This window comes from Spea bombifrons, chromosome 3, assembly GCF_027358695.1.
Source record: "Spea bombifrons isolate aSpeBom1 chromosome 3, aSpeBom1.2.pri, whole genome shotgun sequence".
NCBI classification, from domain to species: domain Eukaryota; kingdom Metazoa; phylum Chordata; class Amphibia; order Anura; family Pelobatidae; genus Spea; species Spea bombifrons.
In genome coordinates this window covers 101948192-102016306 of record NC_071089.1, presented here as the reverse complement: position 1 = coordinate 102016306, position 68115 = coordinate 101948192, and the positions used below count along the sequence as shown (strand labels likewise).

At 39.6% G+C, this 68115-nt stretch overlaps 1 protein-coding gene across 1 annotated transcript; it reads right to left on the bottom strand.

Moving 5' to 3' along the window:
* Nucleotides 1–26821: 26821 nt before the first annotated feature.
* Nucleotides 26822–52408, bottom strand: ST6GAL1 (ST6 beta-galactoside alpha-2,6-sialyltransferase 1). Its single transcript, XM_053459820.1, has 7 exons — nucleotides 52379–52408; nucleotides 34717–34784; nucleotides 31768–32480; nucleotides 30420–30517; nucleotides 28623–28724; nucleotides 27494–27668; nucleotides 26822–27239 (listed from the first exon to the last, which is right to left on the bottom strand). Exons 3-7 carry the CDS (start codon nucleotides 32426–32428, stop codon nucleotides 26989–26991), a joined length of 1287 nt encoding a protein of 428 aa, XP_053315795.1. The 5' UTR covers nucleotides 32429–32480; nucleotides 34717–34784; nucleotides 52379–52408; the 3' UTR covers nucleotides 26822–26988.
* Between the last annotated feature and the right edge of the window lie 15707 nt (nucleotides 52409–68115).

Sequence of the window (68115 nt, the reverse complement as noted above, 5' to 3'; positions counted from 1 at the left end):
GTAAACATTAGTGTGAGCCAAGGATCACAAATATACTTTTATGGATTACTTTATGGAAAACCTTCATTACTATTTGTATTTGAAGTTTTTTGCAGGAGTGCAAGTTTAGTTCTGCAAGGATACAAGTTCAAACTTTTCTCTAAGGGAGACAGCAGGAGTCAAGAGGTGAGCATTCTCTTTTTATGACTTGAGGTATTGAGTGTGGTTATGCTTTTAAACTTTACAGAAAGGGGAGCACACAACCGAAAAAGCATAAAAGGCACACATTCAGATTCCCAGATCGCTGCTAAAATAATAATGACCAATAAAATACACATAACAAAGCAAAAAATAATTGAATACTCTTGAAAAACACCTATCTAAGGCATAATATTGGGAATCCCCAATATTTATGCCTTAGAAAGATGTTTTTTTAATTTTACGGTTTTAAACGAATCTCAATTTATGCTCTCTGACTCTATTTACTGCAGTTTTTTATAGAGCACTGCTAGTGTTGAGTTCCTCAAGGCTGGAATGTATTACTGTACCCCAGGAACTGTTCTTTCAACATACAGTGTAGCACTTTCAACATGCAGTGGCCAAAAAATTCCACTTCTGTCTAATCTCAAAAGCAGGGGTAAGAACCATACACAGCTCTCCTCTACCCACGCACTAACCAACTAACAGGCCATGGTTTACAGATACCTTCATTCAAACAAGGATATAATTAATTTCTAGGCTTTGCTCCCAAAGCTTGTTAAATAAAAATAAATTAATATGTATTATTTACCGTCAGCAGCATCAAACTCAACCCTCCTACATGAGTACTACATTGCAGACTTTAAACCACTATTAGCAGGTGCTATGGAGACATTTGACCCCATCATTGCGATGTAGGCATCCTGAGACTTGTTGTGAGTGTATCCCAGGAAGGTGCTTCTATATATGTCTGTGGTGACAGCATAAAAAAGTTGTCATGCACCATGCTGATGCAGCTGATTAAAATTCACGTTCTTCCTCTATTATTTTCAGAGACTTAGCAAAGCTTTGGATGACTGCTGAGACTTATTATCCCTGATTATATTTTTGATGAGAATCTCCCTTTAACAGCTCATTGCGGTTAGTATTTAGTTCTGTACAAGGTTGTGTCAGAGATTTTGTTTGGGCTGTTCACCTAAATTCTGACAGCAGGATTTTCAGTCATATCTACTCTCAGATATTCTTTTAAAAAGAGTTATTGCATACTATAATGTTTTCAAACAGCTGTATATTAGCCATTTGCAGGGGCGTAACTAGAAGCCTCAGGGCCCCGGTGCGAGAATCTGTTAAGGGGCCCCCACCCCAATCTACCCTCTTCTCACACCATCTACCCCCTCCCCCCCATTCTCACTATCTACCCTCTCCCTACCCCCTATTATCACTATCTACCCTCTCCCTACCCCCTCATTCTCACTATCTACCCTCTCCCTAACCCCAATTTTCTCACTATCTTCCCTCTCCCTACCCCCCTTCTCACTATCTACCCACTCCCTACCCCCCTTCTCACTATCTACCCTCTCCTTATCCCCCCTTCTCACTATCTACCCTCTCCTTATCCCCCTTCTCACTATCTACCCTCTCCCTACCCCCCTTCTCACTATCTACCCTCTCCCTACCCCCCTCTGTAGGTCACTTACCGTGCAGTCCTGTGGTGGCGGCGCAAGGCCTCTATCTTGCTGCTCTGCCGCGATGCACACGGCTTCACTGCTGAGCGTCGGCATATGACATCATATGCTGGCGCTCAGCGTGAAGCGCCGGCACCAGAGACAGACGCCTCACGCTCCCACCGCTGCAGTCGGGGCAGCGCTGAGGCAGGCAGTAGAGGAGACTGAAGGGTGCCGAGCGGTTGCTGAAAACGACCGCTTGGCACCCCTTGGGCCCCCCTGACTGGCAGAACTCCAGGGCCCGGTCGCAGTCGCGACCCCTGCGACTCCGGTAGTTCCGCCACTGCCCATTTGTATGTGTTCTAGATTTGTTATCTTAGCCTGGACTACTAGACAAACATCTTGACTCTTTATAATGCCTAGTGTAAACAATGGAATGGCTCAGTCTTTTATCAACCAGCGAGCCCCTCTGACTAGTAAAAGTCTATGGAGGAGTTTTATTAGTGTTGACATAAGGAATCAGTTCAGTGTCATGTTCAAGCAGAGAAAGTCACCTAAAGTATCACATGCTTAACAATAATGGCAGCTTTCATGTCTGGAAATAAGGCAAGTTTATTGGAACAGAATGGGACAAAACAAGGTTTTTTGTTAATGCTTACCTATATATAACTGTATACAGCCCAATATTTTGTGCTCAAGGATAAAAAAAAATGGTTTTTTTCCATTTATTTCCCCTTTAAGATCCTTTTTTTACTATTGTATGTCAATCTACATTGGTGAAAGCCCTCTCGTAATTCACATAGACATATTTGTATCCAGTTGTGGAATAAAAAATGTAGATTTTTGTAAAAATGTTGGCACACAATAAACAATTAAAGTGATAGATTACTGTCCCTTAATATGCATTGTTCAAAAATAAATAAATAAACTCACCTACCTGGGGTAGAATTTGCAGATGCATAGACCCCTGCTCACAGCGTTCTCTGAGCCAGCATTGGAGGTATATCACGTGTAAGGATATGTGTTTGGCCGGATGCATCTCCTACATGAAAAATAGCAGAGGGACAAGCAAAGGAACCAATGCACATGCAGTTTCTAATTTAAAAAAACAAACTTGAAATGCTAGCACCTTTTTACCTTTTAAAATAAATGAAATCCAGGCAATTATTAATGTATTAATAACCACTATTATTGTTTTTATTGGTAGTTATTACATTTTATACGTAAACTTTACATAAAAGACACTACTATGTATAATATTGCAATGCTGGAACATATTACATTTAATTTATCAATAAAAGGGTTCATTCCTCTGTGAAAGTGTAATTATAACTTTCTGCACATGCCGGTTTTATTTTTAATTTTACCCTTTAACATTGCATTCACCCTTTTAAAACTGGAAGATTTTGATATCTTAACAACAGAAGTTTTTGTAATATTTACCAGATGTACCTACATCGTTTTGTAGGATAAGTAGAGCCTTCTTTTAAAATCATAGAAATACATAAAAAAAAAACACTCAATCAATTTAGGATAGTGCGCTTCTTACACCCTAGTGTAAAAATAAAAAAATGGCACCTTACAAATTTCAAATGTACAACTCAGTATGAATGTATTTATAGAAAACAGAGAGAGAGAAAAAAAACAACATGATATAGTGTAATATAGTTAACAAAAAATATTTCAGTTAAATGTGCTCGTATGGTTCATGTGTTTTTTTTCCATTTTAATTTTTTTTCCACTTCTGCTTCCAGGAACCGTAGTTTTGGTCCAACTCAAAATTGCAACTTGTAAGCAACTAATGTGCAAGTTGCTTTTTTCAACACTATAGCAGTTCAGTGTATGCATTCTTAGTGAGTATATGCATGCTTGTCTCTCTTAGTGAGTGCAAGCTTGTCCAACTTGTGCGAATTCACTGCTGGAAACTCACATTTTATCCAACTCATGTACTTAGTGAATATACCCCATTATTGCGTATATAAACAGCATAATTAAATTGTGTTAATGAAATACTATTAAAGCCTTATTTAGATATTGACATAATGATAAATATGTCACATAAAAGGTCAATATTGCAGAATAGACGATTTAATTTTTTATGGCTATAAGACCACTTGCAAACTTTGTGTTTTTTGGTGTTTGTCGCTGTTACCATTTTCGTATTTCCTTGTTCATATGTCTATCAATGATCTGTTTGGACAATTTTAAAAGGAATACAGACTTGGAAACGGTTCATTTAGTTATCAGTTGATTCGCCACCATTAGAAACTTACTACAGTACTATTTTAGCAAACTCTGTAGAGCTCTTTAAAGTTTTATGTTTCCACAGTTTTATGTGTTCTATTTGTGTGGATTGTGTGCCATATATGCTGTCTTCTCTTGATAAGCTAGTTATAATAAGCTTTAGAACTGTTTGTTACTCTATTCAGATCACTGCATTGTTGAACATTCATTGTATTGTATAATGTGTCTGACTGTTAAGTGATGATTTATGCTGTCTACTTGTTGAACAGCACAAATGCTACCATGTGTATTGTACTTAATAAAATAAACATGAATCATCATAATATAAATATTACATGCCATGCGTGGCCCTGCTTATTTCTTTTAAATATTTTACATTTACATTTACTTTGCATAGAGCAATATTGTGAGAACAGGTGTGAAGTAATGGCATAAATAATTTTAATAAGTCCCTTTATATGAATTCAACCTTTTTATAACTAAATGCAGCAGTAGAAACATCAACCCTAATGCTGTTGAATGCCCAAAACACTTACCAGAAATTATTATTTAATCAAGTGAAATAATGACTATTTTTGGGAATGCTTATTTACCTAGTGACACAAAAGAGGTCAGTTCACAAAAGAGGGAGTTTGAAGAGTTTGTCAGCTGATATATTACAACACATTATAAATGGTCAACACAACCCTGCTTCTCCTGCAGGCTGGTGGGATCTGGCCTTATTTAATGCATACCAAAATAATTAAGAGAGTTTTTAGAAATATTTCACATTGTGTGTGCATTATACAACCCTTCTTGGAGTGGATGTTTGATTGCACTTACCATTCGTAAAGCTTAGTGAGTTGAAAAGTTCAGTTGCCCTGCAAACTTCATCTTTAGTGAACAAACCCCAAAACATGCACTTGCATGTGATTAAAACTTCAGAATCAAGAAAGAAATTTAAAGTCTTTTGGGGTTTATTTGTGTTAACATAAAAGAGAGTAATATCAATATTTTATCTAAGTGAAGCAGAGCCTAAAAATGTTTTTGCTAAATGGGGCTGCTGTCACTACAGATTATTACCAACTATTTCCATGGTGCACTACTAGTCCTATTCCTATAAGAGGTACTACACCCCTGTTTTGTCTTCTGAAGGTGGTTCTTGGCCATCTCAAATTGGAAACTGCAAGGTTCTGGGTCTATGCAAGTGGTTGTGATCTGCACCAGGTATGTCCTTAATAAATAATGACACGTGCATAATTTTAGGAATGTCTACAATGCCAACTGTTGGGGCTGAGAACATGCTGTCACTATTATTTCATATTTTGAAGTTTGATTTTGAGCAAGGAGTTTGAGCTTCACGGCATGGTAGCATGCTTGTTTCATCCAATAGGGATGTGCAGTAGGGACTCTAGGGTGAGTCATCTTTCTTTCTCACACATTTTCTGGGATGGTTTCCAGTAATTACAAGATGGGTCAGAAAATTCAAATTGGGGTACACCCAATAAATGTAACAAGTGCTGGTTATTAAGTACTTGCAAATACAGCCCCCCAGAAACAAATACAGGGTGCAATAGGTTACATACAGAAAAAAGGTTATAGTTCACCATTGCAATGCCAGAGATTTCCATACTAACAAATGCCACCTCAGATCACTTAGATGCTGCTCCAGAGAGAGAGATCAGAGGAGACCAGAAAACAGCTGGAGAAGGTAAGCGAGCAAACATGGGCAGCTACTAGGCAAGGGGAGAGTGCAGGGGGCACAGACAGGGCTGAGGGATAGAGAGAGGACCTTCACTACTTTTAATGCATTGCATTATGGCTCCAACCTTCACGGCCCTGCCCTTTTGTAGCTTCACCCTCACCAAACCACAACTATGGCCAATATTTTTTTTGAGGAAAATGTGGCAACCCTAGACCCTAAGTGTGTCAGAGGGTGATCTTCCAGGGAAAGTTATGTAAAACTGTGGAGAAAGGATTCAACCGTCCTCACCTGGGACATGGTTTATTAAATGGGCATTTCCTGTCTGGATTGTTACCAACTAATGCTTCCTGTAAATTAGGTATATGTCTGTCTTACATGCATTAATAGAGACTGTCTGCTTTGTAGGATGAGCCTTTTGTTCTCATACCTATAGAAGTTAGTATAGTTGGTATGTTCAGTGATGATAAAGTAAATTCTAGCTGGGATGGTCACAGTAAACAGCAATGCTATATATATAATATATATATGTACATTGTATATTTTTGTGTATCTATATACCACTTAAGCATTGCTGTTTACTGTGACCATCCCGGCTATAATTTACTTTATATATATATATATATATATATATATATACCGTATTTGCTCGATTATAAGACGACGCCCCCCGAAATCTGAATATTCATTTAGGAAAAAAAGAAAAAGCCAGAATATAAGACGACCCTATAGGAAAAAGGTTTTACCAGTAAATGTTAAAGGCATATTATTGGGTAGAGTGGCATATAGGGAGGTTTAAGGCATTTCAGGAGGCAGAGTGGCGTATAGAGGATTAAAAAGGCATTTCTGGAGGCAGAGCGGCATTAAGGGGGTTAAAAGGCATTTCACAGTGCACTCTGCCTACAGAAATGCCTTATGCCCCCAATGTAACACTCCTCCGCCCTCCCCAAAACTTACCGGTGCTTCTGACTCCCCTGTCATGTAGCCGGGACAGCGTGTAGAGCTCTACGCGATTCGCGTAGACAACTTACGCTGCAGCCGGAAGGAGGTGCGGCTAGCAGCGGGGGTTGTCTGCGTACATCGTGCAGACCTTCCCCGACAGAGAGAATTCCCCGCACTGGTGCCGCTGCTAGCCGCACCTCCTTCCGGCTGCAGCGTAAGTTGTCTACGCGAATCAGAAGCACCGGTAAGTGGGGCGGGGGGGGGGGACAGGAGGATCCAGGTCCCCTGCAGCTCTGCGGGGGATCTGGATCTTAGTCGTCTCATAGTCAGACCTATTTGAGGTCTGATTATAAGACGACCCCGATTATAAGATGAGGGGTATTTTTCAGAGCATTTGCTCTTAAAAAAACCTTGTCTTATAATCGAGCAAATACGGTATATACATACATACATACATGTATGGCTGTATGGCCCTACTAGAGGCAGTCACACAACCTGTACATTTGTGTTCAAAAATCTAAACTCTGAAAAGTATAGTAAATGGAAATCTCCATTTACAGGATTCACAGAGTTGGTAGAAGCAAATTACACAACCAGTGATGCATGTTTACATGTTAATACACAATGTTTATTGTGGATGTAATCTACTTGGATTTTGCCAAGGTGTTTGACACGGTTCCACACAATAGGTTAGTATTCAAACTGAAGGAAATTGGCCTAGATGCAAATTCTTGTTCTTGGGTAGAACATTGGCTCAGAGAGTTGTTAAAAATGGTAAATTTTCAAGCTGGACAAAAGTGGTAAGTGGTGTCCCTGGGACCAATTTTATTCAACATATTTATAAATGACCTGGCAATAGGTGTTGAAAGTCATGTTTCTGTGTTTGCAGATGACACTAAACTAGGTAAAGTAATACAGTGCGAGCAGGATATTACTGTGCTGCAGAGGGATCTAGATAGACTGGGGACTGGGCACACAAATGGCAGAATAAATTTAATGTAGATAAATGTAAAGTTATGCAACCTACACCCTAAACGGTAGTGAATTAGGGATAACGACAAATGAGAAATATTTGGGAATTGTTATAGACAACAAACTAGACAACAATGTGCAGTGTCAGTCAGTAGTTGCTAAGGCCAGTAAAGTATTGTCGTGTATAAAAAAGGGCATCAATTCGCGGGATAAAAATATAATTTTGCCTCTGTATAAATCAATGGTAAGGCCGCACCTTGAATACGCTGTGCAATTTTAAGCACCTATTCTAAAGAAGGATATCATAGCACTAGAAAAGGTGCAGAGGCAAGCTACAAAATTAATAAAAGGAATGGAGCGCTGTAGTTATGAAGACAGGTCAACAAATTAAAATCTGTTTAGTTTAGAAAAACGGCGCCTCAGAGGGGATATGATAGCATTATATAAATATATTCGGGGGCCAATACAAACCATTGTGTGGAAATCTGTTCATAAACAGGACTATGCATAGGACACGTGGTCATTTACGTCATTTACGTGGTCAAGGAGATTTAGTCTAAGGCAGAGGAAAGGGGCGACCCCTGGTGGTGGATTTAAAAGCCAGCACTGAGTTTCACTCAGTGCTCGGTTATTGTCCCATTCAGAGCTATAGTGTGCGTTTTCCTTGTGTATGATTCCTGTTACAGACCCTTTGGCTACCATTTACTGACTACGCTGCTCTCTCCGTTCCTGACCCTTGGCTATCATTTACTGACTACACTGCTGATTTCCGCTCCTGATCTTGCCGCGTTTACTGATCTAGCCCTGCCTGCTGGTTACTGTCCTGCATACCAGGTTCTCCACCTGATCCTGACAGATGTTTAGGGTCTGTACTCATGCATAACCTCTACTGAGCTTCAGCTGGCAGACCTGTATGATACCTTGATAAACTTGGTAATTCAATGATAATGGCAATTTGTCCAGGCCCCCAAGCAGCAAAGCAGCCCAAATCATGATGTTTTCTCCATCATACTTAATTGTTGGGATGATGCTTTTTGGCAAAAAATGGTGGATTCCATGCCTGTTCAATGTTTAGCAAATGGAAGGCTCATAAACAGAAATGTTAACCAGTTCTTAAGATTCCTTCAATCCTTTAGCTGTTACTTTAGGGTTATTTTCTACCTCATTGAGCATTCTGCCCATGGAGTCATCTTGGTAGGGTGCCCACTTCTAGGGAGAGTAGCCACAGTACAAATTGTCTCTATTTATAAACAATTTGTCTAACTGTGGACTTAGATTACTTTCTAACCATTTCCAGCTTCATGCAAATCAACAGTTTTTGATTGTAGGTCTTCTGATTAATTTTTGTAAGACATAGATCACATAAGCAGATTCTTCGTGAGAATATCAAGAGAGCGAAAAAAGCTCAGGAAATAATTTCTGCGGCCACCTTTGACAGTAATTGCTGGTCAACTAGATGCATGAAGAGAAATACCCCTCATACGATAGTCTGGGTTGTCTGCTTTACAGAAATATATACTTTTGTGGGTATTGGGTTTATTTGTTTGAAATCAGAGTTGCAATCTCATACCTAACGTAAACATTCTACAGCTTTGTAAAGAATAATGTACACCTCTCCCTGTAAGTGCTGGAAAAGTATGGAAACTCTATATAAATTAGGTATTTCTGAAATCAGGACACCAAAATTGATACATTTGGAGGGTTATTTTTTTCATCACTTTACCTACTTTTTTGAGCATTCAGTGGAAAAAATATATAGAAAATTACCAGTATTTTTTTTCAAAATTTTCACTAGTTTTTACAAAATTTCTCATCCTAAATTTTCAGCTAATTTTCTAACTATGTTATCAAAAGAAAGCTCTATCTCTCCTTAAAAAACAATATATAGTTTACATGGGTACACTATTCGCAGGAAAGGGGAATAATGGCTGAACCGACATACTGCAAAAATGGCAAAATTGTTCCAGGACTTGAGGTACCAAAAACCCCTGGGACTGAAGGGGTTAACTAGCTGAAAGTCTGCACTGCTTATTGTTTTTCATACAGTCTTCTTAGCCATATTATACAAAATTCCTTTCATGTTTCCCTCGGGGGTAAGCTGATGAAAGTATCCAAGAAGGTACAAAGGAGAAAAGATATTGGCACTTAGATATAAGTGATGTCCCCCCACCAAAAAAAGGCTGTTGGTCTCAAGGGACCCATCTGATGCAAGAGGAAAATTCATCTCCTTACATCAACAGCAGCAAAGGGACCTGAGTTCATTTTATGATGTTTATGGACTAATATCACTTTCGCCATGGGACTGGGGGATAAAAGGATCCCCGGTCAAATGCTGATGTCAGTGCTAAAAGCTAAGATGTGTCATGTCTGACCTTCTGGGCACTATTTGAAAAGCTGGTGTGAAATGTTAGTACAATGACTTTGAATGTCCTTCTTTGTCACCCTGTGAATTATGTCTTTCAGATGACAAAGAGGCAGGGCCGCTGTCCTATTATTGCTGTTAAATCAAGGTGTATCAACCTTTGTCAAACACAGTACTCCAATGAAGTACTCTTAGGTAAAACCTTTACTACAAAATACCATTAAATGGACAGTTCAGTGCCACTAACCTTGGGGGGGCCGCCCTGGGTGTCAATCATTAGGGGGGTACACTGCCACAGACCTCCAGCCAAGGGTGTAACAATCAGAGTTGCAAAGGTCGCAACTCTGACTGGGCTTGCCACTCTTGGGGGCCTGGTGACCATTTTTGCAGTTGCAAAAAGAACATTCAAATTTAAAGAGATCGCATGGCTATCATAGGCATTAAAGTACATGTGCTGGCTGGAGTTTCCCTTTAACTTCTCATACTTAACATTTTTTAAAGCACCACATAGACCCGTCAGATGTAGTACACAAAGTAATCTATAACCGAGGTTGAGATCATATTCTGTCTTTAACATTTTGTAAACATAGCTTTGGGGTAATATAATGTGGGGTAATATAAATGGAAGTTGTTATAAAGATCCTGGGATACAGGGCATTGAAAAAAAGGTGTGATGCATGTGAATCTGACACTGTGCATTCAAAGGAGATTAGAAAGGGTGTTCTGCATGACGTGACAACTTTTCTCAGTCACAAACTAAAGGAAATTGAAAATCTTTGTAAATATGTAGCCATCGACAAGGGCAGAGCTCCTTCCCCGTACATTAATAAAAAAAAACAAAAAACGATCATCAGTTGGAAGGAGGAGAGATCTGTGCAGAGCCGGCCTTAAGTGTTCCGGCGCCCTGTGTTCCTGTGGCCCCCCCATCCCAAAAAAGGAAAGGAAAAAAATCTTGTCACAAAACTTCTCGCTAGCTACCTCTGCCCCTTCTCACTGCCTCCCCCCTCTGCCCCATCTCACTGCCTCCCCCCTCTGCCCCATCTCACTGCCTCTCCCCTCTGCCCCATCTCACTGCCTCTCCCCTCTGCCCCATGTCACTGCCTCCCTCCTCTGCCCCATCTGACTGCCCCCCCTCTGCCCCTTCTCACTGCCTTCCCCTCACCCCCTCTCCCTACTTCTCATTATCCTTACTTACCTTGTTGAGTCCTGCGGTGGGAGCGGGAGGCGTCCGTCTTCTCGCTCTGCCGCTCTGGATGTTAAATAAAGTTATAACAAACAAACAAAAAAACGATGCTTTAATTTTAAGTCCCGGGCAGGGGCGCCGAGCGGCTCCTCGTGAAGTTTTCAGCAACTGCTCGGCGCCCCTCACTCTGCGTGACTCCGTCGCGGTGCCTGCGTTTACAGCTGAGCGCCGGAATATGACATCATATTTTTAGAATGGTGTTGCTATTGTCACAGTCATTGGTGGTGGCTTGCCAGGTATCTGAGGGGTTAATGTGGTGGTATGATCAGCACTAAAAGCACTTTACATTGGCCCACTTAGATAGTCCAGTTTAATAAAGATTTAGAAAATGTCAAGTACCATATTGGCAATTTGAATTGTCCAAAGTTGGATTACCTAAAGATCAATGACTACAATATTAGAAACTAATTACATTCGGCTTTTGAAGTTAACTAATACTTGGCTAAAAGAATGGAGAAATAAGGAATTATCTTGGTGGGGAAGAATCAGCATCTTAAACTCTTAAATTATTCCGAAGTGGTCGTATTTGTTTTCCATGCTTCCTATAAGAGTGTCTGATCATTGGCTAAGAATGGCCCAGGTGAGCTTTGAATGTTTTGTATGGAAGGCTAAGAAACCCAGATTAAGATTGGCGGTAATGACTCGTAAACTGAAGTGTGGAGGCCTGGGTTTTCCCGTCCTGAAAAACATATTTCTTGCTAATATAATAGTACATATATATATACAGATTGCAATTAGAGAAATCTTTTAATGAAGGATGGTATGCTACTAGTCGGAGACAAGTGGTTTTAATAATCTGGCTGACACTTTATGGTCTCCTCTAACTTCAGACGACATTATGAATGTAAGAAGCTCAAATATAATATTGGGACAGATACTTCCGGGTTTCCATTAAGAAAATACTGAATCTCCATAAAGGGATTCCGATTTCCTCCAAAATTAAGTTGGCAGAATACTACATTCCAAATATACATTTTGACGACTGGAGAGCAAGGGGCGTAGTGGTTTTAGATCAGCTTATAACTTCCGAAGGACCCAAGCCTTTCCCCCAATTAATTCAAGAATATGCCTTGACTAGTGCTGATATATTTAAATATTTGAGAATTAAAAACTTGTTATTGAAAGATCTTTGTAAAACAAATCAGGGAATTTTGTCCTGCATTAAAAACATCTTTACGGGACACTGCATAGATAAAGTGTTATCTAAAAGTTTGGATTTAATACACCTTGCTATCCCAGGCAGTGTACCTCCGGCTATTAATATTTGGGAAAAAGAGCTCAATGTTACGATTGATCATGATAACTGGTGTAAATCCTTATTTGAGGTCACAGTATCCATTCATTTGTTGTCTCTAGCTGAAACCCAATTTAAAATTCTGAACAGATGGTATCTGGTTCCTACAAGACTACATAAGATGTACACCAACTGCTCTGATATTTACTGGAGATGTAAACAGAAAATGGGAAATCTTACTCATATCTGGTTGAATTGTTCAGGTGTTAAAAATATCTGGGCTAAGATATATGATCTTATTTTTTTCTTTACATCAAAGATCATTAACTGATCACCTTTAACCGCGTTACTAGATTGGCCAAACTTTACTGCTAAAGAAAAACAATTTATTATTCATTGTTTTATCGCTATGAAAATTACGATTACTCATTCGTGGAAACAAACTATCCCTAGTCCTTGGGGTATAGTATTTTCTCAGCTGAAACTTCAAATAAAAATGGAAAGACAATTACATAAATCATATTTTTACTGTAAAAAGAAACTTGCTTTATGGGATTTTTGGCTAGAAAAACTAGAGAAAATGGATAAATTCTCTTTCTTGTTGGGATTTGTCTCGGGTTGTTGACCTTTTACACCCTTGATAAGAGCGTATAGTCTATTTTGTAAGTTAGCGACGAGAACACTTGTCTTCATAACACTAAACAGCTGTGTTTCCTTTTTTCTCTCCTTCTGTTATGTTTGATATGTCTGGGATTATAAATGTATTTAAATATAGATATACTTTTATTACTGATTGATTACAGGTGTAACTATGTTGTATATCTCTATTTAGAGACGTATCACTATATTTAATTTTTTTTTTCTTTTTGTGTGTTTGTGAATAGTTTTTCTGTCTTTTTATATATCAAGAAAATAAAGATCTATAAAAAATGTGGTGGTATGATCATTGGTGGTCATAACTGGTGGGAGGTTCCTTGCAGGGAGTGGGGCTTGGAACCTCAGGTCTAGGTCAGGGCATTCAGCTATGTCCTCAGCAAGCTAGGTTGGTTTTGGTGAAGTCATTGTCACTGTTAACAAATCTATGTTTATTATTTCAGGTTTTATGGGACAATGACTGCGTTAAATAAAAAACATCTGTGGCCTTTTCAAACCCATATTGTGTGTTGGTGTTCTATTTAACTGAGATGATCTTGGCCTGTGGGTTGAAGGTACATCTGTCATTGTTTCTGTAGGTATATGGTTGGAAAACAGAGGGGAAAGAATTATGTGCTCCAAAATAATTATACTGGAAATTGGTTAGGCAACCCAGGAGCAGACTAACCAGATAGCTTTCTGGCTTAAGCACATTTTAAATATCACAAAACTATTCTGATTTATACATTTGTTAAAATTGCAGTAAGCACACTGTATGGATCCATACATTATGCTTGGTGCACAAGTAGGAATATTAAATAAGTAGTTTTCAGGAAGCGGCAAGTGACATGGCAGGTGGTGCTACAGAGGGCAACTATTATAGGAAACAGTTTGCAAACGGATTAAATCTGTGAACTTAAATAAATGTAAAGAGGCTAGTGCATGTTTGTCATTAAAATATGATGATCATAAAAAAATGACTCCCTCCCGTGACAAGTATAATCAGAAAACACAAATTTGGGAATACAAATAATGTGTTCTTAGAACCAACATAGGTTGTTATATTTGACTGTGTGAGAGTCCCCTATGCTTTTTAACCTGTAGTACAGAATACATATCTAGTGGACCACTTTCCTGTAGGTTGAAAAAGCAATCACATTTTATCAAAAGCTGGCTGTGAAACTAATAGTTGCATTTTAGTTAAATAATTCATAGCCTAGCCAGTGCTAGCACCTGCTTAGCATACCATATATTCTTCTATAACCCACTGCGCAGAGACAAACATTTCATTTTCAGACTGTGAAGCTTGTTTTGGTTCCCTAGGATTTGCTTGTAATAGGTAGAACAGGTTTTAAAGGAGATATTTGATGGATTATTATTTAAATTATTATATATATATATATATATATATATATATATATACAGCAGAGGGCACAATTAGTATCTTCTTAAAGTTTCAACTCACAACACGACTTATGGCTGGCTAAGAATTTATACGTTGCAAGAACAGCATCATTTTTTTCTTAAAGTAAGCCCATGACCAACATTAAACTATTAGTACCTCAAATAAATAAATTATAGATTTTTAGCATTTGTGATTGTTTTCATTTTTAGTGAACACTATTAACCTTATCATATTGATTTCATCTGACTTTATGGCCTGGCTCAGCACACAGGCTCGAAATCAAATTATTTTTATTGTTGATACATTTAGCTAATTTTACAATTCTGTCAATCTTAATCAACTATATGATTATAACAATTCCATATTTAACTTCTACTACTTACACTAGCTCATGACTCACTAGGGGTTACACACTGGCGTCACTAGAGGATTCGCAGCAGTTACACTTCCAACGAGGCCCCGAGCGGTGAGAGGTAAGCGGGGGCGGGAATGTATGTTTGTTTTTATGTATGTATGTATATATGATTATTAGCATGGCTGTCTAGTTGTTTGTGTGAGCGTGAATGTGTAATTATGTGTGTATGAGCATGGATGTCTAATTGTGTGTTCGTGTGAGCATGGATGTCCAATTGTGTGTGTATGTGTATGAGCATGGATGTCTAATTGTGTGTGTGATCATGGATGTCTAATTGTGTTTGTGAGCATGGATGTCTAATTGTGCTTGTGAGCATGGATGTGTAATTGTGTTTGTGCTTTGTTGTCTGTGTGTGTGAACATGGGTGTGTAATTGTGTGTGTGTGAGGATGGGTGTCTAATTGTGTGTGTGTGTGTGAAAGCATGGTTGTCTAATTGTGTGTGTGAGTATGGATATGTAATTGTGTGTGAGCATGGATGTGTAATTGTGTGTGAGCATGGATGTGCAATTGTGTTTGTGAGCATGCATGTGTTATTGTGTGTGTGTGTGAGTAAGGATGTCTAATTTTGTGTGTGTGAGCATGGCTGTCTGTGTGTGTGTGGGGGGGTGTGAGCATGAATGTGTAACAGTGTTTGTGTGTGAGCATGGATGCTTGATTGTGTGTGTGAGTATGGATGTGTAATTGTGTATGAGTGAGCATGGATATCTAATTGTGTGTGAGCAAGGATGTGTAATTGTGTGTGCATGCATGTGTAATTGTGTGTGCATGGATGTGTACTTGTGTGTGTGTGATCATGGATGTTTAATTGTGTATGTGTGTGTAAGCATGCATGTGTAATTGTGTGAAAAGCACAGACACATTGTTTGGGGGAAATGATGGCACATACCAGCTGTTAGGGGGTTGGGGCATTTCATACACCAGGGCACTGTGGTTTCTAGTTGGGGTTACAGATATTTTTTCTGCATCTTGGACGCTTCGTATGCTGCAAAACAAATTGGAAACTTTATTGAGCAACATTTCAACATTTTCATGATTGTTCATGATTTCTTATTAACTAATTGTCCCGTAAGTAGCAGACCTGGTGAAGATTATGAAGAAAACAACCTGGAAATAAGCTGGGTAAGGACGATAGGAATTGGAGGGGAACATTTTGCATAGGTCAAATATGGCAGTATGTTCAAATTTACAATATTATATTATTGTTAGTTATACAGGAGAATAGTGCCTTATAAACCATCTCAAGATATTTGAACTAAATCATTGTATTTCTTCTTCCTAAATAATGGACTAAATTGATTTTCAATTTAAGACATATTTTAAAAAATATGCATATAAAAAATATGGTCTTTCTTTAAATTGAAAGGACGTTTGCTGTAATTGTTTTGGCCCAATACCTGCCAAGAAAATAAATGAATGCTTTGTTTATCTTTGAGATTTGCATACGATAATTCAGCTGTCCTGTAATATCCAATCCCCGTGAGACAAAAGAAAACATTGATCGTCACATTAATTGCCTGTTTGGAAGATGAATTCCTACCCATTACAACCCCCAATTACTATACAATTTGTTTGATTTCAGATAATGTTTATATACCACACATTTACCACAATCAAATCTCAGTATGTGTGCCAATAAAACCAGATTGTCCGCAGTCACTTACAAGTCTAGAGGTGACCAGCGCGGTGTCTCTAATACTCTAATACACTTTTCCAACTTCTAAAGCAAACAGAATTGATTTTTTTTAAATCATTGGCATTTAACTATTAATCAAAACATAACCTGCACTCTTCCACCATTGGTTCCTTTAATGTCTGTTTATTGTTATTTATAAGTTGCTGTATTTTAATGAAACACAGGTTTACTGCACACTGTTGTGTGTGGTAATAAATACTTACAATTCCACCTTTTACCAAGCCATTTGCCAGATAATTTGAAGTGTCGCTCCCAGGGGTGTGGTCATGATATCCCTAGTTTTATAATTTAGAACAATTTTGTATTTTGTTAACTAGAGAGAAAGCGGATGCTGAAATTGAAAAAAGAAATGGAAGATTAGTGAGAGGAGGGGTACGAGAAATAAGATTTTAAAAAAATAGAGAAGAGAGAAAGAAGGAGGACAAGAAAAAAGAGACTGAAGAAAGAAATGAGAGGGAAAGGAAGAGAGACAATAAAGAAAAGAGAAAGAGGAAAGGAGAGAAGAAAAAAAAAGGAAAAGGAAAACAACACCAGAATATAAAAAACTTAGGGAAGAGATGAGTGAGCCACACAAAAAATGAACACAAATTGTAAACAGGAAGGGGCTGGTAAGAGAGCAATCCCCTCATGGACTGCCCTTGCCTAAAGATTTTGACCCACTATTAGAAGCCTTTTCATGTGTTTTATAGGTCACATATTCCTGTAATAAGCATTTACATTGCTTGCATGGGTTATCTGTGAATTCCCTTTCTGTGACCGTGTTTGGACAGGAACATATAATCATACCTGGGAACTCTCCGGGTTTGCCCAGAGATGGCTGGGTGAAGCACCGCTTCTCGGGTTCTAAGGGGCAAGACCAGAATCCTCCGGGTTTGCGGGAGCGGGGTTTTGAAACGCCCCGCTCCCTGCCCATTATCCATCTAAATTGGCGTGTTTCCAACGCCCCTGACGTCAGCTGGACCTCCCACTGACATCAGCGGGGCCTCCCACTGACATTAGGGGGAACTCCCACCAACATCACGGGACCGCCCGCTGACATCAGTGGGCAGTGCTGGCCGCATCCCGCAAGGGAAGGCTCCGGATAGCTGGAGCCCATAAGTTCCCAGGTATGCATATAATTTGTGAGCATTGAGTCTATTGTCTGACAAATACATTTTGGACTGCTTTATTAGTGGTCTAGGCAGCAGGAACTGCCCTATAGGCTTATTGTCAGCAGTCTTACGCTGAGAGTCTCTGAATTAATTTTTAGAAAAAAATATAAGAAATGTCATACTCACAATAAACATGTAATCGTTCTTTACTTCCTGGGAACTCCTGCTGCTGTGCCAGTGTTTACAAAGACATTAGCTGGTCAATATTAATATATATATATATATATATATATATATAAAACACATACATTATTTACAATAATAATAATGCTGTGTTAGGCAATGTCAGTTGGAAAATAAAATTACCATAGGCAAGGATGGTCGTATGATTTGAGTAGCCAAGGCAAGACATATATGTTGAGCCCCTTTTAGTTATGAAATAGTTAAAACTTGGTAAGGGTCTAATTCTAAACGAAGGACCAGTCAAACTACACTTTTTTGTCCTGGCAGCAGTGGCGACTCTAGAAACAATATATAGGGGGGGCACACAAGATACCACAGTCAAACTGGGGGGGCAATAATTTCCACCATTAAATCATACCACTGAAAAAACACATATACAATATATATATATATATATATATATATTGCCAAAAGTAATGTGCTATGGAATGATACTTTTGTTATTGGACAATACAATACTTGATCATTCAACATGGGAAGCCTGAAGCCACAATTTAGTACGACTAATCCTTGAAATCCTTTGAACAACACAATACCTTAACTTTTGCACTAAATGATTTCAGGGCCTAATATTAGATCCTGCTGCTGATATATATATATTAGCCCCTGCTGCCCATATATATTAATATTAGCCCCAGTTGCCGATATATATTAATATTAGTCCCTGCTGCCGATATATATATAAATATTAGACCCTGCTGCCGATAGCAGGTATAGCTCAACACATTAACACACAAACCCAGCTTTGCATGTATAGATCAATTGAAATTCACTTGTCATCTCAGCACTGAAGGAATATATCAAATAAACAGAATCAGACATACAAATCCTGTATTTGCAGGTATACAATAATAATATATGAAACGTAGCATCGCAGGTATAGATCAAATAAATACATGGAAACAGCATCGCAGGTATTAATCAACTGAACAAGACATACAAACCCTGTTTTTGCAGGTATACATAAATAATGTATGGAAACATAGCATAGCAGATATGGATCTACAGAAGAACACACAAACCCAGCTTTGCAGGTACAGATCAATTGGAATTCACATAAAAACATGGCATTAAAGGTATATTTTAAACCCCCTAAATTACAGGCATAGATCACAGGTTGCACACCCCAAAGCAAGCCCTGGCGTCCACACTGCCCACATAGAACCTGGCCAGCACCCAGATAACACACATACAATTTGCCATCTTTGTCCCACATACACCCTGCCTGTGCCAGCTCGGTCCCCAAGGCTCAAACATCCTGCTAGTGCCATATTTGCCCTTCCACAATTATACATCTATGATACACACAAACACATTAACTCATGCTCTCCCTCATTCAGACAACTCATCCACACATTAACTCATGCTCTCCCTCATTCAGACAATTCATCCACACATTAACTCATGCTCTCCCTCATTCAGACAATTCATCCATTTTAAGAAACTACGCCCCTTGGAGCTTCAAATGAGGGGCTACATGTATTTCTAGGACAAAAGTTGAGTGCACAAATAATGATGGAATATGTCGCTTTGGCTAGAAAATATGTTTTTTCTATCCATAACGACATGTTCATTTGCGTCTAGCGCACTCCAGGTTTGTACTAGAAACACATACAGCCCCTCATTTGATGCGCCAAGGGGTGTAGTTCTTGCAAATGTGTACTTTTTGTGCCATAATTTAACTTCCTACATGAGCAGTAATGCCACGTCAAGGCTTCAACCCTAATTACTGATCATTCACACGCCTTTCATATCTCCATTCACTCGCAGAAGCACACACCATACTTTCCATACATTCACTCACAGAAGCACACACCATTCTTTCCCCTTACAATCCCAAAGATGGTAAAGGGAGAAAAAAAAATCACTTTTACAGCAAAAATAAGTTTTGCAGTAAAAATGCAAGGCGCTCCAGGGATGAGATGGTTACTCACGTACCGCACAGGCTAAATGGCTGATTTTAATAATATTTGCAGTTCATCAGGATTTCAAAAATTGCCTCCCTCTACCGTTGGCTAAATTTAACCCCATGATCAAAGGGATCATGGAATTAAAAATGAGTATCGGCCATTTTTAAAAAGGGAATGTGACTTTTTATAGCTATATGATCGCTGTGGTAACATTGGCTACCACAGTGATCATTTAGCTAGAATACTTAAACTTTTTTTTTTTTTTAAAGTTTAACTACTTTAGGTTTAAATCAATTTTTTTACATTTTTATTTTTTTTAACTTAATATTTTTTAATTTTTTTTACAATCTATATACCGTTGGAAAGGTGAGGCGATTACCTTTCCAACGGTATATGTTGGAGGTCTGTAGCTGCTTAGATGCCTGAGATACAGGCATCTAAGCAGCATGCCCCCATACCGCTTTAACTGACAATTGTCAGTTATTAATAAAGTTGCGCGGTGACGTCATCGCGTCATTGCGCGTGCCGTCACCGGCCGGATCGGGTAGGCCCGGAGATGCCCTTCAGTGTGAGGGGCAGATCGCCGGGGTAGGTGGTGATGGAGGTCCACAGACCTCCATCAAGGTAAGATAGTGCTAGTGACGGCATGGTGCCGTCGTTAGCACCTGACTGGGACTGCTAGCGACGGCACCATGCCGTCGTTAGCAGTCAAGGGGACTGTCCTGGGTGGCTCCAAATTCGGCGGGGGGGCAACAGGGGGGGCAAGGAATATCCTAGGGGGGGCAATTGCCCCCCCTTGCCCCCCTGTAGCGACGCCACTGCCTGGCAGGGATGTATTTCTGAAATATTTTACAATGAAGACACAGACAATTTGGGTTGATTTCAAGCTGCAGCACTGCCACCTTGTGCTTAAATGACTTTATGACATGGCACCATTTAGAGCACATGAATAATAATAATTATTATTACTTTATTCATAAAGTGGAAGAAGACACCTTAGTAATGTTACAGTGGGTAGATAATATAAATTTAATAAATTATGTTAAAATTAATAACATAAAATAAACAAATGTGCAATTTGGATTTTATTACATTTTTATCAATTCATTTATTTTATTTATTTATTTTTTAAATTGATCACATTTAATTTTACATGGTTATGGTGTGCTATATTAAAATATTGCACTTGAGATCAATGCTGGATTGTAGAGCTTTAGGCCCCAGAGCACAGGAAGGACGTCCCCTTTTCTGGATTTCCTGTTTTTAGCAAGCACATTTTTCCCCATTTCCTTTGCTTTCTCTTGTGTTTTTACCTTCTCTTCTATTCTTTACTTCCTCTTTAGCATTTGTGTCTCTTTATTTGCACCTCACTTTCCTTCATCTTTTACCAACCTTTTACATTTTTCATCCTCTTCCTAATTTATATTCTGCCCCCAACTGGGGTGACCACATTTTATTTCAAGTTCTTTCACACCAAACTCATCCAACCATTATTTTATGGACCTTGCTTTGTGCACTGGGACACAGTCATGCTGGAATATAAAAGGGCCTTCTCTAAACTGTTCCCACAAAGTTGGAAGTATAGCATTGTCCAAAATATCTTGGTGTGTCCCTTTCAGCATACCAACACATTTTGGACAATGCTATGGTTCCAACTTTATGTTGCAAAGGGGGCCCAACTTCATATTAATCTCTATTTACCATATTTGCTCGATTATAAGACGAGGTTTTTTCCAGAAATGGTCGCAAATGCTCTGAAAAATACCCCTCGTCTTATAATCGGGGTCGTCTTATAATCAGACCTCAAATAGGTCTGACTATGAGACTAAGATCCAGATCCCCCGCAGCGATGCAGGGGACCTGGATCCTCCTGTGTTATGCCCCCCCCAATTTAACAGTGCTTCTGAGACCTTCCCCGGCTGTCAGAGATCAGAGTTCCCCGCACTGGGGTGGCCGGGGAACTCTGACAGCCGGGGAAGGTCTGCGCGATGGTTGCAGACAACCCCCGCTGCTAACCGCACCTCCTCCCGGCTGCAGCGGAAGTTGTGTACGCGAATCGCGTAGAGCTCAACACGCTGCCCAGACTACGCACCGGGGACTCAGAAACACTGGTAAGTTTGGAGGAGGGAGGGAGTGTTAAATGGGGGGCATAAGGCATTTCTGGAGGCAGAGTGCTCTATGAAATGCCTTTTAACCCTCTGTACGCCACTCTGCCTCCTGAAATGCCTTATACCTCCCTATATACCACTCTGCCCCATAATATGCCTTTTAACCCCCTAAATGCCAGAGTGGCATATAGGGGTATAAGGCAATTCTGGAGGCAGAGTGGCACATAGGGGGTCAAAAGGCATATCATGGGGCACAGTGGCATAGAGAGGGTTAAAAGGCATTTCATGGGGCAGAGTGGCAAGCCTGGGGGCAGATGTGCATAACTGGGGGGGGGGGTTGAAAAAAAAAGGAAATAAAATCAAAATATTTTTCTCAATCATAGCTGTTATTAAAAAAAAAATGTTCACATAGTTTACATGAATTAACATTTACTGGTAAAACTTTTTTCCTAAAGGGTCGTCTTATATTCGGGCTTTTTTTTCATAAATTAATATTCAGATTTTGGGGGGTCGTATTATAATCGAGCAAATACGGTATTAAAAGTCCCTGTTGATGCAATACCTTTGTCCATATAGTGTGTGTATATACACACACAGTATATATATATATATATATGTATACACATAGATACAGTATATATACACATATGCAAAATACTTATCGCATCCTCCTCTTCACATTGCGGGGGAAGTTGCAGCAATACCATTATAGATGCAGTATTTCTGTCTTCAAACGTTTACTTTAGTCAATATGGATATTGTAAAGTTCTAAGTATGAAAGCCTCTATAGAACCTCTGCTGTTTAGCAGGATATATGGAAGATTAAGAATATATATGGAAGAGTGGTCTTAACACCAAAGAAGTTAAATGAAGTGGCATAAAATATGCCAACACAAGCATTTCATAATAACTTTACAGTTAAATCAAAATGGAAAATAATATCCTGTGTTAGCAAACAGGAAGGACGGTTGGTTAATAAGAAAAGACGTGTCTGTGGTTACATGGAGGAAACACAAACCGAGACTGTGTGCTTCAGATATATTCAGGTGAATGGCATGTGTTTTACTGATACATATTCTTGGTTCCCCCTTTTTTTTACTGACAATGGAAAATGCATTTATGACGGCAAAATATCATTGTTCAGATAGCAAGAATGCTACTTCAATTTATTTTAATTTGCAATTTAAAAAAAAACAAAAACACTTTATCAAGCTCAGCCCACTAAGAAGCCACTCATTTTGCCAATATGGTAGGACTGCTCCTGAAACTAGACGCAGATCTTAGCATTCCCGAGGTAAAATATGAATATGAAAAAATTACAACTGTGGATGTTAGATACCGACAAATAATACCATATTTGCTTGATTATAAGACGAATCCCCAAAATTTGAATATAAGAAAAAAGTTTTAGTAGTAAATATTCATTCACATGTAAACTATTTTCTTATATTTAATAAAAACTATGATTGAGAAAAATGCATTTTTTGTTTTTATTTGCCAACCTGCCCCTGTTATGCACATCTGCCCCCAGATATGCCTTATACCCCCTTGTATGCCACTCCCCCCCCCTGAAATGCCTTATACCCCTTATATGCCACTCAGCTGACTGATATTCATTTTAACCCCTATATGCCAGTCTGCCTCCCTGATATTCCTTTAAACCCCCAATATGCCAGTCTGACTCCCTGATATTCCCTTTGACCGCCTATATGCCAGTCTGCCTCCCTGATATTCATTTGAACCCCCTACATGCCAGTCTGCCTCACTGATATTCCTTTTAACCCATTATATATCACTCTGACTCCCTGATATTCCTTTAACCCCTATATTCCACTCTGCCTCCCTTATATTCTTTTTAACCCCCTATATGCCACTCTGCCTCCCTAATATTCCTTTTAACCCCTATATGCCATTCTGCCTCCCTGATATTCTTTTTAACCCCATATATGCCACTCTGCCTCCCTGATATTCTTTTTAACCCCCTATACACCACTCTGCCTCCAGAAAACCCTTATACCCCCCCATATGCCACTCTTACCCTCCCCAATTTACCAGTACTTCCCTAGACTTATCCCTGGGCTTCAGATTCCTTGGTGTGTAGTGGTGGCAGCTGGTGAAGGTCTGCGCAATGTGCACAGACAACTTCCGCTGCAGCTGCCGGCATTTCCGCTGGGGCTTCTATGAACGCGCACTGGAAGGTCATGTGACGCTGGCGCTCCGTCATAGAAGCCCGGCAGAAGTGCCAGCAGCAGCGAAGGTTGTCTGCGCGCATCGCACAGACCTCCACCGGCTGCAGGAGAGGCGGATCCAGGTCCCCTGCAGCGCTGCGGGGGATATGAATCCTGGTCTTGTAGTCAGACCTCTATTTGAGGTCTGATTAGAAGACGACCTTGACTATAAGACACTGGTTATTTTTCAGAGCATTTGTAATAACCTTGATATATTGTTATAAACTTATATTTATCAAAACAGTAGACCTATGAATGTTGAGACTTCGCAATTATCAGGTGTTGGAGAAACATAAGTATTGGAGAATCCACTTATTTTATGTAAAGAACAAGTATGCCACTATAGCTACAAGACAACCATAGAAACACAGAATTTGACAGCAGATAAGAAGCATTCACTTTATCTAGTGTGCCATTTTTCCTGATGAAAGCCTCTGACCTTAATCAGTCCTTGGTGTTGAAATAGATTAAAAATAGCTTTATGCTTATCCCATGCATGGGAAGAAAGTAACATTACAAAAAAGAAATATTTTATTGGGTGTTTGAATTAGCAATTTGTAGATAAATTACAGCATTTGTGGGAGAAAAACATTCATTGTGTGGTTTGAATACAGTAGAAAAAGAATACAAATTCCCAGTAAACATTTACATTATTGTTTTTGGAATGCTGCAAACTGCCCATAAGGGAGAGGATACATAATATTTCTCGATAACATTTTTTTATTATTTAAAAAAATATATATATATTCAGTTCAGCCAGTATGTACAATACAGGTAAAAATCCCATGTGAAAGACCAGTTGACAGTTCTAATGAAGACATAATTTTTCCACCTTCAGTATTTCTGTAAGCATTTTAGACAATTAAGTGCCATTCTTTTACCACCTCACTTTTCATTTTGTCTTCTCTTGAGAACTATACATTGCTTAGCCCGCCACTTCATCAAAGAACTCTAATTTTGTTGAGTCCTATCTAATCCTTACAGAGGAGCTGAATCAGTGCCACTGCCTTGCTTTTTTGCATGTCCTAACAAGCACATAAATACAATTTTTGGGGTGCTGCTGCCATGTTAGGATTAGATTGGATTTGCAAAGATTGGGGTGGTTCGACGTAGTGGAGGGCTAAGCAATATATTCCCATGTAATCTGATGGAATCTCCATTATGTATGTTTCACACAGATTCTTTTAAATACCGTATTTGCTTGATTATAAGACAGGGTTTTTTTCAGAGCAAATACTCTGAAAATATTCCTCGTCTTAAATTCAAGGTTGTCTTCTAATCAGACCTCAAATAGAGGTCTGACTACAAGACTAAGATCCAGATCCCCTGCAGCGCTGCAGGGGACCTGGATCTTTCTCCCTAGCAGCAGCCGGTGGGTGTCTATGTGATGACTGCCTTGCAAAATCCACTGAAATTAATAGAAAACAACTTCCACTTAATGATTTAGTGAGGTGCACTAAGTACAACACTATTTTACATTCCAAACTATGATTTTTTTTCTCCAAAAGGTTTCGACATGTCTAAACAGTTGCAACAGGCCATAGAATGTGGAGGGAAACACTCTGCACACACCCAGAGGAGTAAAAACACTGTATATAAGTGCCAGCATAACACTTTCAATGCCAATGATATCTTACAATTTATTAATACACTACCGAACATGCAGACACTGAGCTGTAATTAAGAGCCACACCTAATAAACATTTCAATGCATCTGAGCAGTAAATGTAAATTTATGCACTGGCAGTTAAAAGGGATTATGTGATCTACTTTTTAAATGGCATTAAATCAAGCCTATTGTCACAATAAAATCCCTTTTTTCACATTAACTTTATTATCAGGCTATGGTACTCTCAGATCCGGACTAAACTACTGTGATAACAGGAGATTTCCCAGTAGGCTTTCTCCCCTGGAGCTGGTCTTGAGGCTGATCATAATTATACAGGTGGCTGAGGTGGCTGCAGGGGTAGTGGTTACACGTATTATTACTCCCATTGCACATAGACAGGCTGTTTGGGGGCAAAGGTGGCACGTGCAGGCTGTTTCATGGCACTGACAAGCTGTTTGGGGCAGAGAAGGCACAGACATGCTGTTTGGGGGTTAAGATGGCACTGATTAGTTGTTTTGGGGCAAAGGTGGCACTCACAACTGTTTGGGAACTTGTGAAGTCGGGGCCCTGGAGCAATTTTCAGATCGGGCCTGTGGTTTATGCCCTTGTGTTAGATTACATGAATTAATGAAAATTATTGTTGAAAACTGTATAAATGGGGGCATACTTAGAGAAGGCTATTAGGATGATTGGGGAAATAAAGGATGGGTATATAGATGATGTTAGAGAGCATGAGGGAGGTGGTGATTGTGGTGCAATATGGAGTGATAATGGAAATGATGATGGGGAGGAATATGATGGTGGGGGTATAAATATGGTGGTTGAGGGATAATGATTTTGGTTGAGTATTGGATGCAATTACGAGGTTTGGGGTATGGTTATGCTCAAGGGCAGCTCTTCACTACCACACATACATCATACATTCATATGTACAGTACCATACAGCCACTCGAGCACCATAAACATAGATACATATACAAATATGCACTTTACACTTGCATAAACACACTTTTACAACATACACACACACACACACACACACACTCTTACAACATACACATACACACACACAGGGCTCCTATTCAATTATTTCCAGGGCTGGTAATAAATGCCAGTTACTCCTGTGGTAAGATACTGCCCAACAAGGTATTCATTTGTAAATAACATTTTGCCAAAAGTTCTTCATCTTATAATATAAATGAAACGCTTTAAAAAGCTTTTCAAAACATATGTTATACACAGGAATTCTGCTTCAAAATAGCAGCTCCTTACAAATTATAAAACCTACATAACCCTTCATATTCCTCAAGTCTCCTTCATCCTTTACATTCCTGTTTTTTCTACATACTTTATCAATCTGTCTCGCACTGCAGCTTCTCGAGTCCAGGCAGTGTGACCTTTCCATTGTAGTAAATGTTTCTATCACCGCCTTGGTTGATCTTCTTTACTAGGTTTTTCTCATACATGAGTGGATGGTACCCCCCCATTGTGCATGCTTGATCATAAAATTTCTGGTAGTAATAACATAGGTCACTACGTCGTTTCGATGGAAGGAACTCATACACATTGACCTGGTCACAGAGATTCATAAGCAATAAGATTCCTGTGATGAGAAACAAAATTGTTACAATTTGTTTTATATTATGGTATAAATTGGAGGGTAGAGCCATAGGGTTGAGTTTGTCTTGTGTCATAAGACCTAAGAACACCTTCTTTAATGAGAGTTTCAATAAGGCATCTTTTTTAATATATATACACAGTAGTAGTCACAAGTATACTATTGGATCAACTTATTGTGAGAGAAATTACTTTTGTCTTATCATGCAGCACATATGTATCTATTAATCGAATACGCACCCAGCAAACCTGATGATGGAGGGTCGGGATGGATTTTCTCAGGTGCATTCTCCTGAATGATGTCCCAGAGCTGCCAGGTACTGAGAGGGTTCAGGATGTAAAAGGGTTGATCAGGATTCTCTTTTCGGTATTTAATATAATGTTTATAGAACTCATAGTCTGGCTTCTTGACCCACTGTAAAACAAGCAAAGACATTCATCATGATATGGTCCAATGTTTCTAAAGGTATACCAGTTGTACCTAATATTTATGTTCTTCAGTGGTTGAGTTGTATTTGCAAAAAACATTAAAGATTTCACTGCTGTTGTTATGGTTGTAAGAGCTTTGTAAGCACAATTTAGTTTGTTAGATGTGTAGTTATAATTGTGCTTTGATCTGGTTACATCTGGTTACAAAAGTTATTGCTCCCTTTTCGTTTTTTTTTTTTGTTTTTTTTGTTTTTTTTTTCTCCCTGGGCGGCACAGTTCACCTTACAGTAGACAGACAATCTGCCTCGATAGAAAGCCCTAGGCCCCCTCCATGAGGATGTTTGACGGTTGAATGGGTTAGTACGATTGTGTAATGTTAGTATTTCTATATGTTTAACTCAGCAGGAATTATTCATAATCTTTCAAGCCGACAGAACAGTACTTGACATCTATTGTTCATCTTTACCCCTTTTTCTCTCTTTCTATGTCTAAAAACATATGTACAATGGTCAACATCTCAGATATGTATAAAAAAATGGCTTGTTTCTGAAATAAAATATGTAAATAAAAAAAAAAAAGTTATTGCTTCTGGTATGTAAGGTTCTGTTTTGATCCTAAGGACTGTGTTGGATTGTGTTGTCTCAAATTCTGGAGATCTGGATAATAGAATAAGGATTCTCCTTGAGAAAAAAATAGGTTGGTAAGAATTTCTGTTCAAAGGCATTTTATAGCATTTACAGTATTGGAAGGGAGTCTTTTTTGAGATTCACAAATGATGCAGGGGACATTTCTCAGGACAGCGTAGTGTTCCAGATCTGCCTTTCTTATTTGTTTGCATTTATTTTACACAATCAAATATTAGCCTAGTCAGGAAACTAAAAATGAAATGAACCACACCAATCTTCAGATCGATCCCTTCAAACAGGCTCTGTTTGTTTACCTGCGGAAGATCTACTTTATATGGTACAGGGTCCCACATGATTAGTATCCCAGTTTTATACATAGGATCTTCCAGGAACATAAGTTCAGGCCGAGAAACCAGCTGAAAGTAATAAAAAATAGTTATAAATAGTGCCACACAATAAAGATATGCCAGCACATTTATTGGGCTTTATCCGTTTAGGGGAAAGACTGTTAACAAAACCCCAAATTATTAATCTACAGATATACTGTTCAATGTTTTAAAATTAAGCTTACCTACAAACAATGTGCATATTATGTTTTTAGCACTGGCATGTTTTTGAGTTATTTGCATGTGAACAATACAGTCATAAATCCATAAATGGGCTTACTTTCTGTATGTCCAGGCAAATTACCTTTTTTATCCATACTACCAGTGGGAAATAATGTGTTATTCTGTAAACAGTGGCTGACATGATGTCATACATACTGTCACATGTATTGGACACAAAATGTTGTATTCACAGTTAACACTCATTCAGTGTAAATTACATGATTAATGCGCCAAACAACTCATATGTATATATATATCTATGGTATATATATATATATATATATATATATATATATATACATAAACACACACACACATACAAGGTTGGATGTACAGGTGTTCTGCAAGGGCAACCCTTGTGGTGCTCTTCCTGTCATCTGTGCCACACCTTTCTCTTCCTCTCCCATGTAGTTCAGTTATAGATCAAATAAACTACACAAGGGAACACAGTATTGCAGGTATAGATAAACTCAATAAGACATATAAACCCTGTTTTTGAAGGTATAGAGTAAATACGTAACACATGAAAACATAGCATTGTAGGTATAGAATAAATAAATAACGCATGGAAACATAGCATTGCATTGATTGAAAAATAATACGGTACATGCAAACTCAGCATTGACAGTATTGATCAATTAAATAATGCATGGAAACCCTAAATTGCAGGCATTGATCTGGTACCCAGATTGCACATAGGGCTTTCCCAGTATGCATATTGCACTCATATGACTTGCAAAGCACCCAGATTGCATCCATAGGACTTGCTCAGCACTTAGATTTCATCCATACACTTTCTTGCACAAACATACAAACACTTTCCAAACACAAATAGACTCTCCTCTTTTTCATAAATTTCCCACATCTCTTTGTCTCTCCTCTTTTTCATTATTTCTGTCTCTTCTGTCCAACTCTCTTTTCTCATTATGCCCATTTATTCCCGCTCCTTCTATTTATCTTTCTCCTTCTCTTTGATCCTTTGATCTCTTCTCTCTCTCTCTTCTCCTCTCCTCTTTATCTTTTTTCTTTCTCATTATTTCTCCCCCTTTTCCTCATCTCTCTTTTTTCATTATCTTCCTTCTTACTATATCTCTCCTTTCAACCCATCTCTCCTTTTTCTCATTATCTTCCCCTTCTATATATCTCTCCTCTTTCTCTCTTCTCCTTATCATCTCTCCCTATATACTTCTCTTTAGCGCTCAATGTTCTTACTATCTATTCTATACTATCTGTATCTCCACTTTCTCCCCCATATCTTATCTTCCTGAAGTCTTGTGTGGGGTGTGCGGTCTGTTCATACAGACCCCTGTCTCAGTGCTCAGTCACAGTGTGCATCTGGAGAGATCTGGTAGGGTGGTGGACACTGGCTGCCTGCATATTCCCATGGAGAGAGAGCTGGTGGGAGGAGATATATTAAACTTCCTAGCCAGCGCCTCTTGCAGAGCCGTGGAGCAGGTGGGCTGGCACCTTCTGGCCACGTTGGCAAGTATAATGTAATGTTACCTGGGAGTTTAGCAAACGTAAGGTAGTTTTTGATCCCACATCAGCCTCAAATCCGGATGTTGGAGCTGCGTTGAACCTTAAAACAGCATCATGTGAGTCTGTAGAATGAGGAGGTAAAAATTATGTACAGTATTGTGTACTACATATAGTTTATGTAGATATTATCTTCTGGATGATCACAAACATGTAACACAACTTGAGGAAGGCCTACACTACTGTCAGTGTGGGTGAAACCCATTGTGTGAGGAGTCTGGGGCAGATTTTTGGGGACATTTAGTTTGCCAGTCCAGTTGGCAGTCTTGGCATCTCTGTTATAGACAGGACACCACTGTATCATACTGAGGACTGATTGTACCTTATTTAAATGTAAGATATTTTTTCTCGCTTGTTATTACATTTTTAGATTTTATTGATACACTGCCTACTCTCCAACTTGTTTGTTCCATGAGGATATCATTGGTTGCTTGGAGAAGCTACACCCATGTGACAAGGACCCTGTTTTACCACAGGTGTTTGAAGCATGCACAGCTAGAGAGCAGTATACTGCTCTTGAAAATGTGAGTGAATACTCTATTGGTCTTTTGTGGATATACATTCATTTTGATTGGATATACTACACTATATATATATATATATACTATATGTTAGTGTGTATATATATTAGTGCACCTTATTTAGCTTATTGCTGTTTTTAGTTGAAAGGAGAAAAGCTTCTCCTAAGGAAGAAAAGATGGGGCATGTGGTCAACCTGATTAACGCCAGCATCACACGGTGTAAGACTAGTGTAATGTAGATCCATAGGTAAATTCTTAGGTTGGAAAGAAACCAGAGAAAGCCTCAAAAATAACAGTAGCTACAGTCATCAGTGACAGCCAATCAAATTCACTAATTGGCAAGCTGAATAATGAACCTGTAAACATTTTAAATTTTGTCACTTTTGCTTTTAAACAAATCTTGCTTTGAACTCAATATAGACTTAACATTGAACTCACCAGGTTCCACACCGCAAATGGAATGTGTCCAAAGTCCAGTTACTTCTATGTTCACTTTGCTACCTCATTTGATATTTGTTTCTAACCGTTATCTTTTAGTTATCAAGTACGATTATTCTTTCTGTTTGCAGAGTCATATGTCATCAAATGCCCATTGGCTCTAAAGAATAACACTTTGCTGAACTTACAAAACCCTCTGAATGAAGAGTTGGGTCTCAGAATGCTGATTGTACTCAGGGACTGACTGTCAAGGACTTAGAAATGAACCAGTTTTGAATAACATTTAATTAAAAAAATATAATAGCAATTTTTGGGTATACAATACAAAGTGTAGGCAACACAGTTATTCCACCTACCGATCTCGGGTCCAAGTCCTGAGGACTTTATGGAGCCTGCTGAAGACACAGCAGCACACCGTCCTAGTTTTCCAACCTTTTCCTGCAGGGTGTCAATAGGGAGATAGTCGGTCCAGAAATAATCACTTCTAGGCAAGTCAGTTTTTCTAATAGTACTCATGTTCACCCTGTTTCTTAGATTACAAAGAATTTCCGTTGGCCTAAGCCTCTGCCCAAGTTTTCCTTGAAATGTGACATTATATTTGTTCATTATCTGATAACCTCTCCTCACTTTTTGCAATCTAGGATTCAAGTCCTTGGATGACATATTTTCGTTCCAAACATGAACCTTTTCTCTCAGATTTCTCTGCATAATTTTTTTCCTCCAGCCCAATATTTTCCAAGGTTCCCTTTGTTGAGGTTTCACATTGCCCACCACATCCCTTTCTCTTCTCTGTGTATAGTTATTTATCACTTTAGTGTCCAATGTTTCTCTTGAGTTCTGTGTTGATATCCAGCTCCATCTCTGAATATGTGATCCTATATCTATGGTATTTTTAATCCGGTTGTGTACAGCAGTCTCCATGGGTTTGTATTTCATAGGCACGTCCAAGAATAAGAAATAGGATGTGCAAAGTAAAAGAGAGATGACTATACATTTTGTACAGCTGAAACGTGCCATGATTCATATATAAGAGAGAGAGATGGATGGATACAACATAAGATACATTACCCTGCAAAATAAAGGATAAGTAAAGAGATATAAAGCATATTATGAAGTTACTATATAGCATCTGGGGCCAGTTGTGTTCCTAATTTAGCCAAACTAGTTACCTTAACAAGAACTGAATATAAAAGTGGATATAAACGTTTTAATGATATGAACTGTTCAACAGAAAAAGCAGTTAGTAGTTGTAATTGTATTACAATTATTATTATTATAATCATTAATAGCAGTAGTAGTCTTATTAGTATTCAGAAATGAAGAATTTTTCTTAATTAATCTACTGACAAAAAAGAAACAAAGCTATTTTCAATTAAACTTTTTAAAAAATGTGATTTTCTCGATTAAAGTGGACCCGAGCCTCCAACATTTGAAAAATTGTCCTAAAGACTTTTTAACAAACAATACATTTTACTTTTATTTTCAATCTTGTAAAAAGTTATATGTCCTGGCATTCAACTGCCTCCTTTTATCTAGTGTATACACATTTAACCGTGTTTTACAGAAAATATGTAGGCGGTTCAGATAAAGACTCAAATTAGCTAAAATATTTTATTCCAGTTATTGCTAAAACTGCCAGATGGTTATTGATGCAACTTTTTTTTTAGATAATGTTAATACTGACAAGGATTTTTATTATGTTAGACAATGATCTACGTGTGCAAGCTAGCAGCACAGAAAGACTGGGAGACATAGTGAGCAGGGGACACTGCTCTACTCTGGCAAGTAAGTATCATAGAAGGATTATGCAAGCATGCTTAAATGGCTTAGAAACATAGCATACCCCCCAAAAATATACTGACTAGCAAAGAAAATACAAAAAGTACGAGTGTGATACATGAAGTGTAGAGTTTGAAAAATCATCTTATCATATTAATAACCACTGGAGTGGTACAATCAGGAAATAAATGATCTTCGTGTTTGTCGTCGTTTACTAATCTCCCCATCTAGTCTACCTTATCTACGCAGCATCGCAGAGGTTAACGGGAGCCGAAATCCATAGGTTCACCATCAGGAGTTAAAGGGCTGTGCAATGCGGCATCAGGATTTTTAAAGTCTGTACAAGCCATTCTATTGGTCGCCAGCAGGGGCTCGTCTGCAGAGGAGCTCCCTGCCGGCAACCAATAGAGTTGCTTGTACAGACCTTTAACTCTGGAAGCGGGGACACCAATGGTCTTCGTGTTCGTTTTTTGTACGGGGTTAATGCGGTATGTACTACGCAGCAGCTTTGGCACCAGGATTTTAAAGGTCCGTACGAGCAACTCTTTTGGTCGCTGGCAGGGGCCTCCTCTCTTGGATCTTTAATTCTTGGAGCAGGGAGACAGTGCAAATAAAGTCGTTCTTATGGCCCTTTAACTCCTGATGGCGAACCTCCGGATTTCCGCTCCCCTGCAATGCTGCGTAGATAACGGGTGTGGAAATCCGTAAGTTCCCCCATCAGGAGTTAAACATCTTTAACTCTTGAAACGGGGAGACAGGCCAAGTTCCCCGTCAGGAGTTAAAGGGCCGTGCAGGCAACCAATAGAGTCGCTTGCACAGCCCTTTAACTCCTGACGGGGAACTTGGCCTGTCTACCCGCTCCAAGAATTAAAGATCCAAGAAAGGAGGGCCCTGCCGGCGACCAATAGAGTTGCTCGTACGGATCTTTAAAATCCTGGTGCCAAAGCTGCTGCGTAGTGCGTACTGCGTTAACCCCGTACAAAAAACGAACACGAAGAATGTAGACGGAAATTCGTCCAAACCGAACACAGGAACAGGTGCATATTTGTGGAATACGAAGATTTTTTTCCCCACGAATACGAACGCGAAGAGTTGGCTGGCGCCCAAGTCTAATTATCTATAATGTGATTCAATTGAGTTATGGAGGAGGGTAATCAATGCTGCGTAGACTACTAGAATACACATTCACAAACATGCAATCCTTAAAATTTGAAGACATAAATTCAAGAAGCAGACTATATTTTATTAACAATTTTCAAGATAACTAACAGCCAAATAATATATTGTAAGGTTCTCAATTCCACAGAATCTTTAGAATTTGCTTTAATGTAAAGGTGGCAGTACAAGGGGAAACAACAAAGATGAGAGTGAAGGACAGGTGATACACATAGAAAAAGTGTAACATTTTCACGTCTCATGGTCATCAAGAAACAGATGGTGTGATCTATATATATTCTTGTAAAAGGTACATGTCACACCATGTGCGACCATATGATTCTATGCATAAGGTATCAATTAATACTCACCATGCATTCCATGAAAAGAAAACAGCATCATGTGTGGTGAAGTCTGCAGTCCTTGATTTTTGATGAATCTTTCAAATGGAGAAATAAAAAAAATGATCTGCAACGTTTTATCCGGTAAAAATATTTTTTACAATAAATAAAGCGGCTTTCTTTGAAATAGTTCAGCAAAATGTATTTGCCTAGATAAGCATGATTGAAGAAAAAGAAGAAACGCCAACAAAAAGTATCACAGATGATAAAACTGTGTAATAATACTCTGTTTACATGTGCTTTAGAGCAGGGGCTCCATTTTATGCACACCTGAACCTTCAATCTGAAAACAAAATAGCTGGGTTGACAGTTATGACAGAAAAAATCTGGCACGCCATGCAAACCACAACACATTTCCGTTTTTACTTTATATGACAGAGAGAGGGTGAGAAAGTGTGCTCCACAGCAGCTATGCTAAAAGAATATATTAAAAGTATATTCAAAACAATGATTTCTCACAGGGGACAGTTGCTCTTTGACCATTTACCTTTATTAAAATGTAAACACGCACAATACCATTTCTTTGAATTGCAGTGTTGGAGACAATAGTAGGTTCTGCTCCAGGTCACACTATAGCAATTATCCTTCTGTTTAAAGATCCGTATACTCTTGGTGGAGAGAGTTACAGCCCTTTGCAAACGGACTTTGTATCCGTTTCTTCAGACATGAAAACTTTGAGCTTCATAGAGTCAGACCAAAAATTATAATAATAATAAAACAGAGTAAAGGAATACCTCATCACATACACTACTTTTGACTCCCAAACTTTCTCAAGATTAATCTCATATCAGTGTTGGTTATAATTTGTAGCAAATCTTTACGTTATGTTTATGCCATATAAATCATTATTTAGCAATTGACATCATATATATTTCCTTCTCATTTAGTCCATAAAGGTAGCACCACTTTTTATATACGCCTTCAGAGTATTATCTGAGCGATTTAAATTTCAAGTCAGTATAGAAACATAAATAACGGAAAGCTTTAATGTAACCAAAACCATATCTGGAAACATGCTTTCTATATTTAAAAGCCTTGCTTCAACAAGTGACTTAAAAGTAAAAGCTCAGCAGAAGGCAAGCCACAAGATGAAATCAAGCCCTAGTCTTTACACCAAAGAAGAGAAAACCAGATCATGCGTCTACGTACAAAACAAAGAGATGAATACAAAAAGAAAATAAGATATATTTTACCTACCTGGTTACCTACCTAATTTCAGAGATCTTTTTTAACTAAAATTCTCTTTTAAAAGCGTAATGTGACACTCCAGCCATCACACGCACTTTATTGCATATTTTAACTGAGTGTTCCCTTTAAGTTATGATTTTCCTCTCTTGCGAAGGCACGGTGGGATTCTGCAGAATCCCCCCACATGCATTTGCCTCCTTCCTTGATCTTCTTGGTTTTCAGTAGATGGGTTCAATCAAGCACATCTCCTGTTGCCTACATTGACTTGACTCACGCGAGAGTTCTGTGAGGGTCTAATGAGACCCCCCTCCTTGCACGTGTGGAGAAAGCGCTTCCATTGGTTTCGTTCCACCTGCCATTTTGTGCATTATCCAGCGCCTACTGCAGCTCGCTGAGACTAGATTAGCCAAATTGTTCTCAGTTCCTGTCAGATTTTGTGAAATGTTTGGTTCACTTTTTTGCAATCTGGGAACTAAATGGTTTTCTTTCTGGCCGTTTGTGTAGTTTCACTTCTGCTGCACAGAGGTGTAGTACACCATATCCCGTGCTGTTGGATTACTTCATTATAACAGTATTTCTATAAACAATACATACAAACCACTAAATGTGTAGTCTATATTATAAAAGACCACTGTACGTTTATATAAAAGAGGATCTGCCACATTCCCCAGTTCCCTTATTTCACAGTGCTATACACGAAAGCTACAGTTTAATGGCCCATACAGCCTCAACAAAGAATAATGTATATTTAAATATGTTGTAAGTACTTTAATTTGCATTATGTACATGTAAAAAAAATCATTAGAAGAACCCGTGTTTACAATGAGTAGTGTACCATCCCTCCATGGCATAGAGATAGACCTGCATAGAGATCGCAGCGTCTCTGTGCCTCATCGGAGGGCAGGATATCCCCGCAGGGGGTATCCTGTCCTCCAATGACCTTCCGGGTTACGTCAGCAGTGAGGCAACCCGGAAGGGATTGCCCGATCGCGTGTTTGAAACAGTTTAGAGTGTAACAGCTTACCGGCTTTCATGCCGGAAGCTGTTACAGGAGATCGGACAGCAGAAAGCCGGCAATGACGGCTTCTGCTGTCAGTGGGGAGGGCTGGACGTACCGGGACGTCCATAGGGGATTCTTAATAGGCGTTTTTTGGACGTCCCGGTACGTCTATAGGGGAATGAAGGGGTTAATATGAAAATAAAATTTTCCTGCCGTCCTTCCCCTACATTTTGCATCAGCTGGGTGCTCAGGTTTGAGGCTGGTACGGTGCAGGAGTTAGCCATCTATTGCAGGGGTGTCCAAGTTTTTTCTGCAGTGGGCCACTTTATCAGAAATCCCCTGCGTAAGTCTGCGAGCGGCACTGGAAGATCTGCAGTTCAGGTAAGGGTGGGGAAGGGTGTATGAATGAGTATATGTGAATGAGGGAATGAGTCTTTTTGATGAATGAATATGCATGTGATAACATGGATGTGTAAGTAGGGGGGTAGGGCACAGGGAGGCTGTAGTTTACGTGCATGTATTGGCTGCTTGTGCATGATAGGAGTCTCATTGCTATGTTAAATATATGATTACTAACAGCAATCACACTCCTATCATGCCCAGGCATTCCCAGATGTACTGGCTGACTTGGCATGATAGGAGTGTGATTGCTAACAGCAGGGTCCAGCATGTACTGGCTGCCTGTGCAAGATAGGAGTGTGATTGCTGTTAGTAATCATATATTTAATATAGCAATGACACTCATATTATGCACAAGCAGCCACCGTAGCAAAAGCTAGCAGAAATTACACTTTTATCATGTCCATTGGTAATACCGTATTTGCTCGATTATAAGACGAGGTTTTTTTCAGAGAATACCCCTCGTCTTATAATCGGGGTTGTCTTATAATCAGACCTCAAAAAGGTCTGACTATGAGACGACTAAGATCCAGATCCCCCGCAGCTGAAGGGGACCTGGATCCTCCTGTCTCCCCCCCCCGCCCCACTTACCGGTACTTCTGAGTCCCCGGTGTGTAGCTGGGGCAGCGTGTAGATGTCTACGCGATTCGCGTATACAACTTCCGCTGCAGCTTCCGTTGTCTGCGTCCATCGCGCAGACGTTCCCCGGCTGTCAGAGATCAGAGTTCCCCGCACCGGTGCAGCGTAAGTGCGTGGGATCTACATGCTGCCCCGGCTACATGACAGGGAAGTCAGAAGCACCGGTAAGTTGGGGGGGGGGGCAGATAGTGTTAAATGGGGGGCATAAGGCATTTCTGGAGGCAGAGTGCTCTGTGAAATGCCTTTTAACCCCCTTAATGCCACTCTGCCTCCAGAAATGCCTTTTTAACCCTCTATATGCCAGAGGGTAGGTTGGAAAATAGAAGGAAATAAAACCAAATATTTTTCTCAATCATAGCTTTTATTAAAAAAAAAATAGTTTAGATGAATTAACATTTACTGGTAAAACTTTTTTCCTATAGGGTCGTCTTATATTCAGGCTTTTTCTTTTTTTTCCTAAATTAATATTCCGATTTGGGGGGTCGTCTTATAATCAGGGTAGTCTTATAATCGAGCAAATACGGTACTTACATATTTGGTTTTTTACTTTTTCCTGCTCTCCTCCTGTGTGATGACCCTTTCCTTGCCACGAGGAACACCTCCTTGCCCCTCGAACGGCACGTGTTCAAAGCCGCACAAAGGCTGCTTTGAATTTTGCAGCCGGGGCGGCTGCTTTAAATGTGGTCTGCTGGCCCACGGACCGGCAGACCACCGCGTGAGCATGACCAGCCGCATTTGGCCCGCGGGCCGCACGTTAATAAAGATGCTATTAAAGCTGTTTATATACTGTGTCAAAATGTTTGGCAAATAAATGGTTAAGGTTAATAAAGTTTGTTGAGTGTCGCAATGCTGTGGCATCGCGGACAAAATTTGATCAATAGCTGGCGTTTAATAAAAGTTTTAAATAAAGAAGTGCCTCTTGTGTTATTTGGGGGGGGGTATTGGACGCTACTTCGTTCATGATGTTTACAGATTAAAGGAATAATTTATGTGTGTTAGGAACCAACCACAGTTTGTATCCCATCTTCTTAACCTCCTAATGTTAAGAATTGTCTGGTTATTCCTTCCCATTATGTTATCCTTCCCCTATTGTTTTTGTTTCTCACATTTTGTATTATTAATTATTTTTATTGAGTTTTCTTCTGCTTATGCCTGAAACAAGACATATATTTTATTAAAAAATTTTTAGGGAAGTTGGTCTATTTGCTAAAGGCAGAGTTGATAGAAGAGCTGTAATTTAACTCATTGACTTCACTTTACAGTATGAAGGGCCAACCCCAGAAAGCTTTTTCTGTAAAGCCCTGCTACCTAAATAGTACAGGGTGACATGTAGTTGTGGGGATAAGCTATAGGGTCAATCAGAGGTCAGCAATAGGTTTTGATGAAGGGTTCAAAAGTTCACAGGTTCTTCTATATATAAAAAAAATGCTTGGTTATCTAACTTGAATTTTCTAGACTGTGCCTCGCGGACACCTCGTAACGTCTTGCGCTGTGCAAAGGGCCGGCATTTAGAATATAAATAGGGGGCTTTAGGGGAGTGCTCTTCATGCCTCAAGGCAAACTGCTGGCCGCTTGTACTAACCTTTTTAAGGCTGGTGAATAGCAGCTGTGCAGGAGAGCCGCAGGCGGAATGGAACTGCTTCTTGAAAAACTCCCACCCTCTCTCCCATAATGGAATGGATGAATGTAAATATATTAAAAAAAATGTTTTATTTGTTGTGTACTTTTATCGGGGTTAAAGTTATCCTCTACTGGTTAAGTGGTGGTTAGCCTCCTGGCTTTAGGGGTGGTCCGCTTTGTAAACGGCTTTATTTATATGGAAGTGAGACTCTGGGTTTGGGCCAAGAGTTTTGTTACAAATTTTTATTGTTTGAACAATAAGTGTAATGTTAAGCTAAATAAAAGTCCAAGGCCTGTTATTTCAACTTACAAGTGTATGTGTCTTTATTTCTAACATGTTTTTATGGTGCTTACAATGTATCCCTTACAACTACATGTAAAAATAGCTCGGCTGGCCCTGTATAATGCAAAATAATAATATAATTATATCAGTGAGATTTCTTCAGTCCTCAACACCTGTTGAACTATACCTTATAATAATTACCGGGGCAGTCATTATTGCTGAAGAAACTTACCAGTTTGACCCTTCATAATGAACAGTGTGTTAAGGAGTTGATACCACAACTCTCCCTTTAGTGAATAAACCCACATTCATGTTTTACACTTTAAATTGTATAATCATAGCTTTACTATTACTAACGTCCCCTTAAAAGGTTAATGCTCTTATTGGTTAATTCACATAACCTATATGTGCTTAATGAATTTGGCATATTTTATATTAAAGTGCCACTTTTTGGTTTGCCTGACTCTTTTGCTGCTCCATCTATGATGAATTTAATATGTTCGTAACTAAACGCAAACACCATTTGTGGTACTGCCCGATTGCCTCATTCATAGATTGTGTTGACCCAAAGGCAGGCAATGCTTGCAGCAGCCAATCAGTGGCAGGATTTATTAAACCAAGGAGTAGGAGGGGAGCTATAGCTGCAGAGCTGCATCTGCATCAGGTAAGTATTTTATTTGTCCCCGTTTATTTTTAAAGAATGCATATTAAAGTACTCATAAAAGTACTTTAATATGCATATTTTCTTTCCATTTAAATTATTATTATGTAATTTATCCTTCAGGGAAAAGATAACTTGTCATGGTTTATTTGATTAGCATACGAGAGAATGAAATTAATAATTTGTCTTAATGGAACAGCAGTTCCAGGCTCAGCCAGCAAAACATGCATTTACTGAAGCAAAAAATTAAGACAGTGGGTTCACAGTTTGGTATTAAAAATCCTTCTTTATGTATTTAGATAGCCATAAGGCATCCTAAAATTGCTTGATCCAGGTGATGTGGAATGGCAAAAATACACCAAGGTATAAACACAAATGTATTAGAAAAACCTATTTCATAAAAACAAAGTATCCAGACAAGCTGTGACAATACATGTATAATAATTATTGTTTTTTCTCCAACGCATCGTACCTCTTATCTTTCAGTAGCAGCTTTTGTATCTAGTGGGATGACACAGAAAGTAGAGATCAGTTGAAAACAGATGTTGAGTTTTCTTAAAGGATAACTGTTGCTATCATACCATGTTTATTATTTGAATATGTAAGCACATTGTACATATATTTAATGTATAGAACTGAAATGAAGGATGTGGTTGCATGCCTTGGCCTACCAAAATACCAAATACTATTGTATCTTTCAGTAAAAACTAAAAAAGTAATAATGAATCTAAAATGAATGTTGACATTTAGGCATATGGTTGGAATTGAGTCCATCCTAGTATTTTACAGTCCTAAACACCACAATAACAATCCCCCTTCAGGCATCTAAATTAGGACTGGAGAAAAAAGAGAAGATAGAATCATGTCTATGCTTAAAAACCATAACCCTTACGTCAGTATAGCTCTCAATCTTTTGGAGGACAGTTAAATATATAAACAGATTCTTCATGACCCGACCATCACATTCGTGACGTAACTGAGAAACATGCTTGATGCCCCAAGTGTTCTTGGAGCCAGCTGACTGGAGGAGAGTATATCATGTGCAGGGAAATTTGCCCCCAAGCAGCCTCCCTGTGGAATCTTGGTCCCCACAAACACCCATGCTATCACACATACTCATTCATTCCCTCATTCACACATACTCATTCATTCCCTCATTCCCACATACTCATTCATTCCCTCATTCACAGATCCTTATTCATTTATCCTCCCCCACCCCTTATCTCAACTGCAGATTTCTTTGTGCCACTCACAGACTTTCACAAGGGCCCGCTGCATACCGCTGTGTTGCTTGCACACTATGCAAACAATTTCTTTTTTACCACCCGAGGGAAGGAGGAATGCAGCAGGGTCATATGACGTAATGTAACATGTAGTGACGCCGCTGTGCTTCTGCATCCCAAGAGACGTGGCTCGCACAGTGTTTGAGCAGTGCAAAGGTAAGCTCCGGCACCTTGCAGAAGCGATCAACCTGCTGGCTCAAGGGGCAGCTATAGGCCGCCAGGAATGACAGGGCCTGAGACAGCTGCCCATTTTGCCCCACGTTAAAGATGGCCCTGCTAATAAAGAACAGTTTCTCCTAATATGGAGAAACTGTCTAGTAGGTAGTACTTCAAGTAAGGTGTTTGGGATGTGAAGACTTGGCATGCAGTATTGTATTGCCACTGATATGGTTTCTACACAATTTAGTCACCATGTGATGATGTCAGTACTCAAATTTAAGTTGAAGAAAGTAACCCTGCTTATATCCCTGGTCCCTGTAAATTTTAGATTGCAAATATTATGGACAGCACGAAAAAATTCCATGAACTCTGATTAAGTCCCACAGATAATCAAAAAATCATTTATATAGCGCTTCTACAATAGAATTTTGGAAACCAGGGAAAATTAAGAACTCAGGGTATCTTCAAAGATTTGGGATTCCCATCAACACATGAATAGGTTATTAAAGGAGGGGGTTAATTTGGCTCCGATGGCCGCCCTACACCCCTGAAGATACTGTACACCTGGGAGTCAAAAGAGAAATAGTTATGTCGCAGTAAATTGTCAATCCCACACATGATAAAACTCTTCAATGTCACTGGATTTATCAATATGGTATTTAATAGCTTCTTAACCATGTGGGATGACTGAGTATAAAGACACATCATCAACGGTGACCCAATAATATGTATTGAGCCATTTCATATAGCTGAGTGTAAAAAATACTTGGGTAGTACCCCTCAGATAACAGATAACCACCTTGACACTAAAGGCTGCAAAAACATGTCAATACACTCCCTGAAACAATGGGCCTTAGTAAGTGGAAGAGCACCTAAAATTGTGAAAACAGCATGACTTGGGTTACATATTCAAGCTGATGCAATTTATATACAAACATTTTCATATGCACCTAAATGAAACGCTTTTGTATATAAGAAAAAGTAGTACACACATGAAACTATGCAAAAACAATCTAAAAATATTACAAACACTGCAACTGAAAGGAACAGGTGTTGAACCACATTCAGTGTCATTTGCAAATGAATACAAATAGTTTATTCTGCTTTGATTAGCATAGTTGGTTTGTAGGTGTCTATAACAGCAAGAGTAACTAAGCACCTGAACAAGTACTGATCAACTCCACCATAAAACACAAAACCACCTCCAATGACCAGCTTATCGGGTAAAATAATTTAAAGGGGAAAATTCCCATGGAAAAATACAGAGATGTATACTGTAATGCAGGTTAGCATTCAGAAAAAACGTTATCTAATTTTATTGCAATCAATTTCCTATATCTGCACATGCGGAGGCTGCCATTGTTTTCAATAGTGTGGTATTTCAGGGGACATCCCCTTGCTCAAACACCACGCTGAGCTAATTCTTTATGGGAATAATAAGTAGCCCCTTCCTCTATAGACTTTCATTAGTCATAGTGGCCAGCTGCAGGATTAACGGTGATCCATTCAATCAGGCACTGACTAGCCATTTCTTGCCACTGATTGGCTGTTGGGAGTTCTTGCCTGCATCCGCACAGGGGTCTGAGCAGACCTCTGCCCTCAGTGTTCTTGGAGCCAGCTAACTGGAGGAGAGTATATCATGTGCAGGGCAATTTGTTCAGTCAAACACTGAAAAAATCACCTGGATGATAAAGAGCTTGGGTAAGGGGCAAATGCATTTGCAAAAGGAACAACACAAAAATTTAAAGGGGCATGGTGGCTGGCAGATCCCTTTAAATCTTTTACAACCCTTTGGTTTTACTTTCTATATACTAATTCTTGTTTCTTTCAGTAGCAGCTTTTGTATCTAGTGGGATGATCCAGAAAGCTTTTCTTTATTTAAGCAGATGTGTAGGCGCTGTGTAAACAATAAGCAGCACTAAGTTTAAAAACAGAGCTATGGTAACCCCTAAAAGTTTTAATGAAATACAGCGACACTGCTTATGGTCGTCTCGTCACCATCCTACCTAACAGGCTGTGGGACATGATGTTCTCCAATAACACACATGTCATCTTTCTATGTTTATTCCAAAATGGGTTTATTTGCATATCTGGTTAGCAATTGCACTTCTGATACGGGCAATAAACAACTCTGTATTATCTGTGATATGTCACTGAAAAGGAAGGTGGAAATTAGCCTTAGCCCTGCCTACTGCTATTAACCCTTTTCAGGATAGGGATTGCAGTGAATTAGTTCAGGTTATCTAGTATTTAGTACACTAAATACACTAAAGGTTATGTTTTAAAGCATAGACAGGATTTGGGGTTGATTACCTTAGTGAATTTTGTAGGTATCTATTTGGTGAGCCCTTTTTCTCATTTAGCAGTTCAAATTGGGACAACTTTGTTAGGGGTGTGAAAGCTTTAAGCATTATTTGAAAATTAGTACTAAACGTTCTTTATCTAAAAGGCAATGTTTTGACCTTACGGTCTTTATCGATAAAGACCGAAAGGTCGAAAGGTTGCCATTGTTGTTGAATTAAACACACCTCACTTAACTACTGGAGTACTGAGCGACTATGGGCATTCAATAAATCATCCTTGATGGTAGTTAATCTGGTTCTGTATCACTAAGAAGGCATATCTCAATTCCAATAATGTATTTTATTTATTTGCAGATATAGATTAAATAAATAACACATGGAACCATAGCATTGACAGTATGGAGAGACTGGATAACACACAAATCCAGCCTTGCCAGTAAAGTTCAACTGAAAATCAAATGTAGCCTCAGCATTGAAGGTATAGATCAAAAAAATAATGCATGGAAACCATGTGTTGCAGACATAGATCATAGGTTGCACACCCCAAAGGCGAGCCCTAGCACCCAGATTTCACACATAGGACTTGCCCCAATACCCAGATTGCATCCACGGGACATGCCCAATACCCAGATTGGCCGCATAGGACATGCCCCCAAAGAGCATGTCTGTGCTATCTTTGTCCTCAAACAACTTGTCAGTGCCCTCCAAACAGCCTCTATGTGCCATATTTGCCTCAAACAGTTACACATCCACATTCATGCTATTACACATTCATACATACATACATACATACATACATGTATACATACATACTCCTTGACACATACTCATTCATACTTACTACTGGTAATTTGTCATTTACTGGGTTAAGAATTATCTAGATCCCATGACCAGATTGCATACATATAAGGTGTGTTTTTAATATATATTTTTTAATGTATATAAAATATATATATTTCTTTTTCAGGACAATGATGGTCGAATACACAGATATAAAATTATATTTGATAGCATTATTAGAGAATAGGTGGTTGAAAATTTAAATGAGATATTTGCTTAGTTTTGCTAAGGGTTTCTTCTTTAAAACAAACAATGTTTTTGATGGCCAAATCTGTACTTTAACATCTTGCATATCAATTAATTTTTGTAACTACTTTTAAACAAGTGCTTTTTTATTTTATAATTTTAAATGGTGACATTTTAGTCACTTTTTATTTTAATTGATTTAAATTAATTGTTTACCTATTTTAAACACAGCCAGTGTAACAGTGCTTGAGTCATTATGCGTGTCATCAGTCAGTCAGATCTCAAACAGAACTCCATAATCTGCTCTCTCTGTTATAACACTGTACATAAGTGGGTGATCACACAGGTTTGACCGTTTTCAGGATTCAGCTGTTTAGATGTAAAGCAAGATGCACACATGGACCATTAAGCCACTTCAAGGAGCAACTGCTGATGGAGACAGAGTAAACTCCAGTTTACAAGACACTTAAATTTCCCAGGAAACTCATTTTCGACTACTTTGCCAAAAATGAAAACAAGTGGCCATTTACCAGTAATTGCACCCACTTATTGTGAAAAAGAATAGGTTTGGGGGTTGGCACCATCATATCATTAACACACTTATCCCAATTGCTGAATGAGAATGGCTTTCAAGATACTTATCTTAACTATTCAGTTCCCCATTTCTCTCTAATCCAAGAACTAATTGTTCTAGGGAGATATCTTTTTTCTGTTCTGAGACTGAATAAAGTACCATCCATTGTGCCAGGAAGCAAGAACAATTAAATGCACTGTCCCTAGTAACAAGTGAAGCAGAACTTTTAGACAATACGGATGATGAAGACACCACCAGTACCTTCCCACAGTATGTACACAGACAAGAGGATGCAGTCAGAATCTGTGGATCTATTTTGTGTTTCTATTTGGTGTTTCTTTTCCCTTATGTTTGTAATATAGCCATATATGCTTCAACAGAGTACCAATTTAATTCAGTGTGTATTTCACATATAGATTTCAGTAATGTGGAAAGCTGGTAACATAGTTAACAGTTAAAACAATTGGGGAAGTTTTAAAGGTGTTCTAAACAACAGACATGTTTATAAATATACTTTTGGAATATACTTTTGCAGAGAGTTGTTGCAGATGTGTAATAATTTTTTTTCTTCTTGTATGCTAGCTGTAGACATAGGGTTAACTTATCTGTCTAGTTTTTTTTTTTTTTAATTTCTAATAAACAATTTCAAAATAACACCATGTTTGCTTTTTATGGATATTGTAATATTGTTGATGAGTTCTAACATTTTTATCTTCAGGCACACTGACATACGCAGTAGGAAGGCTTGACAAAAATATGTCATGCATAGAAGAGTATATGTCATATTGGCATGCCTGGGTACTGCTCCTCCGGGTCTCCAGGTCAAGACCCGAATCCTCTGGGTCACTGGAGCGGGGTCTCAACATGCCCCGCTCCCCACCCATTTCCCCTTTAAATTGGGGTGTTTCCAGCGGGAACTCCCAATAACGTCAGCGGGACCACCCACCAACTTCAGCGGGACTTCCCACCAACGTCACCGGGACCTCCTGCTGACGTCAGTGTGCAGTCCTGGCCGCGTCCCGCAAGGGAAGGGTCTGGGTAGCCGGAGCTCAGAAGTTCCCAGGTATGCATATTGGGCATGCACACACATATGTTTTAGAGGTATCTGGTCACTGTTGTATGGAGTTTAATGGACTTATATATATATATATATATATATATATATATATATATATATATACTAGACTTGGGCACCAGGGGGCTCTTCGTGTTCGTCTTCGTGCTCGTCTTCGGCAAAAAAAAAACTTCGTATTCCGCGAATATTCGCCTGGTCCTGTCTTCTCTTCGGGCGAATATTCGCGGACATTCTTCGTGCTCGGGTTTTCTTCGTTTTCCCCGGTTAAGGGGTTAAAACGGAGTTAAAGCCGCTCTGGCGCCAGGAGTTTAAATGTCCGTATGAGCAACTCTATTGGTCGTCAGCAGGGGGCTCGTCTGCCATTGGTTGATGGCAGACGAGCCCCCTGCTGGCGACCAATAGGGTCGCTCGTACAGACTGTTATACTCCTGGTGCCGTAATTGTTCGGCAGATCCCGCTGGTCTCCCTGTTCTATCATTTATTAACTGATAGAACAGGGAGACCAGTGGGATCTGCCGGGTAAGTTGCAGCATTGGGATTTTAAAAGTCTGCACGAGCGACTCTGTTGGTCGCTCGTGCAGACTTTTAAAACCCCAATGCTACAACTTACCCGGCACGTCCCACTGGTCTCCCTCCCTGTTCAATTAATTAAATGTCCGTACGAGCGACCAATAAAGTCGCCCGTACGGACATTTAACTATCTGAACAGGGAGGGAGACCAGTGGCATCGGCAGGGTAAGTTGCAGCATTGGGGTTTTAAAACCCCAATGCTGCAACTTGCCCTGCCGATGCCACTGGTCTTTAACTAATTGAACAGGGAGGGAGACCGATGCCACTGGTCTCCCTCCCTGTTCAATTAGTTAGTCTGTGCGGGGTTAAATGTCCGTACGAGCGACCAATAAAGTCGCTCGTACGGACATTTAACTCTGTACAGGGAGGGAGACCAGTGGCATCGGCAGGGTAAGTTGCAGCTGCAACTTGCCCTGCCGATGCCACTGGTCTTTAACTAATTGAACAGGGAGGGAGACCGATGCCACTGGTCTCCCTCCCTGTTCAATTAGTTAGTCCGTGCGGGGTTAAATGTCCGTACGAGCGACCAATAAAGTCGCTCGTACGGACATTTAAATCTGTACAGGGAGGGAGACCAGAGGCATCGGCAGGGTAAGTTGCAGCTGCAACTTGCCCTGCCGATGCCACTGGTCTTTAACTAATTGAACAGGGAGGGAGACCGATGTCACTGGTCTCCCTCCCTGTTCAATTAGTTAGTCCGTGCGGGGTTAAATGTCCGTACGAGCGACCAATAAAGTCGCTCGTACGGACATTTAACTAATTGAACAGGGAGGGAGACCAGTGGCATCGGCACTGCCGATGCCACTGGTCTCCCTCCCTGTTCAATTAGTTAGGGGTTAACTTTATTTTAAAGGGTTAAGGGGCCGTGCAAGTGAGCCTATTGGTCGCTTGCACGGCCCTTTAACCTATGGATTTCCGCTCCCGTTAACCCCTTCGATGCTGTGTTAGATAACGCAGCATCAAAGGGGTTAACGGGAGCGGAAATCCATAGGTTCGCTGTCAGGGGCTACAAAGACCGTGCGAGTGAGCCTATTGGTCACCTGCAGGGTCTTTCTCTGGCATCAACCAATTGGTTGATGCCAGAGGAGGTCCCTGTAGGCGACCAATAGGCTCATTCGCACTGCCCTGTAACCCGTGACGGCGAACCTGCGGATTTCCACTTCCGGGAACTGCCGCGATGCCGCGAAGCCGCGAAGACAAGGTAAGATGAAGGGGGGGAATGGTAGACGAAGACGAAGACAATCACGAAGATCTTCGTGGTGTGTGTCTTCGTCTTCGCCTACGTTTTACCGCCGCCGTCTTCTCTTCGGCGTGTCTTCGGAACGAACACGAAAACGCACTCTTCGTGTTCGTTTCCATGTTCGCCCGAAGACGAATGCACAAGTCTAATATATACTATAACAAGCAGGTGTGAAAAAATGCTGTAATGTGTGAAAAATAGACATTTTAGTTTATTCTTCAGTTCTTTAACCCCTTCGAGACAAAGGCTGATTTTACTTTTTGTACCCTTTGTGACAATGGCCTTTTTAACATTTCTGCGCTGCTTGTGTTTAGCTGTAATTTTCTTCTTTCCCGTTTACTGAACCCACACACATTCGATACTGTTTTTTTCAGGACAAGAAGGGCTTTCTTTAGATGACATTGTTTTGATTGTATCATATTATTTACTATTAAAAAAATTATAAAATATGGTGAAAAATTTAGAAAAAAATGACTGTTTCTAACTTTTAGTTGAAAAATCTTTTACTCATCTATAAAAGGTAATGAAAAAACCTGCTAAATAGATTCTACTATTTGTCCTGAGTTTAGAAATACCCAATGTTTTTATGTTTTTTTGCTTTTTTCTACCCATTATGGAGCAATAAGTACAGGTAGCGTTTTGCTATTTCAAAGCCATTTTTTCCAAATCTGGTAATTCTTCCCCCCTTGTGCCATTTCGGGTATCTTTGAAGCCGGCCAATGCAATTTACCCCATCAAGTCATATATTTTTGAAAACTAGACAGCCCGGGGTATTCCAAATGCTAGTATTTTAACTCTTTCCATGCACCATATCTACCACCAGTCTTTGTCAAACTTTATGGTAGTCATTTTTTTGCATTTGTTTTGTCACACACATTTTACTTCAGGTATGAATTAAAATGTTCTCGTATATGTCACTATCACAAAACACCCCAATATGTGTTCAGCAACATCTCCTGAGTACAGCGATACCTCACATGAATGATTTTGCCTGGCTGTTTGGGGGCAAAAGGGCCACATTTGGGGCATGCGCTTTTTTCAATGTTGAACTTTGGCATTTGGGATCCACTGCCCATGCCCTATTTGGTACATCTTTGAGCCAGGCCATTTCAGTGTGCCCAACAAAACCATATATTTTTCAAAACTAGACACCACAGGGTATTTTAAATGCTGGTATTTTAACTCTTTGCATGCACACATTTTACCACCAGCATTTTTTCAAAGTTTGCAGTAATATTTTTGTGTGTGTATTTTTCCCACACACACCTACTTTATGTATGAATTTACAGCTACTGGTATATGCCGCTGTCACACGACACCCCATAATGTGTTCAGCAACATCTCCTGAGTGCAGTGATACCCCACATGCATGGGTGTGTCATCTTTTGGGGGAACTAAAAGGCCACATTTGGTACGTGTGCATTTTTCTAATTGGAAATTAGATGTGTGGCCATCCTTCCCCCCGTGTTAATTGGGACGTTGTTGAACCTGGCCCAATCAAATCATACATTTTTTAAAAGTAGACACCCCACGGGCATTTAATATGCCAGTATTTTAACTCTTTCCATGCGAGAATTGTTTTAAGCTAATATGCTAATTTTAGGACTTGCTCACAAAAATATATTTTTTATATATATATTTTTTTTTAAAAAAAAAATTTAACATTTTTTTTCAACTTGGAGGTTCCCCTGATAGTGACATCAGTGGGAAATGATTCTTACATTTTACTGTTTTTTTTACTATTTTTTTCTAATTATTATTAATTTTATTTTAATTTTAATTTATTTTTACTAATCACACTGTGATTAGAAAGCTGGGCTCCATTGACTTGCATGGTGAATGCAGTACCTGTATTCAACCTGCAAGTGGAGCCAAAGTTCTCTAGATGGTCTGGACCATCTAGCGAACTTTTAAAATTTGTGGTTCCTGTTACAGGACGGCGGCCATCTTCCTTGATGGCGAAGATTGCCGGCAGCTGCGGCTGTGACCGCTCTCCGGAGCGGTCACAGCCCATCAAAAGGTTAGTGTTTGGTGTCGCTGGATGCCTCCTGATCGAGGCATTCCAGCGACACCATTTAAGTTTAGGAGGCGATCGTCGATCGCCTCCTAAACGCTTTTAAAACGGGCGTCCGCCGCCATACAAAGTATGGCGGATGTTGACGCCCCGTGGAGGGGCCAGAGATGGCCCCTTCGTGCCGATCGCGGCGTTGCTGAATGCCTCGAGGTCGAGGCATTCAGCAACGCTTTTTGGGTGCAGAAAGCGATAGTAGATCGCTTTCTGCATCCGTTTAAAGACGTGCCGGTCCTGGCACGTCAATTGTCGTAAAGCACATGCTTTACCGTGCCGTGCCAGGACCGGCAATTGTCATTAAGGGGTTAAAGTACATGTGCACAAAGTCATAGGTTTTGTAGGCATATAGTTAGCTATGAAACAATTATACCAAACAGGTGCTATTGGTCATCTAGTGAATATGCAGGTTAAAACACAATCATTAACTGAGACAGAAACAGCTGTGTAGGAGTATTACAACTGGGTGAGGAACAGCCAAACTCAATAACAAGTTAAGGTTGCTGAAGCTTAATGTCAAAAGCCATACACCATGGCAAACTAAGCATAACAACAAGACACAGGGTAGTTATACTACATCAGCAAGGCCATCTTAGGCAGACATGTCAAGGGGACAGGGGTTTCCAGATGTTCTGTTTAAGCTCTTTTGAAGAAGCACAAAAAAGTAGACAATGTTGAGGACCTTAGACACAGTGCTCGGCCATGAAAACTTAGTGCGACAGATGAAAGACACCTCATGCTCACTTACCTTCGGAATCAGAAGATGCCCAGAAATGCCATCATCTCAGCATCGCAAAAACAGTGGGACCCTGGTACAACCATCTACTGTCTGAAAAGCCTGGTGAGAATTAATCTTATTTGAGGGCTTGTGGCCAAAAAGCCATACCACTGATGTGGAAACAAGGCCAAGAGACTCAACTATTCACAAAAACACAGTAACTGGGGTGCATCAGGGAGGCATCTGATTGGCCGCAAATGTATTCTGCTGTATAGCAACAACCCCAAACATACAGCCAAAATCATTAAACTATCATCAGCATAATGAAGAATAAGGAGTCCTGGAAGTGACAGTATGGCCCCACAGAGCCCTGATCTCAACATCATCAAATATGTCTGGGATTACATAAAGATATTGAACGGCAACTGAGGCTACGTACATCTATAGAACTGTGGTTAGCTCTACAAGATGTTTGGAACAACCTACTCGCTGAGTACCTTAAAAAAAACTGTGTGTGAGTGTACCTTAGATTTTTCTTCTGTTCATTTTGTTAAATAATAAAGATAAATGATTAACATGTCTATTTTGAAAGCATTTATATATATATATATATATATATATATATATAATTTCCTTTATTTGTATAGTAAGTAAATATACTGTGTAAAGTTACAATAACACACCAATAGACCAGTTTAACAAAGTTTAAATATGTGAATCCATTCATACAAAGCCATAAGGGTTTGCAAACAGTACTAAACATAATAGCTAATGTTGATTCAGTATTTATCATAAGTGAAAAGAGCAAAACCATCAAAAGACTTACCATTCATAAGAAACCTTAAGATCACATCGGTATTTTCTCACCATTAAGATCTTGTGAAAATGAAAGACTGTGGAAGTAGAGTTCACCCAGCAGGGTGGAGATTTAGTTTCACAGGGAGGAGTGTATAATACAAAGTGAGTGTGTAGCAGAGATAACTGTTAACTAGTGTAATCTTCATTGGTGTTATTCTTTATTTATTAAGTACTAGCTTCTTTAAATATGGGGTAGTTAACAATTGCATAAGAAATATACATTTATGCATACAGATGCAACAGGAGTTAAGGAACCTGCCTGCGAGCTTGTCATCTAGCATTAACAAAATCATTAAGATTCTATGTAGTGAACCACCAACTTTGTTAAGCAACTGGTTCGAACGCCTGTCCTAACAGAAAGCCCAACTTGTTATTTAAGGTACTTTAAAGCGTATGATAACCTCTAGGTTCATTTACATTTTCCTGGTGTGCCCATTTTTCAAACGCATGGGGTGGATTTCTCAAAATTCCTCTATATGCAAATGTTTTTTTCTTCGCCCCCAGCTATTTTATTGTGCACAAGATTTCTTCAGGCGAACACATCTATATGCACACTATATAATTACCCTCAGCCAGCTTCAGCTATTGTTCAGTGAAAGTATGGGTGGTATTTTGAACCCTGTGCAGATGCGCTCCAAGTGCTCCAATTTATTTCAATGGGAGTCTTTTCCTGCAACTGATTAGCTAATCAGTTGCAGGGAATGCTAGACCACAGCGGAGGGCAGCTGCAGCAACAAGGCTGCATCTTCTAGTTCATGTAAGTATTTTTTTCAGTTTTAAAGCATTCCTTAATGGATGTGTCAAGGATATTGAACCATAACTTTAATTGAGTCACCTACATTCAAGCAAGAAAATTAACCATACCATACAGGTAGCAAAAGCACCAACTATGAGTTTTATATACATACCTGGGAATTTTATGGCCCTGGCTAGCCAGAAACCTCCCTTGCTATGTTGAGATAACATTTATTTTAGAAAATTATACTTAAAATCATCCTGAAGCCTTAGAGTCCCAGCTACATATGTTATACATACACCCCTGTGAAAAAGTATTAGCCCCTTCCAGATTTATTCTATTTTTGCATATTTGTTACACTTAAATGCTTCAGGTAATCAAACTATTTCAATATTAGACAAAGATAACCTCAGTAAGCACCAAATGCCATTTTTAACCCCTTAACGGCCAATGTTGGCCCAGGCATGTTACGCAAAGTACATACAAAATGAATGGAAAAAATAGCTTTAAAATAAATAAATAAATATGGTAACATTTAAAAATAATTATGCTGTGATGTCACCATACAGCAAAATGTAAAAAAGTCCAAAAATAATAAAATAAAGTTTATTATTATGAGCAAGCGCTAAAATTAGCGCTGTATCTTCCCAAGAATCCTGACATGGAAAGAATTAAAATAAAAGTATTTCAAATACCCAAGGGGTGTCTACATTACCGTCCGCCTCTGGAGGGGTGCCGGCGTGGTGGCACTCCCCAGATGAGCGGCACCTGGTGCGGACCGCCCCCCGCTAGGTACGCTACTGACCTGATAAGAACACAAAATAAATTACTACCACAAAGATTGACAAGGGGGGTAGTAAAATTAGTGCATGGAAAGGGTTAAAATACCAGCATTGGAAATACCTTGGTGTGTCAAAAATACATGGTTTGATTGTATTGCATAGCTGTATTTAAAGATACCCGAAATAACACATGGGGCAGTATGACCAGATTTGGTTTTGAAATAACAAAACACTACTTGTAATTATTGCCCAATAACGTGCAGAAAAAAACATAAAAACATTGGGTATTTCTAAACTCAGGACAAAGTAGAATCTAGTTCATTGGCTTCTTTCTTTACAAGAAAAACACCAAATATTACCCGTGGAGGGAGTGGTCTCCCGACTCCAAACAGTGGAACATCCATCTTGGACCACCCAGGATATTGCTTAAGCGGTTCTTGGAAGCTGTTTTGCACACCATTCTAGTGTGCTTATCCGTGTGCAATCATTCTATCTTTATTGTTTATATGTGAAGATACCATCCCATTTGGCTTTTTGTTTTCTTGCCTTCTGTTATTCAATATACATCAATGAAAATTGAGAAATGCTTGAATATCACAGACATACTGTGAGTGCAACTATTTACACAAAATATACCATTGCCAGTTTTTTCTGCTGCGCTATTATTGTTTTGTATTTATTTTTTTGTTTGTTTACACGAGTGCCCCATAATTTTGGAGATCAGCATTTGGAGAGTGTTGTTTTAGGCCTGCAGTTGTGAAGACAAAAAAGGAGGGAGAATACCCATTCCATTATTATTGACACGTTTTTTTCACTATTTGTTTTTCATTTTGACACTGGTACTCTTACCACATTCTTTCTATATAAATACTGGTACAGCAGAATAGTGGGAAACTGAGCCAAAAACAAATCACTCTGAAATCACTCTGAAACTGCTTGGGTATTGACATTTGAGCAGCAAAATGTCCCTGAAAATATTGGCCAGTATATACTAATAACAAGGGAGAACAGTGAGGGACAGTTTGTCATATATTACATGTGATTATTAAAAGCATGGCCTGTACTGGCCATCTGACTAACATGGGTCACTTAACTTTACTGCTGCTTGCTCACAGATTCAGTTGTTTAATGTTTGGACACAGGCTGGATATACATGGCAGCACGCCGCCCAAGTCCAAGACAGTAGCAGGCAGATATGTTTTTCTAACGGGCCACTATATGTATCTCAACAAAACAAAGAATCAGTGGCGACTCTAGAATATATAGGGGGGGCACACAAGAAACCACAGTCAAACTGGGGGGGGGGCATTAATAATTTCCACCATTAAATCATACCACTGAAAAAACACACACACATATATATATATTGCCAAAAGTAATGTGCTATGGAATGATACTTTTGTTATTGGACAATACAATACTTGATCATTCAACATGGGTAGCCTGAAGCCACAATATAGTAAGACTAATCCTTGAAATCCTTTAAACAACACAATACCTTAACTTTTGCACTAAATGATTTCAGGGCCTAATATTAGATCCTGCTGCTGATATATATATATTAGTCCCTGCTGCCCATATATATTAATATTAGCCCCAGTTGCCGATATATATACATTAATAGTCCCTGCTGCCGATATATATAAATATAAATATATATATAAATATTAGGTAGGGGTAGGTGGTAGTGCTAGTGATGGCATGGTGCCGTCGTTAGCACCTGACTGGGAATGCTAGCGACGGCACAATGCCGTCGTTAGCAGTCAAGGGGTTAAAGTCCCATTGCGGGATTGTCCTGGGTGGTTCCAAATTCGCCGGGGGGGGTCAACAGGGGGTGCAAGGAATAACCTAGGGGGGCAATTGCCCCCCTTGCCCCCCTGTAGTGACGCCACTGCAAAGAATTCAGCGCATACTGAGGGGATTGGGGATTATGTCACTCAATTTGGCCATTTATTGCTTAGCCTGCCACTATGTCAAAGTACTCCATGCGATATATGGCTATATAGTGTGACAGAATCCCCAATATTTTTGCCTTGCATGTGTGTTTTTTAACCCCTTCAATCTCAATGGTTTTTGGTACCTCAAGTCCCGGAGCAATTTTGCCATTTTTGTGCTATGTCGGGTCAGCGATTATTCTCTTTTCTTGTGAATAGCGTACCCATGTAAATTACCGTATTGGCTCGAATATAGGCCGCACTTTTTTCCCCCACTTTAAATCTTTAAAGTGGGGGTGCGGCCTATATTCGGGGTCTAGCGCCCGAAGCCCGGGACATGCAGTCCCGGGCGCCGGGCAGGCAGCGGGGTTAGGATACAGATCCCCCGCAGCGGTGCAGGGCAGGCAGCGGGGTTAGGATACAGATCCCCCGCAGCGGTGCAGGGGACCTGCATCCTACTCCCCGATACACTCAGACAGCCTCCCCTGCCAGCACTTCCCACGGGGGGGGGTGCCGGCACGGGAGGTTGTCTAAGCGCATCGTGCGGACCGTCCGCACGATGCGTTTTACCTCTGCCCCCCCCCGGACTTACCGGAGCAGACTCCCGGGTGTCTTGCGGGGCCGGCGGGGGAAATACACGCAATACGCGTATACAACTTCCGGTGCCGGCACATCCGGCACCGGAAGTTGTATTGCGTAGATGTCCCCTGCCGGCCCCGCAAGACACCCGGGAGTCTGCTCCGGTAAGTCGGGGAAGGGGACAGTGGTAGCATATCTCGGGGAGGGGGGACAGTGGTAGCGTATCTCGGGGAGGGAGGGCAGTGGTAGCGTATCTCGGGGAGGGAGGGCAGTGGTAGCGTATCTCGGGGAGGGAGGGCAGTGGTAGCGTATCTCAGGGGGGGGGCAGTGCTAGCGTATCTCGGGGAGGGGGGACAGTGGTAGCGTATCTCGGTTAGGGGGGACAGTGGAAGCATATCTCGGGGAGGGAGGACAGTGGTAGCATATCTCGGGGAGGGAGGACAGTGGAAGCATATCTCGGGGGGGGGCAGAGTGGCAGCATGTTTTTTGGTGCTTTTTTAAAGAAAAAAACTTTTTCTTTAAAAAAGCACCAAACTTTTAGGGTGCGGCCTATATACGGGGGCGGCCTATATCCGAGCCAATACGGTATATATTGTTTTTTTCAAGGAGAGATAGAGCTTTCTTTTGATACCATAGTTAGATGATTAGCTGAAAATTTAGAATGAGAAATTTTGTAAAAACTAGCAAAAAGTAGAAAAAAAACACATTTTTTTTTTAAATTCTGAATCTAAACAAAATTTGGTAAAGTGATGGGAAATCCCCTCCAAGTTTATCAATTCAGGTGTCCTGATTTCAGAAATACCTCATTTATATAGATTTTCCATACTTTTCCAGCACCAGGGAACATACTATAAGGTGTAAATTGTTTGTAGAATTTTTATGTTTATGGCTTAACGGGTTTGGGGGTTGTGAACAGGGGCAGGAGGGTTATACTGGGTAGATGTTATGCTAGGGCAATGGGATGTAAGGTTTTTTAAATTTTTTTATATATATTTTTTAATGTTTTATTTTCTGTTGTTTTGTATTTTTATATATATATATATATATATCTTAAATGGTTTAAATGGTTAGAGGTCCTCTTAGGGACCCCTTGAACATGTTATTAATGCCAGTGAAGTCACAATGACATCACTTAGCTCACATTATTATTTTTTTATTATTATTTATATTATTATTTTATTTATTTTTTATTATTATTTTTTAAATGACTAACAGTTTTTTTTTCTCCTTTTCTGTTTCAGCATGGGAGGAGGGTGACATGCCGGAAGCTGTTACATCAGATCGGACAGCAGAAAGCCGGCGATGTCAGGGGGAAGTCAAGGCTGTCAAACGCTGCAAGAAGTGCTGGACATACCGGTACGTCCATAGGGGATTCTTGGGATGCGTTTTTTGGATGTACCGGTACGTCCATAGGGGACTGAAGGGGTTAAATAGTATTCGCTGGGTATGAACTAAATTCTTGCTTTGTTTTGTGTACTTATTGGTCATTATCATGAGGTTGTAAGGGACATAAACAACTTTAATAAACTGAACACCATATATAAACCTTTGAATAAATAAAAACACAAGACCTGGATGAAACAGGCTGTGGTCTTTTATTTAGTTTGCACTTCAAACAATAACCTTCAATTTTATCTCAGACATGAGGCTCCTATTACGCTTTATACATTCTATACTACCCACAGCAGCAAAAGGGTTAACAAACAGATTTGGTAGAGAAAAAGAAAAGTGACAACCAAACGTGATAGGTACAATAACTGTGAACTAATAACAGGACAGGTATAAGACTGGTGCAATCAGTCCCTCCTCTTTCTTTGGTGCTCCTTCGGACAGTTAAGTACTTTGTCACCTTGCTCCTCATACAAGTGATATTTTGTTGCTAATTTACTTATATATTTAATTTATCATTTATTGTGGGTATTACACATTGACCGTTTGCCTTCTCACATACATTTGTTTTCTCTATCATAAATACAAATTGTTTGCATTACATCCCCTGCTCTCCTTAGTGTATTCTCTTATGGCTAACAAAGAGCACTCTAAAAAGTCTCTTTCTGATAAGACCCTATTTCCAGTGTTGCTGAGGGTCTACTGCGGACCAACCACTGAACACCACAGTTTCTCAAACTATAATCACCGCAATGACTTCCGTGCAAGAAGTTTTCTCAAACCCCATCTCCCTGTCTCTTCAGCTACTTTAGCTCGATGGGTGAGATATGTCATGTCCTTTGCAGGCATTAACACTAAAACTTACCAGGCAGGAGCCTCCCTGCTAGACATACTTAAGGCTGCCGACTGGTCATCGGAGTCCACACTTATATCCTTTTAATTTAGACCCACTTCTCAAGTTTCTATGACTGTTTTATAATTTCTATTTATGCTTTAAAATAGCATAATAGGAGCCTTCTGTCTGAGATAAAATTCCAGATTTTCCTATCCTAGGTGTTAGAAAATATAGATTTTATTAAAGACAGGAGGCGACTATTATCCCTCCCTTAACCCACCCTTTGTTTTCTATTTTCCAGCCTAATGCATACTTCAGTTTCATCAATGAATTCCCCAGTTCCATCTTATCTACGTTCCTGAACTATTTGATTATTCATCGTTCCAAGTTTATATTCACCGTCGCCGCACGAAAGAGCAGGGACTAACTGATTGCACCTGTCTTATACCTGTCCTGTCCTGTTATTAGTTGACAGTTATTGTACTCATCACGTTTGGTTGTCACTTTTCTTTTTCTCTTCCAAACCTGTTTGTTAACCCTTTTGCTGCTGTGAGTAGTAAAGAAGGTATAAAGCATAATAGTCGCCTCCTGTCTTTAATAAAATCTATATTTTCTAACGCCTAGGCTAGGAAAATCTGGAATTGTAACCATTCATACATTTTTGTAACAATTATAACATAACCATAACACTAGCCTTTGGCCCAAGCCAAGAGCATATGAGACTAAATTAAATAACCTTGCCAACCGCCCTAAAAGCCAGAAGGCATAACTTAAATCTTACCGTTCACCCCGACCGCCTCAAATAGACTGTAAAAACCATTTGAGGCCCTACCCCACCAAACCATGCCCTGCTCCACCACACACACTGTAAACCAACATTAAAGATGTCACAGCCAATATCAGACAGATGAATACCATCCTGACTATATAAACCCCCACTACCTCCTTCTAACTCAGTGCGTCTAAACGTAAAACCTCCTTCCAACACCATAAACGTCTCCATCGCTTTATTAAACTTGCGACAGACTCTCTCCAATGCCTTAAACTCAAGCCTTTGAAGCCACAGAAGGCGTGGAATGATCTTTGACCAGATTAACAAAACATCCTGAAAACACCCCTTTAAACATAAACTTAACTCTTTACAATACATAATCAATTCTAATGACTTCATTTTCCCAATGTCATTACCCCCACAGTGTAAAATTATTACATTCGGCACAGGGATCAAAAAATGTATGCATTGATCCAAACAATCTTTCAACTGACCTACCCTTAAACCTCTTACGCCCAACCAATATATTGATATTAGACTTGTGCATTCGTCTTCGGACGAACATGAAAACGAACACGAAGAGTGCGTTTTCGTGTTCTTTCCGAAGACACGCCAAAGAGAAGACAGCGGTGGTAAAGCGTAGGCGAAGACGAAGACACACACCACGAAGATCTTCGTGATCGTCTTCGTCTGCCATTCTCCCCCCCTTCTAACTTACCTTGGCATCGCGGCAGTTCACGGAAGTGGAAATCCGCAGGTTCGCCGTCACGGGTTACAGGGCAGTGCGAATGAGCCTATTGGTCGCCTACAGGGACCTCCTCTGGCATCAACCAATTGGTTGATGCCAGAGGAAGACCCTGCAGGTGACCAATAGGCTCACTCGCACGGCCTTTGTAACCCCTGACAGCGAACCTATGGATTTCCGCTAACCCCTTCGATGCTGCGTTAGATAACGGGAGCGGAAATCCGTAGGTTAAAGGGCCGTGCAAGCGACCAATAGGCTCACTCGCATGGCCCCTTAACCCCTTAAGGTGCAACAAGTGCACCAGGAGCACGACCAACAGAGTCACTCGTACAGACTTTAAAAACCCCAATGCTGCAACTTACCCTGCAGATCCCACTGGTCTCCCTGTTCTATCAGTTAAATGTCCGTACGAACAACCAATAAAGTCGCTTGTACGGACATTTAACTGATAGAACAGGGAGACCAATGGCATCTGCCGGACAAGTTACGGCACCAGGAGTTTAACAGTCTGTACGAGCGACCCTATTGGTCGCCAGCAGGGGGCTCGTCTGCCATCAACCATTGGCAGACGAGCCCCCTGCTGACGACCAATAGAGTTGCTCATACGGACATTTAAACTCCTGGCGCTAGAGCTGCTGTAGTACGCATTAACCCCGTATTAACCCCTTAACCGGAAAAAACGAAGGAAAAACCGAACACGAAGAATGTCCACGAATATTCGCCCGAAGAGAAGACTGGAAAAGGCGAATATTCGCGGAATACGTAGATTTTTTTTTCCCTGAAGACGAGCACGAAGACGAACACGAATAGCCCCCTGGTGCCCAAGTCTAATTGATATCTCATTTTTATTAAAACCTAAATCCTCGCCATAACTTCTTTCTGTTGCTCTTCTTTGTGACCAAAATACGAAAGAATGAACCACAATCCAGACTACAAAATGCTGATGACCTGTAACAAAATCATAGTTATCTTCAAACATTACAGCATTAATATTTATTATAAAAGATTAGGTGGTGGTAAATGGAACTGACCTGCTTCAAATATATGCTAAATAGCACATGGGGCAGAATGGCCAGATTTGAAAAAAATGGTTTTGAAAAAGCAAAACACTACTTGTACTTATTGCCCTGTAACATGCAAAAAAACTTAAAAACACTGGATATTTCTAAACTCAGGAGAAATATTAGAATCTAGCACGTGTTTTCCATTAGCTTTTGTAGAAAAATATTTTCCAAGTAAAAGCCATATTTTTATATGATATAATCAAACTAGTGGCATCTAAAGAAAGCCCTTCAGTCATGAAAAAAATATAACTTGCGTGGGTACAGTAAATGAGAAAGAAGAAAATTACAGCTAAGCACAGGCATCACAGACTTTCGTTTGACAAGCATGACAAGAATATATGCTATATATATATATCATCTGTGATGTGAGAGCCCTTGTTTGATATTATTTTCACCTTAACGTGTTACACAATAGTGTTAAGGTAAATTCTGTTAGATAAATATAACTTTACAGATTAGTGCAGACTTTGCCCTGTATCTCGGATGCTGGTTTTGGACAGGTTTGTTGCATAAAAAAGGGACTTCTGCTCATTTTGAAACTTTCTATTTGGAAATAAGTATTGCACATTTACTGAAGTCCAAGGATAGATGCAGTTTCAGTCTGCAATATAAATGTTTAAAGGCTCAAACCCAATACATACCAAACAGCATTTATTTTAAGACTCAGATGAAATAAACTGATGTTATTAAGAATTAAAACACAATGGGCATCCCAAGGACAGTCTGTAAGCAAACTGAAAATGATAGAGGGCCAAGTGGGAGAGCAGGAAAAGAGAAAATGAAAAAGAAAAATTGGGAGAAAGGGCAGATAATGATTAAATATACTGTATGTCACAATATTAAATAATAGTGAAGTAAGTGCAATATACTTCAGTACAGGAAAAAATCTCAGCATCTGTGAGGTAAATATTTAAACTAATTACCTCCAACAAATTACACAAAAAAATAGAAACCATGGGTAATTCAATAAATGCATTTTCTTCTGTTTTAAGCTCTGATGGCAACAGTTTCACTTTATTAACAGCAATGCATTGTCAGTGATACTGATAATATGCCTCTAGTTGTAAGGGAACTTAAAGAACAAATCCAGCAGGACCATGGGCGTAGGAACCGGGGGGGGGGTAGACCCCCCCCAGTAACTCATGCGGGGGGACCGTTAATGAAGAAATCCCCCCCAGGGCCGTAGGAACCCCCACCAATAGAAACAACGCAGGAGGAGAGAGAGGGGTGCAGAGCGGTCGTGGATGAATTGTGTGAATGAGTAGGAGAATGAATTAATCCACGTGTGGATGAATTGTGTGAATGAGTGAAATAATGTATTAATGTGTGGATGAATTGCTTTAATTATTTGTGAGCTGGGCTGTTTGGGGACAAAGTTGGCTCACACTGGGCTGTTTGGGGACAAAGTTGGCTCAAGCTGGGTTGTTTGGGGACAAAGTTGGCTCACTCTGGACTGTAATTTGTTTGTGTAATCTGAGCGCTGGTCAGGTTATATGTGAGGAATGTGGATGCCAGGGCTGGCCTTTGGGGTGTGCAACCTGTGATCTATGCCTGTAATTTAGGGGGTTTCTATCTTTAATGCTGACTTTTTATGTGAATTCCAGTTGATTTATACCTGCAATACTGGGTTTAGGTGTTGTTCTGTTGATCCATATCTGCTACGCTATGTTTCCATACATTATTTATATATACCAGCAAATATAGGGTTTGTATGTTTTATGGGGGTTTGTATGGGGATCTGATGAGGGAAAATGCTGTCCCCCAGATTTTTAGGAGTTCCTACACACATGAGCAGGACCCCACTCTAACTAAAGGAAGAGAAGCTATGAGAGAGAGAAAGAAAATATGGAAGGTTTATATAAAACTAGGAGGGAGGATAAAAATAAAACTAAAAAAAAAAAAATAGAACATTGTTCAAAAATGTTTAAATGAATCCTAGTGGAAACAGTGAAGTGTTTTGGGGGTTGATGTTGCCAGCAGAGAGTAGTGCAGAAGCAACCAAAAGGTACACAATATAAGCAAATGAAAAGCTTAAAAAAGCTGTAATAGCCACAGTTCCCCTTCAGATCCTTTCGCCTGTAAAGTATTGTGAAAGCCAAATGCTTGGTAAAACAATATTAATATAGTTCCAAGTAGATGAAATGGTTATATTATGAATGTGTGAACTTAAGGTGGGTACCCAGATCTTCCTGTATTTCAGATGTTCAGTTGCATAGTTGTGTAATGACGATAACCTAACATTTCACGTTTATCTTTCATTATTAAGACCAATAACATCCTCAGCTACATAGGATCTGCCTCAGTTTCTTATATATTTCTTTTGGAGCTGCCCATACAGGCAAACATTTTTTGACTTAGGTGCACATTTCTCTCTACTACATAAAAATAGCCATTTTCTGTCTCTCTCCAAAGCTACCTTATTCCGTATGCTTGTTACCCAAACCGCTACTTCAAAAAGGCCAAACCACACAGTCACTACTGTAATTCTATATTGTTGTATTTAACTCACGTCTCTGTCCTTGTAACTAAACAAAACTTTACTACCTGTTTTGAATGGACTGGAGAAATCATCTTTCGTAAACACATATTATTTTCAGAACTTCAAAACATTGCACATTTTCAACACGGAAAAAAAAGAAGGAAAATGTTTTACCTCACAAAATGGTCAAACCCCCAGGGGCAAAACCATATGTACATGTTATCATAATTCTTTGATTAATTGCATAATACACTTTATAAAGTGAGCAGCATACTTGTATTAGAAGCCATCTTTAATTTATACCATTGGAGCAGCCATCTTAATTTCCTGTTCTCAGGACTTGTTTGATTATGTTTCCTCATTCATTTTTCTTCCCCCTGTTGTTGGTTATTTGTGTGCACTGGTTTAGGGAATCTTTATAAGAGTGGGAAGAAGGAGAGAACAAGAAAATGATCAACATTCCATTTTTGCCATATAATATGGTTCATCTACATAAGGAAAAGCAGGATTATTACTTAAATTACATAACGATTTTGGTAATCTATATATCATCATCAATCCCCTTTTAACTTTACTCAGTACTTTTTCTACCATGTAGGAAACCTAGTGTCAGGGTCCACTCTCTGCTGCCTGAACCATGGCTGAATCATACATCAGACATATCATCTACTACCACTAGTGGCCACCCTCCTCCCTCTGGAGTGCTCTGAAGCTCATTATCAGGTACAGGTGCGCCTTATTTTCTGAGTGAAGCCCTGCCTTTATAAGACATGCCTTGCCCTTCAGTCAGGGCCTTGGCATTGACGTTGAAGGACTGCTTTGCTCTGCACCCGAGCCTGCACCCGAGCCTGCACCCGAGCCTGTACCCGAGCCTGTACCCGTACCTGCACCCGTACCTGCACCCGAGCCTGTACCCGTACCTGCACCCGAGCCTGTACCCGTACCTGCACCCGAGCATGTACCCGTACCTGCACCCGAGCCTGTACCCGTACCTGCACCCGAGCCTGTACCCGTACCTGCACCCGAGCCTGTACCCGTACTTGCACCCGAGCCTGTACCCGTACCTGCACCCGAGCCTGTACCTGTACTTCCTGTCCGCCCTGCCTCAGCTCCCGTCTCTCTGCCTCAGCTCCCGTCTCTCTGCCTCAGCTCCCGTCTCTCTGCCTCAGCTCCCGTCTCTCTGCCTCAGCTCCCGTCTCTCTGCCTTTCCAGTTCTGCTACTCTGTCTGTACCTATCTCTCTGTCACCATGCATAAAGGGGTACAGACAGAATCCCCCGTATCCCCTGCACATGGACTCCTACTAGACCTGCTCGCCCGGGTCCTGACACCTAGGCAGCTAAGATGGGGGCCTATTGGGGGCACAACCATCAGACACTTTTCTCTGTTAGGAAGCAAGTGTATATAATAATGAGCTCCAGAAACAGTGTGGAGACTTAGAAAACATTTTGCCAGCTATGACTTTACAGCATAGTATCACTATATTCCCCAAACGTCTTTAATTTTTTCAATTTCATCGCAATTCACTAATTTTATATAAACCTTTCAATTTTTGAAGCCTGAGATGCATTGATTCCTTTGAAAGAAGGGGTTATGTCTTGTTTTAAACTTCAGGAGGCATGTGGTTAACCAAGTCCCCAATCTTCAGTGCCAGATCTTCCTGGTTCCGCCTAGAAGACGGGATTCACTGGATTCTTTAAAGGCAGATTTTGGCTAAAGATTCAGCCCACCTCACCATACAAAAATGCAAGTCTTTAGCTTCATTAGTAAATAGATACTATGAATCCACAGGTTGGACCTCCATGGAGTCCCAGAAGTACTTCTTGGTTTAAGCTACCGGGACCTTAAAACCACAGAACTCTTACAGCTGCAATCTTTTATCCATTTGTTCTAATGTAATTTCCCCCAGGACCCCATGTCATCACCTGTTTCCTCTGTAACATTATATCACTCAATTTTCATCACATCCTGTATCATCTTTGTGTTTCTTGTCAGATAAATAGCCTTACTTTTTCTCCTTTTCTCAATATGATTTTACTTTTTCTAACCTTCAAAATTATATTATTGTTTTTTTGTTGTATCACTTGTACCTTTATCTAATATGGCAACCAGAAAATAAAAGTTCTTCATCTTTTTAGCAAGGTATTTAACTTCTAAAACAAGTTTTAATTGAAAATAGTTTGTAAGTTTATGTTAGAGAGATGTGGTGCTTAACATATATTAAATGCAAAAGAAAGAAAAAAGATTGCACTTATAATAACATACTCATGTCCCAGTACACATATCCAAGTCACAAACTCAGATACACATTTAGGCAGTGTAAGTTGAATCTCCTGTTAGCAAACACTGTTTTCCATTAAGAATCTTGGTTCTTTTAATAAGATCAAAGCAAAACTCTGGGCAGCAAATCACACCAATATAACTGAACAATTATGTTCAATTAATGTGAACTAGTGAACTACTGTAGTATAAAAATGTGTCCAGATCCCCTTGATACAAACTGAATGTTGTACAAGGCATACAGAACCTATCAATTTACTTTTAAAACCATAAAATGTAATTAAAATACATTTCAGAAGAATTTATTCCTTTTTGTAATTACCTTTTTTGAATTCTACAACAAATGCAAAGAATCATTGTTCACAATGGGCATGTGGTATTTTTGCCTACAATGGGGCTTAAACCATTCAAGATTGTTTAGTAAGAGCTAAGCAGAAACCCCTTGCTATACACAGTATCACAAGTAAGGTACCAGATTTTGGAGCATGTTCCACCACTCTATTGGAGTGGGGACAGGGAATGAGTGTTGCTTCAGAAAGAAGCTAGGTGGATATATTCCTATCAGTATGTGAAATAATGTTCTTAGGCATAGTATTTGACTATGTGCCTTTTCTTGGAAATCTGCTGAAGGTACATCACATCAATAAGGTTCATAAGAACACTATATATCATAGACTATATAGATTATGTCTATATGCATGCAAACTATCACAATCTATTGACTTCTGAAGTGGATAAATATAATGAAATTAAACATCTGAAGGGCGAATGGTACAAAGATAGATTTTAACACGGTGAAAAGGAGGTTTTAACATCTGCAATGCTGGCACCTACATAATTTAATCTAACAAAGAATTTTTAAAGCAAGAAAATCTGCCTAAAAAGTTGTTGGAAGTAGAGGGCATGTCTTTCTCTTCTGCACTTCTTGATATTGATGCCACTTTATGATTTCTTTTCATCTAGGAAACAAAATAAGAAGACAGAAGGGTTAGAAGATATGTTAAAGGGCTCCCACTGTCAAAAGTAATGATTCAGTGGTCAAAACACAAAAAAATGCTAGTATGGAGTGTGAAATCTGCCATATGGTAAAATGGAGGAGCCCCTTGTGCAGGTTTTTTTTCTGTCGGGTCCCTCGCTGTCCACGTGGGACCAAACTTAGCTCTCCAGTTAGATCTTGTCAGGTACAGGCTTCTACTTTAAGCTTAGGTGTAGTGTGTAAAAAACGTAATTATTTTTATCATATCAAAAATAATTTTTTACATGTCACCCTGTGGCATGGGCTATTTTTAGTCTTCTCAGACCCAGGCCCCACATTAATATTTTAGTCTTGTCGGGTACAAGTCCAACTGGAATTTGGGCACAGTGTCTTTTTTGTGAGGTACACGCTTTAGTTTGTAACCTAAGTTCTTGGGCTGCTATCTTTGGCTTCACCCCAAGAAGTCTGTGAGTATGATTTTAGAATGCAATCTTCATTTTTAGCAAAAGTTTACATTTGAGACGGGTCATAGAAATGCGCCCTTTGTCTCTGAAAAGAATCTTTAATGACATGTCACTGGTATCAGTGCTACTTGCCTCCCAGTGAAAAATCTATGTCCTTGAAATCAACCTTATTTTGAAAGTCAAATGTGCCGGTAAACAATTTAATTAATTTTAATTTGATCTCCAATGTCTTGAGGGCAGCACATATTTAGGATTTCGGGCGCATTGACATAGCAGCTGGCCGTACGAGCTGTACTTAAATTCATCTTAAAAAACAGTATTATGCCCGTGGCTGGAATTTGTTGCCTTTAACCAACATAAATTTAATTAGATATGAAAACCAGCAAAATGGTTTTAATGGGTACTAACAAGTGACATAATTCACACAACTTAAAGCTGGTATATCATTTTTTCAGATCTTACATTTTATGGTCATACATAAATAAATGTATGTAATAGTGTATATATATATATATATATATATATATATATATATATTACACACATGTATTAAATCCCCACCTCATATGTCTTTAGCCTCTTACTATTATGTTATCTCTCCATTGTTGTTAAGTTGCTGATTGCTGTTCATTAGTTAAGATACCCTGTATAAGGTCGAGTGACGGGAATGG

Excerpts from the sequence above, each read along its gene's own strand:
- ST6GAL1 (XM_053459820.1), bottom strand. The coding sequence starts at position 32,428 with ATGGCACGTTTCAGCTGTACAAAATGTATAGTCATCTCTCTTTTACTT. Across the intron at positions 28,725-30,419 it reads TACGTTTGCTAAACTCCCAG|CTGGTTTCTCGGCCTGAACT; the intron begins GTAACATTACAT and ends TATTACTTTCAG. Across the intron at positions 27,240-27,493 it reads TCCATCATCAGGTTTGCTGG|GAATCTTATTGCTTATGAAT; the intron begins GTGCGTATTCGA and ends TTCTCATCACAG.